The following is a 58,645-nucleotide window of genomic DNA, read 5'->3' on the forward strand; positions in this document are numbered from 1 at the left end:
AGTATGTCGAATGAAAGATCTATATAAATACTACTTCTCATAAAAAAATTGTAATGATTCATACATTTTTCAAAAAGTTATAGCATAATAAAGTTAAAAATGTAAAATACAAAATCGAAAATTTTCACACAAAAATAGCATTCGGTAGCCATTTTCACCGTGAAGATAAAATAAAGTCCGAAATTTTTTTTTTTGCATAATAAAGAATATTATATTAGCTTTAAATTAAGATATATATAAAAGTGTCAGACCTTCTGGAACATTTTCAAAAGTTAAGTTAAATAAGTTAATTTTTTGTGAAAAAGTTGTCATTTTGAATACCCCCTGTGGGCTGGTAAAGGGTTAAATTTATTAAAAAAAATACCAAATGATAGGTAATGACATCAAACATCTATAAAAAAAATTTTATTGATATGTTCATTTTTGAAAAAGTTATGGCACTTTTAAGTAAAAAAAATTGAAAAAATTTCGAAAATTAGCGATTTTTAAATTTGTAATTTTTTTGGAGGTTTTCCCCATTTACGGGGAACGAGGGAATTTTTTTCAATTTTTGAGGGTAATGTCTTCGACTAGATACAATTTGTGATCTTTTGACGTATCATTGAAAGACATCGGTTGGGTGAGAGCTGAGAAAAAGTGGTAACAGACACAAAAAAAAAAACACATCTTAGTAAAACCAATACCTTCTCAGCTTCGCATCTATTTATTGGCATTTTTAGCATTTATTTATTATTATTATTATTTATTTTTTTTTTTTTTTCTCCTACCATTATTATTGTTTTGTTTTTTATTTAAATTTAACTGTATTATTAATATAATTTTTATTGGCATTTTAACCGAATCGGACTCGACAAGAAGAAGAAGCTTCGCATCGAAGCTAAAATATATTACAACTCTTGTCTTAACCAATAGCGATAGGTATGACTATTATGTTAATTAAATTTCAGTTTTTTAGTTTAGAATTAAGTAACATCTAATTTTTGTTGCATAAATGCAAATATGATTTAAATAATGAAAATATAACAGCATTCAATTCCAAATGTTTATGTTTTATTTATGTATTAAGATTTGATTACTATGAATTTTAAAAGTGTCATGTACATTTTGTAAAGTAAATACTGTAATCCAATCAGGACAAACAAATATTTAAAATGCTTCCCAGTAAGTTGTAAAATTATATTAATTATAAATAGTTCAATGTGTAGATAATCCGAAATAACGTCATTTAGTTAGCGATTGGAGTATGAATGTTTATTACTTATTATTAAAAGTAAAAACTTTAATTTTTGGTTATATCACCAGATATAAGTTTTTTTTTTTAGAGAGTTTAAGAAAAATAAAATAAATTATTGTATTTTGGACAAGTGTTTATCCAAAAAGTTCACCGATTCGGTCTTTTTGCAAACATCTAACTTTTTACTTTACTGTATTTATGGCACACAATCAGAGTTTTAAATAAGTAAAAATATTACTGCGTGTAATAGTACTCATTATGTTTTACGGACATTGACGCACATTGATATATAGTTGCGTCAAAGTGATTGGTCGCGCGTGGTACTGATTCAAGCAAAATGTTTAAAGTCGTCCGAAACCTTTTAAAAGAATAAAAAAATTAGCTCACAAATTGTCTTGCGATAATTGTTCTGTGGTTAAGAAATATTACTTCTATCTTTGGCACCTTTATCCTGTTGGTATCGTGTCATTGTAAGACATTACTCGTTTCTTCATATGTTTTAAGAACATATTTATTTACATTGCGCTTTATTCATGTATAACTATGCTGAAGGAAAAGATAAAATATTGTTTTCATTTTTTAATTTTCAAAATTTCAATATGTTTAATTGAGCTAAAACTTCTTAAATATTACATTTAATAAAAAAAACTAACTATTATTTATATAAAGACCATAAAAGACATTCCTAGTTTTAAAATGAAGAATTGACCCATTTATAAGTATTTTCATTTCTCATCTGTTGAACATAATATTAGGACAGGAAAATACTAATTCGATTTTATTTAATTATTCTGTCACATCATATAATAATTAAATCCATATAGTCTTATGAAGTTTATGAAGTACTATAACGCTTACAATTATGTTAAAATTACGCCTTAGCTATCTAACCTAGTTTTAATTTTTGACTTAAATAGTCTTCCATCATATATAAATAAACATTTGCTTAAATATTTACCCTTTATGTATAAATAAATCGATAATTTACTTGTTTTAGCATAGTATAGCATTTAGTGATAAATTCGGAGAAAGAAAGTTAGTTAAATTTCAGTTAATTTAAAAATTTTAATTTTTAACAGTATAATATAATATATTGATGTTTTTATTTATTAATTTTATTTAATCATTAACTTCAAATATAAATCGTAATATTTAACACAAAACTCTTATACTAAAAATATGTATAAAAAATAATGAATGTTCATAATTAAGATATAATATTTCTAAAGTAATGCTAAAATTAAACTGAAATATTAGAAACTATTAATATTCAACTGAGCAAATCAGTCATGGAAAAAATTATGACAAGTGTTTTAACATTTTATTGACTATACTTTATATAATATATATATATATATATATATATATATAATATTTACTATATTTTTATTATATTGAAATATCTATAATTTTTTTTTAGAAGAAGTAAAAATATAAGCTGATTACGAAAATTAACATTAGGCACATAAATAGTATCAAAAATAATAAATTCGGACAATCTACATTGTTATTTAGCAAGTTAAAAATTCAACATATACCAATAACTTATTCTTTTCAGAAAGAGAAGACATATTTAAATATTCGAGCACTTATTTTTTGAATATTCTAAGTTATTTAATTTGTAATTTATCATGTATAAAAAGCGTTAATGAATTGACTCAATATTATTTATCTCACCTATTAGATTCAATACCATTTAATCCAGACGATAAACCAAATAAATCTTACCAGTGCAATATATAAAGTTTTTAAACAATTATGTTAGTTTTACACTAATTATTTATAATAAATTATAATGGCTAACTTAGAAAAATAAAATGAACCATTTTTACACCAATGTTATTACCTAAGCTATTTCAATTGTTTTACTTCTATTCATAAGTACAATTTAAAGGAATTAGGAGTATAGTCCCTTAAAAATTTACAAATTATATTTAATGTTGTATAAAATATTTTTATAATAATATTTTATGAATGGAAAAAATTAATTTAGAACAAAATTTGTAGTCTAGTTGCACCTTTGTTATGAAATATGAAACAAATTATTAGTTAAAAATAATCATATGTTTTTAAAACTAATATTTCATATGGCAATAAATCAAACGGTTATTTTTCGTGTTCATGTGACAGCATCGTGTTCATTATAATTCATACAAGCAACATAGGATTTTGATTTAATTTTTTAAAGATAAAATCTTTTAACTTAGCTAAATGTATTAATAAATGGTTAACTATAATCAATCATTGATCAATTATTTAGCCAAAATAAAAAAATTAGATGATAACCATAGTTGTAATAATTTTTAAACTGACAGGGCTAATCTTCTTTACTTTAAGTTCTTAATCAATTAAAAAATTGTGTAGATATATTTAAAATTGTCGAGAAAAAAACATTAATATTCATTTAAATTTTTCTAAAATGATAACATGTATTTAAAAAAAGTTGTGTACATTTTTATACATTATACAAAATATTATAAATGTAATATCACATGTATAATTATTAGATGCAATGAAATTCTCGTGTTAATTTAGCCAATACATTTATAAACTATTCAATTGGTTTTACAGTTTATGGGGAGATTTACAAAAATATTTTGAACCATATGGTTTAATTACTGAATTTTATTTGAGGGTTAGGGTCAGAAGTTAACTATGCATAAAAAAAAGACAATATTTAAAATTTTTTTCCTTTGCACAAGAAAATAATTGTATTAAAAATGAACATAAACATAAAATGTTTGTAATTTAATTTTTACTACTCCATCAATTGTTTTAAAAATTTAGAGATTTCATGAAACTAACTAAATACATTTGGTCCTTTAGAATTTTGGAAAAATCTTAGTAGTTCCTTACCTTGATGTACCTAACGGTCTAAAAAGGTCTTAGTCTATAAGGAAACCCCATTTAAACCCGATTCTTTTTAAAATATTATTCTATTTGCTATTTGTTTAATTTATTTTATTATATTTATTAATGAAATTTAATCTTAGCAGAAGTATATTCGAAATTAGTATATTATAAATTATCGTATTTTTAAAGTAAAAATATTTTGACAAAAGAAAAATAAAAAATTGCTTTTGATAACCATTTCAAATCTTTTATTTAAAAAATGCTAGTTTGTTCAAATGAAATATTTAATTAAGGTAATAAATATAAGATATTAAAGCATTATTACTTACAGAATAATAGTTATAATAATAATTGGTCACTTGTGGCTAAAATTATTTAATATTAAAAATATATTTAAAATATTAATTTAAAACTAAAAAATATAAAAACTCAAAAAACCACAAAAATTAGTAAAAAATCGCGTATAAGAATTTCAGGAACAATGTTACCATCATCAGCGCTATACACATACTACATACAAATACAAATACATACTGTGGAAGTTATTCATTTTTTTTGGTACAAAAATAAAACTTAAGTATTTTACTTTAATGTTAAATTAATCACAAAAATTTATTATAATAGACATTTGGATAAGCTCAATTTAAATCGCTACTCTTAAGTTTACAAATTATTGATCTAACAAACTGTGATTTCTTCAAAAACAAAAAAAATGGCCCATTTATAGCGAAATTTTGCGACCTGTTTTCGGCTTATATCCTAACTCTTGAAAATTATACGTATATTAGATATATAACACTATTACGTTATATGGTATTAATTGAAATCATTATAATAATTATATCTGTAATTATTATTAATATTTTTATGATGATCAAGTTATTGTCAAATAAATAATAATTATTTTGAAGTTTATTAGAAACCTCTCTTAGATAAAGCAATCATGTTTTACTTAAACTGTTAAATTAATGATATAAAAAAACATTTTTTTAGTTAATTAATAATTTTGCAATAAAACTGCGTAACATTTACTGCTAAGCCTTTATGAGTTTTTATTCACAGATTGCCACATAATTAAATCAACACAACATGTTGACTTTAGTATTCACTGATAGTAAATTAGCTAATATTTAAATAATTAGTTAATTAGCTTCAATGCGTAGCTCTTTTTTGTTTGTTCATAAAAATACTCGACACCTACTGGACCAATTTTATTTAACTATACGTCAAAATATTTAGAATCGTATCTAGTTAAAGCACCAAAGCTATCCATTATTTGGGAAAATCACAATCAATTTCCTTAATAATGTGAAATCATTCGAAATATTTATTGGTATTATTTTAGACATTAACGTTGCTGACGAATTATTTTTTTGAAAATCCAAACATTAACCACAGTACTCAGAAGAGAGTTTAAATATTATCTAAAATTTCCCCTGATCAAATTTTGATATTATTTTAACAAATAAACTCGGGTTCTTTAAATTTATATTAAATTAAAGATAATACAATGCACATGGATGTGAAAAAATAAAAACTATCCGATAATTTAATTTCTAAGAGTAATTAATCAATAAGTAAAAAAAAATAATCGTAAAAAATGAAATGTTTTACTTAGCAAATAAAAGCTTTCTTAATGTACTATAAAATTAAAAGACAAAAAACGTATTATTAATATTTAATATTCTCATAACAATATTTTAGAAGAAATTTTAATTTATCAGTCTTTGGCCGCACCCAGAGAAAAACCTCGATCTATATAATAAATTCATTGTTCAATTTGATAAATATATCATTACTATTGAATCTATGATATATTTATCAAATTGAACAATGAATTTATTATATAGATCGAGGTTTTTCTCTGGGTGTAACAACATATTTGGACAATTTTTTTTTTTATTAAAATGTTGATAATGTTCTTAAACATCTGCATTTTTAAAACTCAAACCAAATTAAAGATTCTAAAATGTGCTTCAAAATTAAATTAAGAACTAAGCCCTGATAAATTTGATATTAATTGCAGTCACATTTTAATCTATACTGGACTTCTATACTGAATCTCCTCTATGCTGGATTTTTTTATTAAAACAAACAAAATTGTGTGTTTGTACTAAGAGTATAATTTTGTGACGATTAGTTTTAAATAATTTACCGACAAGAAATTTACTAAATCGTTTAAAAGACAATTAAAAGTTAAATACACATTTTTTATTTTTAGTGCTGTTTTGAAAAGATATACTAATGTTTTGTTTTAGAAGAATAATAATTACACATCGAAAACAAACTCCACGGTACTTATTAAGTCACAGTAATTAAGTTCAGTTTAACAAATTTTTGGACAACTGTTTTAAATTTAAAAATGCGCAGTATTTACATTGTTGGTACATGCACGCGTGCTGTTTATCCTGAAGTTCACATTGATCATCTAGACATGCTTTATCTCATTGTAATAGGTTAACAAACGTGTTTTTTCTGAAGTAAAAAAAAAAATTGAACTAATGTCATTTGACCATTCATAATACACATATTGTATTAAATGTATAGTAGGAACGTAGATAGTTAAACGCACGGAGGGTAATTGAGTACCATAACTCATAAATTATGCACAGCAGTTATGTTTGTATAATAACTGGTCCAATTAGTCAAAACTGGTTCCTGAATTCTTTAAGCAAGAAAGTTTAAATAAAAATTATGATAGATTATGTAAATTATTTAAAATTTTAAAGTTTGAAATTTTAACATAACTTCTGCACATTTTATTTTAATATGTACTCAAAATAAATGTTACGAAAGATAGTGAAATTATTGATTGTCAATTAAATTAAATTAATGATACTAAAAAACAGCATTGCGAAAAAATTTGGGTTGAATATAACTCTTAATGGAAACATGATTAAAATAAAAAAAAATGTGTAAATTTATAGGAATAATTGACCAAATATGTATAAATTATGTGCAAAATCACTGTCATTTGATTTTTGTACAATTTTTCCTATAACTATTTAAGATTTTACGAAATAATCTAAATATAGCTTTTGAAAATGATTATTTTATTACTCACATGCAATTTATTTTTTATGAAAATCTTTACATAGTGTATAATTTTAAGAAACTGGTACATTTTTTTAAAGCAACATCATTTTGTATTTCCTTAATTATATTCTCAATAGTAGTTCTATTATTTGTAAGTAAAATATATGTATTTTTACACAGTAATTTATAGTTTTAATTATGATACTTAAACTTAGTATGAAATTGATTTCAATAATTTAATATTGTATCACAATATACGTAACTCTTTTTGAATGTAGTTATCAAATCACATACTCTTTGTATTATATTACCCACAATTATACATAATTTCTAAAGTTTGTATTTATAATTTATTGAAAATTATTCATAAATATACTGTACACTTACTTATTTTCAATTCATGTTTCAGATTAATATTTAAACAAAACAAAAAATACTTATCTTCAAGAAATTTCGATCGTCAGTTTATTTGTTCATACTAATAAGTGTTTTAAATAAAATATCAATAATAATAAATGGAAAAAATGAATACAAATAAAACATAATATTGTGTAACAAGCACAAATACTGATAAACAAAAGTTAAACCTAAAAAGTCGTGAAACGTTAAAACTTTACTAATAAAGCTATAAAATTATTTATTAATAACTAATAAACGACACTTATTTTTTAAAAGTATTATTTTTGTCTATTACACTATAAATTTTAACAATATAGTTTCAAATTTAAAATACAATAAGTTCTGCACTTAAAAACAAAAAAATATAAGAAAATACTGATCATAATACATACTAAATAAATATGAGAATAAAATTTCAATAAAATTATTTAAGATTACATAGAACCTATGATCTACATAAATTTTGTTTAATTTTTCACTAATTTGGAACAAAATTAAATTATAAAAATTAAAGTTATTTTAACATGTAAAAAGTAAATTTTAAATTGTAATGAAAATTATAACAATGTAATTATAGCTACATGAAATGTACAAGTCTTTTATTAAATAAAATTGTAATTTTTGGTCTACGAAGTATAATTGTATTTTTTTTTTATAGAAAAGGTACATGTGTTTACGCTATTACATAAGTTACAATAACTAATACAACGCTAAATTACTGAAAATAACACTAATAAAAATTTTTTCGATAAAAAAGTAGAAAAAAGATAAACCTAGATCTAAAAATTTTTCTATTAGCGAGAGCGACTATTTTGTTTGCTGATAACAATCAGATTGAAATCCAAATAAAAGGATCACATCTATACAAAAGATGTCCTAATTTCTAAATCAAATAGAATTTTTTTTTTTCCTAAAAACTGTTTAACGAATGTATATTATAATTACTAAATAATAGAAATTTAAAATAACAAAAACATAATATAAATACAATTGATATAAGATAAATTATAGACTATAGTAAAACAAATGAAGAAACATTTTACAAATAGTGAAATAAAAATTGAATTTTATCATGTTTCTTTTAACATCACTATGGTCTAAAAATATATAATATATAACATATTAACCTAGTTATTGCGAAAGGTAAAGGTGAGTCCATTTTAGTATCCGTGATTGTCACACAAAACTTTTTTAAAGTAATATATATATTCAATAAACTACCTTGGCGTTGAAAAATTATTCTAATAAATCTTATGAGATATGATATTACATAAATTTATACAAAAGAAAGAAAAAGAAATCGAAACATTTCATTTAATATTTTTATGTATACATAAACAATTTGAAACAACTAAACTACCCTGTGATTGTATTATGAATTGGGAAAGTACTTATTTATGCGTGTCAAGAATATGAAAAGTAGATACAAAAATAAAGATGGTCTAAGAATAACAAATGAAAAATGAGAGGGAAATGATCTGCATTCACAAAAATTATTGTTGGGTAATAAAGCAATAAAAAATATCTACACAATATATACGCGTATATTGCACTTTTTTTCAATCTAAAACGGATCATTTGTAAAATTAACAAAAAAAGATTAACAACAACAATAACAATAACAGCGTATGAACTACAATAAATAAATCGAGAAGATTATAATATATTTTTAAGACTTACAGTCTACAATTAAATATAAAAAGAACCAATGGAATGTAAAAGATCAAACACAAAATTCAACTAAAAAATATATCACATAAAAGCGTTTTTGTTTGCTTACAAGTTTCTGGACCAAAATTGCTTCAGTTGACTAGTGAAATTATAAAAAAGAATATTTATGTATAAATAGAAAATGAAATTTTCATTGTTATAATTATCATAGCCTAATATAATATATACCTTTTAATAATTATATTTCAAAATCATTTTAAACTAGAATTAATTCACTATAATAAAATATTGCTTATTTTTGTCTTTTACGTTTTAATAACAAACTCAAGATTGTCAATGTTGAACACAGTACAAGGACAAGCATTTTCTCCAGACCGAATAAATAATCAATTATATTGTAATTTTATTCGTTTTCATGAGGGAAGGGAGCTAGGTAATGTATAATACATTATATTGTACTCCACTAAGCTCTGAACACATTAGGTAGGTAAAGTGATAATAAAAAATTCATGATATGAAAACTATTGAGTTTTTTATTGAAACAGTTCTATTAAGAAATTAGGACATAGTATTCATTACTATTTATAAATTATTGATATTCGTCGGCAAGTCATAATATGTATTAATAATCTTAAGTGCCTATTCGATTGTACAAGCAACAAGAAAATGTTTCTTTTTAACTATAATGATTGCTCAAATTGTACCTGATTTTATTTCAAATGACTGAACAAATGTAATTTTTGGTTACCTAGAGATGCTTATTATAATTTCCCCACTTTCAAATGCAAAGAAAGATATCCATGGCATTGTTTCAAGTCCACAGTTATTTTAATTAATTATATTATTGCTAAATATATGGTTTTGATTGCAAATACATTTATTATTTTACTCGTTGATTAGGAAGTAAACATTAGTTTTAAATGCAAAGATAACAATTAAAACGAATAAGTGATAAAACGATTCCCCAGTCATCGTGTACATCGTAAAACGTTGGACGATGATAGTATTTCAGCCTTGATGCAAATCTTCTTCACATTTGGGTATGTCGAATATTTCGGCAAAAAGCGGTGGCAATTTAAGCATGTGCCAATTTAACCTGAACCACTCGAGGTATGCAACATGACGGCGACCGATTGTTCGTAACTCTGGCAACTTTGACAACACAGATTGTGCTAAATTCTTGTCTCCCCCGTGACTTTTGCTCAGCTGCAAAAAGTTAAATCATTGTAACGATTGTTTTTATATTGTACACGCATTCATTCAAAAATAAGTTGACTAGCGCATGGTAAAAATGCACAAAAACTATTAAACAAAAAACAATTATTTAAAAACCACGTGGTTCCCTCGTGAGCAGCTAATTTGCGCATATAAAAAAGCATGACTGACATATTATTACAGTGAACATCGTTTGTACAACAAACAATTAAAAACAATTGACCTTAAAGACACCTCATAGGTTTTGAACTCAATGTTTAACAACTCCAACGGGAATTTGGTAATCGAATCTTTTTTTAATTTGATTGTTTTATTAAAAAATGGCTATTGTTTACTTATATCATTCACGATAAATTTAATAACTGATAGTTGATAAATAATAACTAATCATCAGCAAATCTTTGCGATATTTGCAATAAAATATTTTATGTGCACAGATTTCATCTTCAAATTAGATCAGATGGTCATTTTACTTTTTAGTTTTGTCTTCAATGTCACGCTGACTTACTTGTAATTTAAATGCTTCGACTATTCGGTCCTGACTATGCTGTACAGTTTTCACTTCAGATACTCCTGGTCTATCAGGAGTCAGTAGTACTATGGCAGCAAAAAGTCCAACTTCTGTATCAGTTAAAGACAAGCTGTTAAAAGATGTCACCAACTGGAACACACTAGAGGCAAATTCCACCTAGAATTCAATAAAACAATTACAACACATCAATCTCAACATTTGATAATTACTTTTACAACAATTTACTAAGAACAAAACTTCTCATATTCCCCACTATTTTTTTTTTATCGGCTGCTATCATTATTATCTTTTTAACAAATTTGCAAATAATTATAAATATTTTTAAACTTTGAAATGAATTATTTTAAAAATAATGATAAATTATTTTACTTAATGGAGTAAATTCGTCCTACTTCAGTGTTTCCAATCAATTATTTATGTCATTAGTAATCAATAACTTTTATGAATTCTTTTAGTGAATAAAAATACATATATATTTATAATTTTTGAAAGTTTAATTTTAATGCGTATCATCGCACATGTATAAATAGAACTTGGAATGTTAGACGACAAATAATTTGATTGAATTATAATCAATAAAGACAACGTAAATAAATGGGTTATACGCATTATTATATGATAGGGGAAGTGTTTACATTCTCGTTGAGTACTTTGACTTGAAAGCTAAGCTTTCAAACTACTTCATAAAAATAAACTCATGACGTCTGTTTACTTTTATAGTAACCGATTGATTTTTTGAATAAATAGGTCGAAATAGTTTTTGGTAGTTTTCATAATTATTTTAACATCAAACCGAATAAATTGACGAATTTCAAGACTGTTAAATAATTTATGAAACGAATTAAGAGTTGTCAGAGTGACGTTTAGTAAATTTCATTTTCATTTGAAAAAAAAACAAATGCCTACGAATCAATAAAAATGGCTTTACACAGTTATAATTATCGTATGTCTATTTGCATGCGTGCACGTGACAACACTATTTTTGTAATTTATTGCACGTGTATCGATCATGATAATTAATAACGATATTATGCCTACGTCGTAAATAAGCTCTAGTTGTTGTCGCGTGATAAACGTGCCGTCATAGAAAGTCAGCGACAAATCTGTGGCCAATCTGGAAACGTAACACAGCCACAATTCGAAAAATCCCACTTTGATGAGTATGAGTTGATCATCTTGACTGAGGTCAACAAAACCTGTTAAAAAAAATGAACCGTTACATACCATACTTAATTATCGATATGTGTCACTGAGTTTGTCTCGAACATTTACCTGGAACTCGCTTTGCGAATTCTACTACCCTCTGTACCGTAGGCGTGATGTGTGCGGCTAGTTGTTGCCAAAGCCAGATCTTTTGTTGTTCTTCACTGTCTGCTGTCGATGAAGCCACTTCCGGACTAGAACAACCTTGTGTCGGCTATTAAAAAAAAAATAAGCACATGAAATATAAATGTACACGTAAAGAAAAATGATAAGCCATTCACTGAAATAACAGTAAAACTCGTGTAATCATCTGGTTTTTTTAATTATAAGACTTTCTATAAATGTCCTCTCTGAATAACTGAAACGTCTCATTTTAGTCTACTTCTATTTCCTAGCCTTAATCTCAACTACCCAACCCTTATCCGAAACTTCTGACACGATCTCCCACATCATGTACGCTCACATCAGCCGTCCTCATATCGCTCTACCAAACTTCTCTTTTTAATACTTTTAAAATAAACTTTAGGAAAAATGACAACTATTTTAGTTGCATTTTTAAGAAGAGAGGTGCTGCATGCTATCAATTCGACAATTATTATTCACACTCCTAAATCAAATATATTCTTGTTGAACAAGTTAATTAAATAGCAAAAACTTACGGGAGAAGCGACTGGTTTTCGTAGTAACGTTCTTGTCAGCTCGTCCGTGTAATCGCAGTTAGTAAGATGAGCTTGAGATATGGCAGCAATAACGTCGTACGAAACAGATACGTTACCACAGTTAGTTTCTATTACAGCTATCGCAGTAGGTATTGGATCAGCAGCAGATGGGACTAAAACTACCGGCGTAGTTGGAGTTGTGGTCGTTGTAGTCACTACGGCAGCGGTCGCCATCGAATCTGCTGCGGTCACTGTCTTCGATTCAGACTCGAGTTGTTCGCGGGATCTCTTCGGAACTCTTCCGTATCGAACAGCTACAAACAAACATTAATGAGCAAATTATTCATTTTTAAATACAATCAGAAAACATTAGTACTGACATAAATATTTGAAATGCATCACTTAAATTGAAAACAAAGATTATTTTTTCATGTAAACCTTTACTTATTGAGGAAATAATTAAAATTATGAATGTTTTTTGATCAATGTTATAAACAATTTTTCAGTTCGTGTAAGCGTAAATATAACTATTTTTTTAGTTTGTTAAAGGTAAAAATATAAATCTATGTTCAACTTGAGAACTTTTTTGTAACACAATCGCATTAGTCAAGAATAAGCTATCACTTAAAAAAAAAAAAATTATAATAATAATAATTATTCTATCTTATATTTAATAAAATTTCTAATAAATTAAACTAATTTAATTCGATATATTAAATAATATCTTATGCTAAGTAAGCATAATTCAAAGTTAGTTTTCTGTAATTCATATATGTACAATTCAAATCAAAGAAGAAAAAGTTAAATACTATTTTTACAAAATCTAATAAATATTGTACTAAATAATAAATATGTATGCATTTATTGTAGTTATAAAAAAAAAGTATACTTGATTACCTAAACATTTAAATAAATTTAAATAAGAGTAGTTACTTTTTTTTTGTTATAATATTTGTCTGTAAATTACATAAATATACATATGTTCCTAAAAACGAAAGGAAACTACAAATTGTGCATGGGTGTTAAAGTATTGCCTATCCCAAAACTTTATTAACGATATTTTATTGCAACGTGAAATTGCTTCAAAAACAATTATGAAATAATTAATAGTAGTATTTTATTCTATAAGATAAAATTGATATAGTAATAAAAAACTATTGAAAATCTAAGGAACTTCAATAAATATTTTATTGTTTGTAGTTAAGAGATAAAATTATTAAAATTATTTAAAAAGTGATATAAAATTAGTTTAAAAAATGTTTGATCAAATAAATATCATTATTTTTATTTATCTATTCAAACATTTAGATCATTTTTTTTATTACTAATGATTAATCAGTAATAAAATAATATTAGTCTACTGCTATTGTATTAGAAATGAACATTTAAGAGTTTAGTATACTAAAAACATACATGTTTTTAACTTAAAACGTATCATTTTTACGCGATAACTCAGCCAGAAATGTATTGATGGAATTGCATTTGTATGACATTTGGCACGCTTTGAAAGCAATGGCATGCAAAGGTGTGAACCCGTAGGTGTACTTAAATTGTTTGTATGACTGTGTCTAAATTATGTAGATTCATATTCAACATAAAGATATTGGGCCATTGAACTCTCAAATCCAGTAATAAAATTGTTAAATCATCGAAGTATTTACTTTTTACGCGAAAAAGAACTACACTGCATCCTTAAGAAATTAACTAAAGTAATAATTTTCGCAAAGTAAATTAATTTCAAAAAAGCAGTTTCAAATCAATTTTTTCGGATACAAAAATTAAAATTATGACTTACACATTTTTTTTCTATTAGTATTCTATACAATCTGATCTATTTGATTAATAATCATAATTTATGAATTATAGTACACATTTATTCGTATAACAGATTAAATGTAATCTCCCAGTAGAAATACTACTAATGAGTAAATATAGTAATAAGACTATATTTACAAAATTAGGACATGGGTTAGTATTTACAGTTGAGTAGGTTGGGCTTTGGGCTATAAAATACTAGAGTATATGAGTAATTAATTATTTAAAATTAAGTTGGCCAGTCTCGACACCACTACCTTTTTAGTTTTTTACGAGGATTTCTTAGTATCGTGTTACAAGAAGGGACAGATATGAATTTATAACCCAACCCAACAATTTTCTGTTGCTGAATAGTTTTTATTAATCATATAATGATGGTAAGTTGTAAAATTTAGTTTTAATTTTAAATATATTTAATAAGCGAATTCACTTACCATATTATTTTCTACTAATCATAGATAAGTAAAAAGTTGTTTTAACGTAAGTAAAATCAAAAGATTATATTAAATATATTATATAAATTTCTTAAAAAAATTGGCTATTTAAAGACTTTCATTATTGGAAGTATTTGTATATACAATACATGTTTTATTTAACAATTTTGGTCTTGTCCATAAATTCAATTTCAAATTTGACTTTAAGTTGATTCAACTATTATTGAAGTAATTTAATTGCTTATATACAATACATTAAAGATTTGTAAATATCTTTTGCATCAGATATTTAACCAAGAGAGTTTAGCGAAAACCCTTTTTAGTTTCCGTATGCAATACGTGATTAAAACACAACTGTACTTCTATAGTTTAACTAAATACACTTACAATCTCTGGACATTCCAACCGTCAGACATTTTTTGAAACGACAATATTGGCATCGATTCCGATTTAAGCGAATTACCAAACATTTTCCGTCTCTTAGGCACCGATATTCTATTTGTTTCTGAATGCTGCGTCTAAAAAATCCCTGCAAAACAATAATAAATAAATCCATGCAAAAAAATTATAAATTTGCAATCATTATACTGTGCCCTAAATATAGATCTTTAGAAATACTAATAAATCTTTATTGTTTATGAAAAATATCTTATTTATATAATTCTATTACGTGTTTATATATATTTATTTAATTCTTTTTGTATAACTATTTTTTATAAACAGGGGACGATGAAGGTTAAATAACCGGATAGTGCAACGGTACTATATTAAACTAACTTGGATTTCACCTAATTTTTTTTGTTTTCGATAAACCAAGACCAATAAATAAGAAAGAAAAAAACCAAAAATGAGTTCACATCTAAAAATTGACGTTCATTTATGTTTTTACGTTTCACAAATAGTTTTTGTACGCGTTGTATTAAGTTGTACATTAAAATCTTAATCTATTATTTCTTTTAGTTTAAATTGTTAGTACATTTTTTTCAGTCAATATTGCGATTTTTTAAATGTATGACAGATAATTTAAAATGAAAAAGAATATAAATTGCTGTCTCTATGAAAGAAAATAGAATACTCTCGTATGTGAGTGTGTGTGTATCTGCGATGTACTATAAATGCATATGTATATATATATATATATATATATCCAAATGTTATTACCGACGTGAGTTGAATATAAGTATGGGCAGATCAAGTCAACGCACTGTCCGCCCATTAGCCATAAAACGCTTCTTTAAAAATCTTTATTCGTCTAAATTAATTAAACGTTCACGGTGCTAGGCATTAGCAAGTATTGATGTTACATACATTAAAGAATACTGTTCACACACATAAATAGTTCAATTGTAATATTCAAAATTAATCTTGTATAAGTAATCATTTAGTTAATCCAGATTTACTAAGCCCTACACTAGAGATTTCATTATGAAACGTTATTTCACTTTTTTTGACCTGTGTAATACTGTAAGGGTTTTGGAAATGAGATTGCATCTAGTACACACTTAATAATTATCCGTAAAGTAGCAATGGCATTTTAAATATATTTAATACGAATAAAGATTACACACTACCAAAACACAATTTACACAGTTAATAATTGCTCATTTTATCAACACATTCATAAATTCTTTTTCTAAGTAACCAATCAGTTATTAACCATAACTTAATCTGAAGTTTTGAATTTTATGTATTTACTAATTTATTAATTACAAATTGTTTGTATTACTATATTATTTAGTGATAATTATGTAACAGTGATATCCTGTTTTTTGTAAATTAATTAAACTTCCGTTGGAAATCAAGTATTGATATTATTAAAAACAGTTCAATTATTGTGAGCAATTATCAAATATATAAATTATAGTCCAAAATAGTTAATAATATAATGTTATAAGACAGTATTTACCTTGCAGCCTTCACACGATGTAACGCCATAATGATATCCAGACGCTTTGTCGCCGCACACACGGCAAGGTACAAATGATTTAGCTGGCGTGGTGTTGGAGTCAGCCGCCGCAAAATGTTGATCTGCAAAAAAAAATAAAAAAAAATAAAATAGAGTTTTACTAAATAGCATTATACTCTATCTCTATAGTATACATAGTTACAATGAACTCGTGTATTGATGAGTACCGATCATAATCGATGGTTCAAACAAAAATCATTAAAAGTAAAAATGTTGTTGCTAAAACACAGTTTTTGATAAAATGTTTAAATTAAGTGTTTCTTCGTAATTTTTAGATTTTTACTAGAATGCGTTTTTACATTGAAAACATGTAGTTGGTTATTGCTTTACACTAACAATACCAAGTCATTACAGTTTAAGATTAATAAAAACTGAAGTATATGGTATAATGTTTTATGAAGAACTCGATACAATCTTAGATTTTGATAATAATTTTTATAGCTAATAAAATGTTTTTTTAATTCCAAATATGAATGATCTGTTGGTAATAGTAGAATTATTTGGTGATACTCAGCACACATTTTTATATTAACGAGCAAGTATAAGTTTGCCCGAAGAAAATGACTAAGCGCTTGGAATACTCTAGAGACTTTTCCTCGACCCTTTTTATAAGCCGTTGTTTAAGTTCCAAAACTACTAACATTGATCCAGCACACGGCACAGACGGGGAACCCTACCAGAGAAATCAAGAAACTAGGTCACCAGACCTGTCACGCCCTACATTTTGTGGCCTCCCTTCCTTTTCCGTACACAAACCAACAGTCGCCCTTGCTTTTACAAACTGACTTTTAATATATATATATATATATAAGATATACTATAATATAAATTACAGAACGTTCACTTGGAAACGCAATATCTGCTACCGCCATAACACCAATGTCAACAATAAATCATGAACATTTAAATCACCGAGGATATTACTCAGTGAAGATTCCACAATAATTAAATTGAACACGTCAAAAGATATTTTCAAATAATTCCCAAGTTCCAGTTAACACTCAATCGTTTTTTGGTGAGGTTCAGAGGAATTGATTGTAATGAAAATAAAAGTTTTTATAAATGACTTTTAACACTTGGAGAGAGTGAGCCGTTTTAAAGTAGTGTAATTATTTTATACTAATAAGTGAACACACGAATACTGAAGATATACGGGTTGTAGATGTTCTATAGTTATGAATGCTCCTCGCAGTGAAATACTATGGTATGTACATAACATACATAACTTGGATTATGGCGTAATAACTTGATAGGTACAATAACCGGGTGTTGGAGAGAGTCAAATACGACTGCAGCAGGTTCCGGTCCTGTAAAGTAGATGCGTTTACCTACTAAACATTTGATATTTCCAACATCTCTGGAATGTATATTTCTTGTTACTCTTGAAACATCACATTTCAATGTTTCAAAATCAATTAAGAGCTATTTCTTTACAAGTGCCCGTAAGATCAAACAAAAGTAATATATGATAACCTTTATCATGTAATAACTTTGTTAGTGATTTTATAAAAAAAATCAACATATGAATACTCGGTAGATGACTACGAATATTGGTAAAAATATTCTTAAATTTCAAATGATAGGAACAAAGTTAAATTAAACATTCGTTTTTATGGATATATTAAAAAGTATACTAAAATTACAAAATCTATTAAATATAACATTAATGCTTGTTTTAGACTAATTGTTAAAATATTTATAAAATTCATCATAAACATTAAAATTTTAAATACTAAAGAAACTAATTAAACTTTTATTGATTTTTATTATTTTTGAAAAACTCTAAAACTCGATATGATATATTTTGTTATTATTATACAGCGAGAAGAACATGAGATATAAATTGTATATCTATCAAATGAAATATTATGTAAAGGATCTAGATGAAATAATCTAAAATAATTTTAGAACGTCTAGGATGATTCTTTTAATATGAACCCTTTAATTAATTGAGAAATAAAAATACTTTGGAAGTTATTAAGGCATAATACTTAGATAAAATGAAGAGTAAGAAATATTTAGTGATAATAACAACATTGCCTGCGCCTCACCTTCAGTCATTACATTAAATCGTAAATAACTTCCGAAATACTGTATCAAAAATTTATATCGACCAGCCATTTTCTTAAAAAGACCATAATGTAATAAAAAAACCTTGTTAATTAGGTATTTTCTCATTAAAAAAAAAAAAATTTCTACCTTTATAAGACGTAAGGGATAAACTTAAACAATATTTCAGGATTGATAAACTGAGAAAAACTAAAAGAAACCAAAAGAAAAATGTTCAACTAACTCTTAAGTTTTCGATTAATTAAGTGGTTCCAATAAAAGAATCACCCTGTAAGAATAGTACATTTCAACTTGTAGGATATACACGTGTATATTTGTACACTTTATTGCCACATTAGGTGTTATCCAAGTCATTAGCAGCCACCATAGCTGTTTTCCCCATCCAACATTTGTGAGTAGTCACGATCCATCATGTTCTCAACACCTTCGACATTGCCGTTCCCAGTTTACTCATTCTACGCCTATTAATGTGTCTTTTAGACAATACATGTCGGTTGGAAATTCTTAATTTACTAGGAAAAAAATATTAAAAAGTGATTTTTTTGCCTAATAACCTACTACATAAAAAAATCGAAATAATGAGATACTAAATCATTATAATAATATTTTCTGTGTTATACCGAATTCATATTGGATGTAGCTTTAAATAAAACGTTCTCATAATTTTGACGTTTGTTAGTTGAAAAGTAATCACTAAAAATTACTTATTATGTACACAACCCCATTTGCGGTCGCATAATTTATAGTTTCAACCGAACTAATTGAATTCTTGTTAAAACAATGAATTATTAATTGATTTGACTAATTTATACACTCGGTCTCTTTTAGGCGCGATTAGACGATTATAGGATTGTCCACGGACCAAGTGTATAACAAATACAAACGAATAGGATACTCGAAGAATTTTCATAATGGGTGACGAGTGATGTAAAAAAATAAAATGAATATGAGTTGGTGAAAAATCGCGGTGCAGTACTGGCGATAGGGGAAAAAAGGAAAAGAAAAAACATAAACAGTACACAACAATGGCCATAGGATATAAATATATTATTATATATATATATTTTTTATTCTAGAAGGGAAGTGAAGTGGGAAGAGCGAAAGATTCCGTCACTGCAGCAGGTTCAATAACCTGTTGTACCTCGTCGAATATATCCGACTTACACACACACACACACACATCTATACACTAAAGATAGTAAACGAGTGTGTATTGCTGGACTATAGCAACGATGGACGTTGCGAGCACACGGTATAACCAGTTTGCCAACTCTTTTCTCAGCCTCCTCACCCGCACGTCTACCCTCTCGCTGACGGCTGGTCGTCGTTCATACCAAAACTTAAAACACAAACCAGTTCCGACAATAAATAATTAATCGCTCCTCTTTCTCTTCCTCGCTCACTCACTCTCCTTAGTCTTCCCCTGTCTGTTTTGCTATCTGTTCTTCCTGTATACATCACGTTATAGACAAGCACTGCAAGGCCGATCTATCTATACGTACATAGGTACAAAATGATATATTACACATTTGAATAAATAAATACCACTGGAGTTATTGTCAGTTGATAAAACGAACACGATGTTTATGACTTAATGACGACAACAAAGCGTGTTATAAAAACTTATGTAATGCACAATTCTTAATGAGTGTTGGGTTCTGAAATATCGTATTTAAAAAAAAACCAAATTTTAGGGAGACCTACCAAAAGATTCCCTTTTCAAAAATGAAAGTAATAGTGATGAGAAAATATAAGAAGTAAGAGTGATAAAAAGAAACTCCTCTCTAATGTTTCTCCAAAAAGTTATATAGGTTTTGTTTAATACCGTATTAGAATAGGCGATGTTCAATCAATTTATATTTGTTTTAAGATGAATTGCCACGTGCATGTAGTTTTTATTTGTTCAAGAGTTCAAACACACCTAAAAGAACATTTTGAATCGATAGAGTATATTTGGATTTTACCTCTGCATAATTAAAACAACACAAACCGAAAGTATTAATTTTTAAACGATTTTTTGTGCTTTTAAGCAAACTTAAGGTTGGAAGGTTTTTTTTTCCATACGCTGTACAACAACATATATGAATATTAAACACTGGGCAATGGAGTATATTAATATTTAAATAGTACTTAACCGACAAAAAAAATATGAAATATATCATCACACAAACCACCGAAAGTTAATGACAAAATCATCAATTTAACGATGAGTTTACATCTTTTATTAAAAATACTAGTTTTATTTAATTTTTCAGTCAATCTAGCTTAATAATTTGCCTTCTTTAGCCTATCACGATCAGATAATAGAATCGCTATAAAACTAAAGTATTGTAGCTTATTGTAACATTTGAATTTTTATTTTCATTTTTTATTTTATTTTGTGGGCAACAGTTATAATTTGTCATTACGCCATATCGTTCAGTTACTGTTTTTATTATATGTACGGAATTTAAGAAACTGTATTCCTTTCTTCTCGTTTTTTATATCCCCCTAAAAAAAATTTTATTTTAAAAAAGTGAAAAAAAGTATCTAACCACAAAAAATTTACTCAGATTTTCGAATAATTTTGGAGTTAACATTGAAAAACATTAAGAGTTTTAAAAAATGACCGTTGTCGTTATTTCCTTACATATATCCCATAACATCTCGTTATTGGTATAGTCTTTCAGATAGAATAATAAAAATATCAATAATATATAATTAAAGACGTTAATGATGCGAAGCTGCGTAAAAATAGTACACTAAACTTGGTCGAATGCGGCAATGCAGTAAAGGATAACACAGCGTAGAGTCATATAAAATATTATTTTATTATCGTTGATGATATGAGAAGTTTTTAGAACGTCCAGTGTTGTCGTGCAATATAACTGTTGAAAATCAATACGTTATATTATCTATAACCGATGACAGTATAGGCGTTTGTTGTTAACATAGTTTTTTAACGTGTCGCTGTCGGAGCTTTTTATACTCCTTCATAAATTATTATTGAATTTGTTATATTAATGCAAGCATGTGTATCCAAATGTCTACTGCGACGATCATACATAAAATTAGATCCTAAAAAGTATTTTGCTCGAATTGTACTCTTCTTACCAATTATTTATTTTCGGTTAACTAAAATTATATGCACACTAGAAAATCATTAAACTCATATTAAATACCCTGAAAGCTGTCCCATAGTTATGTATAAGTTCAAACTCGACAAAATTAAAAATGTTAATTTTTTATTAATCCGAACATATAAGATTATAGCGAGAAAAATAATTAAAAGCTTAAATGAGGTTGGACAAATAAGCAAATTTTGAATCTCATTGAGTTACATTAGTAGTTTCGAAACAATTGAGTTTATATTAAACATTTGTTAAGATTTGTAAATAATACTTTCATTAATTATTTTTGTATACCAAATAGGGTTATTTAAAAAAATTAATACAGTAAAAAGTTTAACAGTAATATTATTACCGTTGAACTTCGAAAAATGTATTGTATTTTTTTATTTTGCGGTATAAAACCGCAAAATACTGGTTTTGTTACTAAAAAAACTCTCTATCATTATCTGGAATTACTAGAACTTTTGGCTACCATGTCAACCGTACAATATTTTAATAATTATTATAATCACTTTTGAACAATTAAAACCGTTACTTAAGCACAAATAAATCTTTACATAAATAGTGTGCATGCTTAAGTTTTGTTACAAATTAAAACTATTGGAAACAAATTAAAAGCCCTTAAAAACTATAATAAGAGAATGAAAATTATATATCCAAGAATACGATTGAATTTTTAATAGGAAAATATTTTAAAATCGAATTAGCCGAGAGGGCTTTATCTATTTGAAACGGAAACTAAGAGAAAAACATGGAGTTGTTTAAATATTAAATTTGATGAGTTGGCTATAGCCCAAAGCAATTTTGGTAACCAATGCGTCGTCATAGATGCGTGCCCGCTCTTGGCCGCCCGCCAGTACTCGCTGTATAGTTATAATAATGGTATTGTGTGCGTTAGTCATGGTAACGGTACTCGAGCAAAGTGAATGATCTTCAATATCAACAGCGTTGACCAACCATCGGTGACGATGCGAATGCGAATTTTAAACTCGGGGAAAGAGTAAATTTTAACTAAAATCTGAAAGTTCCTAAACTTTTAATTACACACATGATATTGTTCGAAAGTGATAACAAACTATGAATTGTGTAATTTATATTTATTTGTCAAGACAACTACTCAATCAAACGCATAAACTGAAAATAATTTTGTTTTCATTTTATGGACATTCCGTTAAGATATTTGTATTCAAAGCGCTTTTATATCTGTACTGACTATAAAGTAATGATATATATATTTTTTTTTTTTATTAGCCGTGAAAATATACGCAGATACTTGTAATATCAATACAATGGTCGATGAACCTTTTCAGGGTTATAACTACTGGAATTAGTTTGATAATAATATTAAAAAATATTTTAAAAGGATGTCTTATGGAATTTAATAAAAGTTATAAATTTACGATTAAGTTATAGTTAAATGTGACAAATCGAAGGTCGTTCGGCTCATTAATTTAAACATAAGCTGACTGGCTTTTTGGTAAACTCTTGTTTTCCAACACAATTTTAGATTAATTTAATAAAAAGTGATAGAAACAAAGTCTTTCATTGCAATAATTTCCACTGTTCTCGATTAATTAGATAGAATAATTAATACTTTTTATGACAAGCATTTAGCATAATAAGTCTCTAAGTATAAACAACGCACAATCATTATTCATCAATTAGCATTGGAAGAATATCGTAATATAAAATTGAACTTGGAGTCATCATTTAATAATTTAGTACTGAGTGTTTTATTTCATTTTAATAAATGAAGTTTAAATAGATAAAATGTTGTGTACATGAAAATGTATTGGTAAAATTTTAAATAAAATGATGATTCAATAATTGAATCAGTATTAACTAAGAAAAATATTTAAAAAAAAATTACAAAAGTACAAAGCGTGCGGTCTATAATAAATAAACTATTATATAATTAGTTTTGTGGATTTTCACTATGGTAAATTATTAAAAGAGTAGATCTTATATTTATCTTATGTACATGTAAAGTGAAAATAAATTATTCAAATTCAGTTTATTAAGTAGGACTTTCAAATAATTTTATAAGACCAAGTAAATACTTTGATAGATATAGATTTGAGGTCCGGTATACTGATAAGCAATGATAAAATAATAACCAATATTGAATATTTTTTTAATAAAAAATACTGTTGTTGTTTACAATAGGTAATGAAACAAAACTAGCAACAGCACAAATCATTGCATAATCATTTCCTGTAAAATATTTTACCGGTCGTAAATAGGTAAATCGTACGATTACAAATGATTGTAGCGCTTTCACTATCGCTAAGAACTTATTTAACCCGAGTTAAAGTAATTCGTACTGGTAATTTAAAGATTTGTGAACTTTTCATTAACGAAAATTTTAAATCAACTTTAAAAATAGTTTGAATAAGTTTAACTGTGAGACTTTGAACATTTAATGATATTGGGGCCGTACGTACCTGGGACGGCCGTCGAGGAGGACGGTGTAGTGTTGGCGTTAACAGCGGGCGGACGAGTCGCCGATACGTACGCCTGAGCCGTTGGAGGCGGCCGGTAAGTCGAGCTACTCGGCGATTGCACGCAGACGTCCTGAAACGTTGCGTGCGGGGACAAAACGGCCGATTCAACAGAACCTGGGTCGTCGGGAAATGCCTGAGACGACGAAGGATCGTGACTTTCGGAACCCGCCGTATCAGTGGTGGTATCGTCGAAAAAGCTCAGGTTAAACTCTTCCGTAGTACCAGCACCAAAAGACACATCAGCCGTTAGCTTATCGGGCGGCGGCGCACCGCCTAAGCCCGTGTTTAGCGACTGGTTGAACACGTCCATCGGACGACCGTTTCACAGCGATACTCGCGAGCACGACGTAAGCAGTGATAAGGACGACGGTCCTCGCGCAACGGTTAAGTCACTGCACCACAACGTAACATTATGTAGACCGAACATTGTTGCACTATTTCGTGTACGAACTTTCGGCGGCACCAGCGACCTCGGTTCGCATACTTAGGTTGCCGGAAATAGATTACACTGTGATCGTAAAGGTAAAGCAAATATATACTTTTATAGACGGAAAAAACAAAATAAAAAAAAGATTATATATTTATTGAAACACCACTAAATGAGTGTCATACTATGACACTATTGGTGATATTATTTACAGCACACGTGCTGCCGCTGAATCCCGCACACAAACGCCGCGAACCCGCGCCTGTGTCTTGGTACGTGGAAGACGGCTGCAGGTAAACTACTATGTTATGTACTATGGTCGGCCCGTGTAAGTGTATACAATATTGTGTGTGAGTGTGCTGTTGATAGTTCAGTGACCGCTGCCGCAGGTTGTAAGATGAAGCAGCGGTGGTGTGGTGCGACCGATGATGGTGGTACGGTGGTAGTACTGTACGCACTCGACGTCGACCGCTGCGGCATCGGTTTAGTGGGAGTGCCGCGGCGTCAAGTCGCTGTAGCTGCTGTTGCGTTGTCCGCGCACTACGAAATTGACAAAGGCGTCCGCTGGCCGCTAGTGACTACATTTACGTAAGTGCAACTTTAAATCGCAGTAATTTTCAAATAATAACTAATCTAAGTGACTCTTATCGAACAGCAGGTGTTAACCTGAAGAGACCAAATAAAGAACATGAAAACAATTTTCTAAACTTTTTTTTCTTAAAAACAGGCGTGTGTCTTCACGCGGAACAATTGGGTGCTATTGCCTCAGGCTGATTCGAATTGGGGGGGATCCCCTCCCCAATTAATAGTTGCATCGACCCATTTTGGAAATTTCAATACTTGATTTGAGTAAAATGTATATTATTCTTAATCGTTATCATATTAAACAATTTAATTAAAATATTATATTATAACAAAATGATAAAATACATAAAAGTACATTTACAGACGGACATACGTGTGACAAATCTTTTTTATAAATCATACATTACTATGATTTCGTTTAACAGCTATACGCCGAAAACGCTTAAAGAATATCCCTCCTTTCCCCCTTCAATACGTTTTGTACAAACAAATTAATCAAAGTAGCCCTTAAAATTTGGAAGGTCCCAAAATATGGTTTGCTACTATCTACAGTCCATAGTCAAAAATCAATAATTTTGTTATTGTATNCAAACAAATTAATCAAAGTAGCCCTTAAAATTTGGAAGGTCCCAAAATATGGTTTGCTACTATCTACAGTCCATAGTCAAAAAGCAATAATTTTGTTATTGAATTTTTACTATCGAAATCCTAATTCAGTCGTGATTTATTTATTTATTTATTCAGTATAACGCTCATAAGAACAATTGAATTGAATAAATACAATTAATAAAACGTATCGGGGTGACAAAAGCTCAACATTCAAACTGTAACGTAAAAAGACCACTTCAGAAAAATATTTAATGTTGTGCAACGAAAAAAAAACTAAAAATAAGCAATTAGTGGAGAATCCCTCATATATTTATTGTAGTACGCCCAGGGTAAAACTTAAAATATTATTTGGTCATTAATATTTCAAAAATGAATTATTATTACAAATACTACTGTTATTCAATAGAATTAAACTACCCAAGGGAATCTGCTCACTATCGACTATTCCACAGTCGGATAGTAAACTCGGACTTCGTTCAGATCAAATGTTTTAACTACGTAATTGTTGTGTACTATCTGTAGAACTAATCGTACACGACGTTGGTAAAAGTTTTCCGTGAAATTACCGAGTAAGAGAAGTTATCTTGGCGTTGCGCATATTAAAAGCAGCCCACGTCAATATGCAGGAATTTATCTTTGTAGAAGTGCTTCTGGAATCATTCCAGGGAGATCAGATACACGTCGAGGATAAGATGACAATGAAAATATCTGCAACAATAATCCTTCGGCGACTGCGCGCCAGTAAAACGCGAACTTGAAAAACGCTACTGGCGAAATAGGCGCGCAACCAGTTTTAGCACGGCACGTTATTCAACTCATAACAATTATATTAGTAATATTTCTGTACCTGTGTCTAAGTTCTGCACAGGGTTGAAGAGAATTCCATAGAAACTGCCGTTGTACATTAATGTAATGATGCTGTACATCGACAATGCCAAGTGCACGACCAACCGGCAGCTAATATTCTCTGTAATATTGATGTCGTAGTGTCTAATAGTATGGATAAGAAACGAGCATCCAAAACGGTAATTAATTCTTAACCCCCAACATTACTGACATTTTTATATTGAGCAGACTACTTACTATAAAAATACATTAAAGATAAATTCAAAATCCATGTCATCTTTAATTAGTTTATCTAATTCCACTGTTGTCACGCTATTACACGTCCGGACAATATTCAATTGAAACACTAATACATAGATACAAATGCATTATGCGAAAATTCTCAAGCGATCGTTGATTTCCTGCTGGCAACACAAAGTACAACGAATAGATCTTGTTTTCCATTCGGTAATATATTAGCAACTTGATTAAAATCGTGCAAACGTTTATTTCTTATTCACATAAGTAGTCAATATTGTTTGTTAATCGATAAATTATAAGTATTATTTCTTGTGTCCAACATTTTTTTGATATATTCCATTATTTGGTATCATTTCTATTTATACTGTAAGCTGAATTTTATCGCATTTGATTCTTTTTTTTAATGCCTAATAAAATTTATTTCGCAAACAATATTTAAGTATTAGATAGTATTAAAATAGCTTGACAAAATCTATGGTCGGATTCAAAAAAATTGATGGCGTAATAAATTATTTAAATTTTGACGCATAAGATTTTAATATCTTATGTTGTACCTGATTTTACATCTGACTAAATATAATGTTTTGAGGTTAAATTAATTACACGTTTTCACTAAAATCCTTCGAGGTGCATTTTGTAAACTAAGTGTAACTATTAACACGAAGAATCTTCATGGAGAGAATATGCAGGATTTCATTAATAAATCAGAAGATGATCATAATTTTCCAACAGTAACTTATACTATAACAATGAGGGTATTTGTAATCGTGCAGCTTGTATATTTATTATGTTGTATAATTAATAGTTATTTTATTATATAATGTTGTAACGAAGACTAATACAACAGGTTATTAAGTACTACAAACGAAGAATAGAAATCATTTGCTGTGTTCCTTATACTCGTGTTTTATACATTATGGTTTTTAATAATCCTATCGTTTTTCATACACTCAGTTAAAATATGAATATTATCTTTTTGTTGAGGATACCATCCACAACAATGCATGTCACATTAAAACATAATCATCAGTTTTTGGATTTAATCGATAAACAAAATTGCTAGTGCTCTGCAAATATTATTTATTGAACAATTAATCTTTATAAATCAAATTAACCAAATAATTATTTAATAATTGATCCAGAATGTTACACATTTTAGTATGTAGACCGGTTTCTATGGATCAACGAGTAGGACGATGATCTTTAAAAACCAACAAAATATTTTTGGAGTTGACGTAACAAATTCTCAGTGTCTACTAGCGAGTTTTAATTTTTTTGATATTTAGAAGCCCGTTTATGTGGAAAAAGTTAATTTGACATTTTTGTTATGAAGTTCCTTTGTCGAAAAAGTTCTGTCGTTGTCAAACTTCAAACAATAATGAATGAAAGGTGCCTTAAAATATTGTCTTCAGGTATAAATCAATATGTAACTTCGTGGATGTATTACGGTATATAATGTATTTATACCGCATCTTTAAATCAAAAAGTCATTGGCCATTCATGCCGCCAACTTGCACGTGCATTTTGTTTTATAATAATTAGACGTTGGATCAAGACACGAGTAAGTTATTTAGTAAGTTATATTCATTGATCTGTATATAGGGGCGGACTGTCCACAGGATCCCCCGAGTAGCCGTCTATAGACTGATGAGGGTCGCTATGAATAGCGTAATTGGTATGGTTAATCCAACAAAGAATCATGTTTAACTATTATATATTTTTATTATCATTTATTATCGTTGGTTTGCGTATATTCTGTATCATTTAATATATCACTGATGAGAAAATAAATTATAGTAAGTTGGATTTTTAATTGTGATAGATGATTATGATTTTAAGGGTATTAAAAATAATTTTCGGAAACCTTTTTTTTTTTATTGATGCAACATTTTTTGAAACGAATCAATTTTTGTGTCCTCTGGGCGGTTGGCCTCCCAGTCTGCCTCTGTCTGTATAACTTTAAACACGTTATGTACGAGCCGCAAAGAGAACGTTCGATTTCCGTTTCTTGTGTTTCCTTTTCAATATTATGATAATGATTTGTGTTACGCGTGTCGTACAAATGGTATTACCTATTACTACTGTCATGTACTGGAAAGATACTGTGTATTACGTATCAGATGCATTTATATCTCAGTTCGTTTTGAAACCCACGCGACAATATGAAATAATCGACTCCGAAAATACGAAAGGTCAACTGAGTTCATAACGAATTAAAATAATGAAAATAAAAATAAATTATGTTTTTCTCTCCTTATACATATATGTATATTTTTTATTAATGGTTGCTTGGTGAACCGGTTTTATCTCGGAAAACAAACTCGTGGCTGGTATGATTTTTGAACTTTAAATCCTATAAGATAAACCGGTTTTAGTTCCGAAAGAAAATATTTTTGGAACACGCATTGATTATTTGGCTGTTTTTCTCTCTCTCTTTTCATATTACCGACTAAGTAGACTCCTTTGATCTATAACATGGTATATTTTTAATAAACCGCAAACGGCTTAGCAAAATAAATAAACTTTAAGTAATTGCATTGGCTAAAAAAAATGTTGTAAGGAACTCCTAACAAACCATATGTACGACCTAACAACAAACATGATATTCATTGTGGAAACGAGTGGTTAAATTTTATTCAATAATGTTTTAATGTATGGAAGAATAATATTGTATATGCATCAAGATCAATTGTAATAGTTATCATTTGTTAAAACAAGTGTAGGTTTGTTATTACGTTCAGTTTCTTGACCTTATCGAGCACTGGCCGTAAAAGAACAACGTTCGTTTCGGACATATTGGGATACTAATTACTTCTTGAAATAATAAAAAGCCAAATGTGAAATAATCTGTTTAATTAATACATTACATGATCCCGCAAATCATTTAAATACTTCCAAAATATAATAAATTTAACTACAATATTATTTACATTTATCATTAATAATGTACATCATTCTTGATTTTTGTGAGATTGAAAAATTAAAATTTAGTTACTAAATATACTAAAAAAAAATTACATTGAAAGAAAAAGAGTAAAATGATCTAAATTCGAATAATTATAATAATTAAATTAGATAGTTTTAGTTAAAGTTAGTGCCATTATTATTAATATAATTAAGTTAAATCTAAAAACAATTAAACATTATAGATATATTTCTAGATAATTTTTCAGTCAAAGTGGTTTTAGTCAATTAAATATGCATAGTATCTCACTAACACTTAAAACATTAATTTATTTCTATTTTAATGAGCACAGCATTTTAATTTATAAGATCACAAGACTAAAATTATGAATAAACCAATTCGTAATTTCAAATTTAGAAAAATTCTAAAATGTTAATCAAATTATGGAGTAGGGATAGATTTTGATTTGAATTCTGCGATGTAGAAGTGAAATTTATAAATTAAGTTTCGTCAGTATACAGCATTCATTTTAAAAATTTATAAAAAAAACTGTTTTTTTATAAAAAAAANTCTGCGATGTAGAAGTGAAATTTATAAATTAAGTTTCGTCAGTATACAGCATTCATTTTAAAAATTTATAAAAAAAACTGTTTGATTGACTTTTGTATAGTTCAAACATACGTTTGAAAATATTGAACAATTTTTTACTATTTTAAAAATGACAAACGAATAAAATAATCTAATTTCTTTTGAAAATCCTACACTTATCTGTATTAAAACTACTACCAAATGTTATAATGTTTTATTTAATTTGAAAAATGTATGCATTTATATTTTTATATTAAATACATTTATAGTGTTCAATAATACAGTATTCCTACGTATGTTGGTATTTAAAGTCGAGAAATATGATATTAATCTTTATTTGGGCAAAGTTTCCTTTGTTTTTTAAATTGCTAGCCTTGCTAAGAGTAGCCTAATGTTAGATATGTGCTCGGTATATGGACTAACTAATAATTAATTAGAATACCCTGAAATATTAGTTAACATTTCGCCTTATTATTCTATTTGCAGTCAATTTACTTGTGTAGTTATTAATCTATATCCCACCTATCAAATAAAATTGTATTTTTTATACAAAAGTCAATAGAAGATTAAGAAAAATAAAAGAAATTAGTAGTAGTAAAATTGATTTATTTTTCGATTGATTAGCTACTGCTAAAAAGCTTTATTTTTAAAACTACAATATTTTTATATAATGTTAAATACATATTTGTATCTCGTTTGTATTTATCATATTAATTTTATTATACTGTTATTGTAATTATTGCAATCATTGGTTTTTTCATAAACTTGGAAAAGGTTCTCGTTATTTCTAAAAATTGATCTGTTCCCTTGCTTACTAAACACCCTTTATTAAACCATTTGTAGTCTATATATTTAAAAAATATATGTTTCGATATATGAAACAAGAACAAAATAAAAAGGTAATGTATTGTAGAGTTACTAAACTTATTGACGAAAACTGGTACCGGAAAAGAGAACTACATTTAAAATATTCAGTAACTTCACACATCCCTTTTACCATCTGATAGATACCTTTTTTTTGTATCTTTATTGTTTTGGAAGTTTCTCTAAAGTTTTGGTGAATTATTAAATTTTATGTTGGCGCACCCAACATCCTTCATCTGACGGTTGATTATTTAATAATACATAATGTATATTCCATAGGGAATTCTTTGAGTTTGTTATGACACTTTCATCGTTAAATGATTATATTTTTTCTTATCCATAAACTTTTAAGTTTAATAAAGAATCTCAATTCTTATATATAATTAAATAGTACAATAAATTTATAGCATAATCAGTATATATGATACATTTAATAGATTTGCATTCTTGATTTATTTTTTCAAGTCTATTTAATTTCATTCAAATATCTGTTCTCAGGAGGAAGACGAATAAATAACTTTTATCAGTATTTTTGCTGTTAGAATAGTATATAAAAAAAAACCTGCAATTATCATATTATACATATATTAAACATATATGTTTAATGTTTGTCGTAAATACTGAAAGGTTTTCGACCATTTACAAAATCTAAACATGTATTTAAGATTTTTGTATTATTTATGTTTTTATAAAGTTTATATTATTGAGTAAACAATTGATAGTGATCAATAAGTTGTTTTATAATATGCACTATCAAAAAATCTAAATAAAAACATAATTCAATTTTCGACATTTTTTGAAATATTATAAGAACCCAGTAAAATATATTTTTTTTAATTATCCATCCATTTTTTCCGAATTCTTTAGTAGTAGTCCGAGTATTTAATAATACATTGTAAATTACTTTTGAATTATAATAATAACATTAAATTACCATTTAAAAACCGTCAAAATGACTAATGAAAGTAAATTAATTTTTTGTTTGTTGATAAACAGATAATTTAAATTGATTATAAAGAGTTCCATTTTGAATTTTACTTTATAATAAGATTATTATACTTTCATTATATTAATTTAAATGCCATTTAAAATAAAAAAAATTAAAATGACATTTTGCAATAAAACTAATATTTAAACTATTAATATCGATAGTATATCATTAATTCACATACGCAGTTATAAAGTAATTGATAGTAATTATTCGATTTCACAGACAAAAATATAAAAATTGATTATTATTTGAAATATTTTTAACTTCTATAAAATAATTGGATTAGAAATATACAGATAAAATTTTATTAAATTAATTAGTCATAAGTGATCAATTTTTATCATATAAAATTTTAAGTTCACTTTGTATCGTAATGATGATGAATTTTCGAAACTAGAGTTTAATGTCCAAGAAACTTTGAAAAACTTAATAACTATTTTAATTTTAGAACATAGATATATTTGAGCTTAAAATTGGAGCTCAAATCACAAAAAATAAATTCTTATTAATATCATATGCCAAATACGCTGAGTAATTATAGCAGAATTCTTCAGGGACGTGGCATTTAACAATGACTGGTACGTTTAGTCTCCCGTTCTGATGTTCAGGGTTATGACTGCTAGAATTTTTTATTTAATTTTTTCTTTTCACAAAAGATGTGGCGGTTGATGATGTGCAAAGTGCGTTCACCTATTTCGTTTGCCGCACTGTCGGGTTGCTGCATTAATAAATTCTCATAATGGATTCTTGATTATCCGTCATGTGATTAGGTATCTATTCCGGCTATACGGTACGCGGTTGCAGATCAGTGGTGTTGCAAGATTAGTTACTTATGAATGGACCGCAGCAGAGATAAAAAAAAAATTAACGCGATCCTACTGTCATATATGTGATAATATATAACGAATCATCACCAATCAATTTCAAAGTGATTGTGTACTTATTGTTGTACTAACTACAGCTCTAAGAAATACTAATTTCAATTAGTATTAATTAAAGGAAAACTTACCTGGGTTTCTTATAATTACTGAATCAATCAACTTGCTCGTTGGACTTGATGGCAAAGGCGAAGTCGGTTCCTTTTTAATGCTGTAAAAATAATTAGTAATAAACGACGTTAAAAACGTTATTTTAACATATAAATATGAATAAAAGTTTTTTAAACTTTTTAGCAGTCTAGTTACAAGTCAATCCATGACTAAAATGAAACAATAATCTGGTCGTTAAATATTTTATTTCCACTAACACACATTGAGTAACATTCATGTAACTAAGTTAACTAATCATTCCTTACTTAGCTCGAGGATATTTCTTTAATCAATTGAAATTCAAATAAAAAAAAAGTCAAATGACAAAGCCATTTAGATTGCTCTTTTGGATTTATATAAAACCTATTAATGTTAATCAATTGAAGGACATGTACCTGCCGCTGATCAATGGAGGACTAAGCGGTGCAGCTAGCGACGAGCTGGTTGCCTCCATGAGAGCCTCCAGACATACCCGCACCGAGTCTGCAACCCTCGCGACACTATACGTTACGCTACCGTCGGTCCGTGTATTATTATAACAAAATAATATACTGTACGGCAACACTGGGGGGAACCGGCCGCCACATCCGCGCAGGACATTTGCTATACGGACGTTGTCGCGCGCGCCCGACCAGAGAGCTTTCGATCGATAACAGCCGGCACAACAACGTATATAATAATAATGATAACATAATGCTTAGATATGTATATATAGGTAACGCAAATGTATATCGAGTTTACGTGGCGACGTATACAATGTATATAATAATGTTTCACAGCAGACGGATAGGTACCAGATTTAAATACACACACACACACACAAATAAAAATTATGTTTCTCTGTTCAACATAACAGTTACAACCAAGAAGAACAAATGGTGACTTATAACAAGTACTACAGCATCAGGGCCTAAAATAATGTGTCCTTTGAAAATCAAAATGTCTCCTGAATCAGAAATGTAACAAAGTGTTATAATGTTAATTTTCATTTTCATTGTAGAAATCTTCGCCTTGGAATAAATAGGTTCTAACGTTTTTTTGAAATATTTTTTTTCTATAAATACATTAAAAAATTAACTACACACGTTTTAATACCTAAATGAGATGTATTTCTATCATTTAGTTACATTAATTATGTAGTGAATTAATTTAATTGAAAAATTTAAAGTTCCATATGACTGTATTATAATTTTATTTTTAAAAAACCGTCTACTGAAAAAACATCTATTTTGTGTCAACGTTTATACTAGTAGTTTGGGAGTTATTAACATTTTAAAATATTGATTGGAGATAAGGTGTGAGTTATGTTATTTTTATCATTACACATCAGAATGTCGTGCTAATCCTCTCACTCAGATACATAAATATTCTCCCACTTATTTTCAATAAAATTTAATAAAACTCTCTATCTCTATTTCTCTGTAGAAATCAATCTAATGATAAGATTTCAGCAACTTCCATGTTTTTTTATCACTAGCCTTCCTCTTCAACTCTTCATAAGAATTACATCCTCTATTTTCTATTATCTGATTTATGTATTGTAATCTTGGTTTTCCTTAATGATTTTTTCCGTCGATTATTCCTTCTGAAATTAGTAATAGCAACCCAACGAGTCTGAAAATATAACTTATTAATTCATTTCGCCTTTTCTGTATACAATTCCATATTAATTTCCTCTCAGATACCCTTTTTAAAACTTCTTCATTAGTAACTCTATCAGTCCAACTTATGTTTTCTATCCTCCTGTAATATCACATTTCGAATGCCTCTATTCTTTTCATTTCTTCTGTTACAATGGCTTTTCCGTGTTTCGCATTTATATAACATGATGATCCAAGTATACGTTTTTAGTAGATTCTTTCTATTATTGAAATCAATTTTTTTAAAGTAAAAAGACAACTTCTCTTATTAAATTTCACCTTAGCTTAGCATATACTCTTTACAATTTCTTTTTTGCATCTCCCATCTGAGCTTATAGTTCTACCCAATATACTAAATCTTCTACTTTTTCTACAGTTTCATCGCCCTTTAATTTTACTTTTGATCTTATGTTATTTTGCTACTACATACTATGTTTCCTTTTCGTGGTTTGAACTCTAGCTCTTTTCAGCATTTTGAACATTATTTCCCAGTTAACATTATCTAATGCCTTCTCGATGTCAGCAAAGGCATTAAACATGGACTTATCTTTTCGTATTCTTTTCTCCACTATTAATCTTTAAGCTAATATCACTTCTTTCGTACACACTTTTTTTTTTTTAATCCGAATTGGTCCTCTGACAATATGTCTACTATATTCTCTCCTATTCTTTTATACATAATTTTTGTTAAAATCATTTAAGCGTGCAAAAGCAAGCTAATTATTCGATATTGTTCACATTTTTTAGCTGATGTCTTTTTTGTATGGGAATAATTATACTCTTTACAAAGTCAGTGAGTATATCCGCCGTTTTGTAGATATCTCTAATGAGTTAAAATAATTCATTGACCATATTTTTTCCTGCTTCTTTCCAAAAATCGGCTTGGATCTCATCTATTCCTGCCGCTTCCTTTATTTTTAAATCACTTTATGCTTTTTCAAATTCTTCTCTGAATGTCGGAAATTCTACATACTCTTCATCATGCTCAATATCATTTATTTTTTCTAAATCTATAACAACTAGTTCTTCTTACCATACAGTGTTTCTTTGTATACCTTCTATCTATCTACAACCTGTTCCTGCTCATAAATATTTTCTCCTTCTTTATTTTCTATTACTCCACATTTGGGTGTACGTACTCAAAAGAATTTTTTATTGTTTTATATTCTTCTTCTCTTTTGCCCATTTTCTCTTGTCACCCCTTAGTTATAAGTTACTCATTGCCAAATATGACTGATCTTATTGAATTTTCAAATAAAGAAAATTATTTGTTCAATTTGATTTAGCTAGTGGATACTTACAAATACATTTGACTAAGCTAACATTAAGATCATCCAAGTGTATAATTGAAACAAAAATTAAATTTTTGGGATTTTTAATTATTAGTCAAAAAAATACAAAATGATGGCAACTATTTAGTACCCAAGACAGTACTTTAGGTAAGGATATTTATTGGGTTAACTAGTTTTTTCAGACGACTAGCAGAAAATTTTCTATGATAACTAAATTTTTGACTCAAACAAAATGTAAAATTTGGAAAGACAATAAGCAAATACTTTACAAACTTTGTGCAATAGATAAACCTGTTTACAGAAAGGTATGTTAGGAATATGCAGATCATCTAATGAATATGGTACAACAACAAATGAATTTTTCACTCAGTAACACTCGTCTCCTTTTGTGCTTTTACATGAGTATGTTCCAAGATTCAATTTTGGTTCTTTGCTTAGTCTTATTACTACTAGAGACAAATAAAAACCGCTAAAAGAATTACAATCTAAAGCTAGAGCGAATATTAAGAAAAAAACAATAAAATATATAATGTCATAACATTTTTAAAAATAGATGAATCATAATAATTTTTTTAAATAAAGTATTTTCCATTCAATTTGTATAATATTTTCCAAAATCTGTCTCTTCACCTGATCCCAGAGATGATTTGAATAAGCGACTCTCGCAAAAAAGTGAACTTTTTCAAATTAACTATTGAAAGTGTTCGTCCTTTAAACATATGTTAAATTAAAACATACATTAAATACTAAGAAATAAAAAATATGTTGTCCAGATATTGTATCTTCTATGTGCAAAAGACTGTTGTAGTTAAAAATATACTATTAAGTAAAGGGTCAGATTTTTAAAAATATATACCAAACGATAGACAAAAACCAATATCTATAAAAACTTTGTTTTTATTCTTCCATTTTTCAAAGAGTCATGGCAGCTTAAAAAAAAAAAATGTCAAAAATTAACAATTTTTAACAATTGTAATTTTTTTGAAGATTATTCCATTTACAGGGAATGAGGGAATTTTTTTTAATTTTTGAGGATTTTGTCTTCGATTAGTACAATTTGGGATCTTTACACGTTTCATTGAAAAAAATCTGTTCGATTAAAGCTGAAAAAAGTAGTAACAAACACAAAAAAATTTTAAAAAAGTATATCATAGTGAAATAAACACCTTTTCAGCTTCACATAATATCGTGGCACTTTCGCTGGTGTCGGCAACGTGGTATCCAACATGGGCCTTAGACGTCAAAAAGTCAGCAGCGTTGATGGCGACGGTACTCTGTCGTGGTATCAGTTGGTCGTGTCCAACGTGCGACACGTCTGGAGCCGGTTGCGTAAATCCTCGACGTCGTCACTTCGACGAAATGAAAAAGACTCAATGTATAATTAAATAGTAATAATATATAATATTAAAAATACCAAAAAGAATTTTCTTAATATAACTATTATTTTAAGAGAAATCGAGTGACTAATATTAAAAGAATCACTCTGTATACAATAACTTTTTTAATAATTGCTCCGTAAAAGTTACAATACTAAATCATTAAACATCGATTTGATACAAAATTTAATTACTATAATAAGTATTATATATTCATATACTTGTATTATACATATAAATCATAAAACTTTTAATAAGAATGTAATTAAGGAAATAGGAATAATTTTATCACAAAATTTAACTATTTTATTTTTGAGTATTAAACTAACTAAACATTAGTCGACAAATTTTCATTTTTTTTTTTATCTAAGATTTAAAAATAATAATTAATATTAATAAAATAGTTTTCAAAAATTATTACTTCATAATATATTTATAGGAGTAACATTTATTTTATAATTACAATATAATTAAATGAAATATCAAAAGACACGTATTTATTCTATTCTACACTTATAAATAATAAGATAAACATATATGTTAAACCATTTGGCAAATATATTAACATTTATTAATAGAATCATATTATAATGTTTTAATAATTATTTAAAGATATAAAAATAATTATGTATATCATAGTTATTTGTAACATATTAATGTAAGATAATATTTATTTTATTACTAAATGTAAAAGGTATCTATTTGTATTAGTGTTGGTGACTCTTGATCTGTTACTTTAAATTCCAATTCTAAATTCACAAATAAATTAATAATAGAATGTATTGATATTTTAATAAATATTTTTTTTATTTTTATTACCTAATTCAATTAGCTCGTTCGGTGCTGTTATAAAAGTTTCTTCGGTGATTGGATCAAATTTAAATCCTAGTTGAAAATACTTTTCTATAATTACTATTTTAATATAATCCTTAATTTTTCTGTTAAAAAATTTCAAAAAAAATAATTGTTTGCCCTGAAAAATAATGGTTTTATATTCCTGAACCCATTCATGCCATAAATAATTCCTATTATATGGTATAAAATTACAATAGTCTACAGTTTCATTTTCTACATAATTTATTATTCTTTTAAAAATAAGAACTATACTGTTTAATGTCCTGTCGCATGTAGATATATCAACACGTGATAGAACTACTCTGTTTAATTCATCAAGAATATTTCCTATATACCCCAATGAAGGACTTATCATATAGCGAGTACGTGCATTAGAAATCCACGGTCTATGATGTAGTAAATCCAAAGCATCCATAGCTCCTTTCATCAATGTTGCCATTGGAACAATAAATGTAGTTATTATGTTTAAGAGTCTTTCTGTGAAAATGTATACATTTATTAAGTCATTATCTTCTTTAAATTGTGAGTAATTTTCTATAAAGTTGCTTATAACTGAAAGAACATTATTCGTAACTTTTGCGTATGTGCATCCAAGATATATAGTTAAAGCTCGTATTTTTGCATCATATTGATTACTAGATGTAGGTGTTTCAATCAGATCTTTAAGATAACTTTGTTTTTTAAAATAGATTATATGGTACAAATCATTTAATTTTTTCCAACCCGAATACTTTAATAACTCGTCTAACCGATGTATTGTCTTTTTTAAATCGATATCTGCCTTTATACCTAAAATCGCATAAAATAATAAAAAACTATACTTGTAAAATCTTAAAGAATACATTGTAAAACAAAAAAAAAATAATTATAATTAAAATTTTTTTATATAAATATAATTTGATGAAATGCTAGACGTTTTTATTCTGTTCTCATTATTTATAAATATAAAGTCAACATTAATGAACATTTGTTATATTGTAAGTTGCTTATGAGTAACTATTTTAATTTTTTTAATTTTGGATATATTTTACTAGCTAAATATTAACTGATAGATTTTCAATTTGTTTATTGGATTTTTATACTGATCGCTATAGTTATATAGGGTATTTTAAATACTGTAATAAACTAAATATAATAAATCTCAAGGTTTTCTTAAATGATCATACAAGAAAAAAAAATAGTATGGCATCAACAAATTCTTACTCCGACTTTCAAATAAATTAAAAATTTATTCTTAATTGAATAGTCATTTGATAAAGGGGACAATTTTTATGTGATATTATTGATTATNCCAAATTACCGAACTGATCTCTCGTTCGGTAAATGAAGCCGCCCGTGACCGAGTTTCGAACCTGAGACACTACGCGTCAAGCGCTGCCGCGTTACCGACTCGGCCACACCGTCCCTAATATTTAATAACAATATAATATTTATAAATATTATATTGTTTTAAAATATGTGTGTGTATATTATGCAATATAATAATATAAATATATAATTATATATATTAATGACTGAAACAAAAGTATTTTATCTCCTAAAAAATAGGAAAAGGAACATAGTCTCTTTTAAGAATTGACTATGCAATTATGTAGTTATTTCCTTCGTTCTAGGAAAATCAGTTCGTATCAAAATTCACAAAATCTTTAGTGTGTTTATTTATTAGGTAAAAGGTAATACATTACCAATAAAAGGTAATTTCTAAAACGCTCCATTAAATTATATACATTTGAGGCAGCGAAGTGGTATTTCAACTAATAATCGTCTCCTATGTAAGCATTATATATGCAATTGCAGAATTGCGCAATTATTAGTTTTATAGAATCTGTACTCCATTATGGTTATGTTAATATAAAACCAGTACTAAGCTATTTTTGGACCTCTATNTGGTTATGTTAATATAAAACCAGTACTAAGCTATTTTTGGACCTCTATTTGACCAGTACTCTAGCATTAACAAGCCAGTATAGAATCGGTACTAACCTGCAATACTGTCTTAGTACTGACAGTACAGAAAAGTGTTATCATTTGTGACTTATTCTAGTACAAAATATCAATACTGCGTCCTTAGTAATTTCTACTTGGGATATAATGCATCCTGCTTGTTAGGTATTTTTTTATTTAAAAAATATTTATTAATTATTCATATAAGACCTAATAATCAAAATTAAAATTTGTTGAAGTAATAAAGGATTGTATTATTTCTTTCATAGGCAACATTAAACCTGTTTTAGAACAGGACAAAAGAAAATTAGTTTAGCAAAGTATATGTTGAGCTTAAATTTAGGGCTACTCTCTATTTTTTGAAGACATAAGTTAACTAGATTAAAATCGGGATTTTTTTAAGTATTAATCATGAAAATTGGTCAAGTGAGAATTTTTATGCACAGACATAAACAAAACGCACACTATCACAATAACTTCCAGGATCAATGTGTTAAACTAAAAACAAATTGTGTTTTCTTAACGTTGTAAAATATTTTTTATTTAAAAATTTCTGTCCTATACTCAAAAAAAAATTAAGAAGTCATTGCACTGAGTAAGATGGGTTGGCAATTTGAGCTAATTCAAATTTTCAAAATCATTTTTCTTGATTTAAGTTGGTATTAGCAAAATATTAAAAATAAGTGTAACTCATATTAATGTAGAATCAATTTAAATAATTTTTATGAGAATCAGTGAATTAAGATACATTTAAAGGATTCATGTTTGCTGGAACAATTTAAAAATTAAATTATAAACATTAGTTAATAATGCAAAATTACTATTTTGAATCCACTCATATGAGCAGGTAAAAGGTCAGATCCACAATAAAATGGAAATAGCCAATATATTTATATAAAAAAATTTTTTTTGATTAATTCATTTTTAAAAGTATTTTGGTAATTTTAAGTAAAAAAGTTTTAAAATATTTCGAAATTCACTGACTTAAAAAATCATAATTTTTGGGATTATTTCTCTTATTTACGGGAAGAGATGAAACTTTTTACAATTATTGAGGATTATCTTCAAATCGGCCTAGTAGGAACTGAAAAATGACAGACAAACAAAAAAAACATCATAATAAAATTGATACCTTCTAAGCTTCCATTAAAACTAAAATATTTTATGGATGTAATACTAAACTTCAGATCATTTATAATTAATAAATATTGATCACAAAATTATGAATATCAATTATTTTATTCATCTTGTTATCAGGGATTCGGAACGGAGCAAATTTTGTTCCGTTCCAATATTTGCTCCGGAACGGAACTATTAATAAAAATCGTTCCGGCTATTTGCTCCGGAACGGAACTCTTCCTAAAAATCGTTCCGACCATTTGTTCCGGAACGGAACTATTAGTAAAATTCGTTCCGGCTATTTGCTCCGGAACGGAACTTTGCCTAAAAATCGTTCCGACCATTTGTTCCGGAACGGAACTATTAGTAAAAATCGTTCCGACCATTTGCTCCGGAACAGAATGGTAGCTACAAATTGTTTCGCAAAAATGCTTTGGAACGTTCCTATTTATTTTCACCCCTCTAATATTTATTAATCACATTTAAATTATTATTATATTTTTTTATATTAATCTAAAATTAAATTTGTATCTTTTATATAGAGGTGAGCCTCTTACGGATTTAGATCTTTGTACTTAAGTCCAACTGGAGAGCGTTATATTCAGCCTATTTAATTATTTTAACGTATTGCATTGCTATAACTAGATTTATTTTAGCAGTCGCTTTTCTGAATTTATAAAAACAATCTTATTATTGACGAGTGATGGAACTTAAATTTTAATTTTACCGTGTCATTTTTACCATAGAGTTACTCTATGATTTTTACACGTAAATAACAATGCAAATACAATAAAAATATCTATTGATCAGAAATTTGCATGAAGTTGTTTTTTTTGTAACATTAGAAAGTAAACTTGTCACGAATATGAGTTGACAGCATACATTCTATTCGAGGGCATCTGGACGGATTAACCGTCCTTTTAGTAGCTGATTTTTTAATAAATAATAAAAATAATTTAAATTCAAATAATTAATTCCCCAACAATTTCAGTTATATCCAATGTTTCAACTTGACTAAGTACCAAATACTAATTTATTACTAGATATTATTATTATAGATTTTATATAACACAATGAACTATATAACGTGATCTATAAAATTTTTCATGGTTGTGAATAAATTATTAACACTTTAAATACTATACTACTTTTTTAATTCACATACAATTTTCTATTTAATAATCTTAATTTCAAATTTGAAGTTGAGTTATAAGTTATGGTAACAAATAAACCTTTTTTTTCATTATAAACTTTCAAAAAATTAACTTTAAAGACCAAAAAATAGGTTAAAAATTATAATTTGCACTGATTATTTTTAACATATTAAATACGTTAAGTAATAATTATTTATGGCATAATTATTAATATTTTGCGCAAAGGATTTGAACAAATGTTGCAATAATTATATTGATTACATATTAAATATAAAAACTCCATACGCAAAATATTATTATAGTTCCGGAACAAATAGTCGGAACGATTTTTACTAATAGTTCCGTTCCGGAGCAAATAGTCGGAACGATTTTTAGGAAGAGTTCCGTTCCGGAGCAAATGGCCGGAACGATTTTTACTAATAGTTCCGTTCCGGAGCAAATAGTCGGAACGATTTTTAGGAAGAGTTCCGTTCCGGAGCAAATGGCCGGAACGATTTTTACTAATAGTTCCGTTCCGGAGCAAATAGTCGGAACGATTTTTAGGAAGAGTTCCGTTCCGGAGCAAATGGTCGGAACGATTTTTACTAATAGTTCCGTTCCGGAGCAAATAGTCGGAACGAATTTTACTAATAGTTCCGTTCCGGAACAAATAGTCGGAACGATTTTTAGGAAGAGTTCCGTTCCGGAGCAAATGGCCGGAACGAATTTAAATAATAGTTCCGTTCCGGAACAAATGACCGGAACGTTTGTTAGCAAAAGTTCCGTTCCGGAGCAAACTCGGAACGGAACGAAATTTCAAGTTCCGGAACAATATTTTTGTTCCGTTCCGAATCCCTGCTTGTTACTTCAACATTTCAATTAAAAATAAAATTTTTCAAATTACAATAAAATGAATAGAAATATTCACATTCGCTTTCAACTTTGACGTAAAACATTGTATTTTTAAGGAAATTAATTCGTTAATTATTATTATTTTTTAATTGCATTACCACAGTAAATTGTATAATATTACTACTAAAATATTCAATAAAATATAAGTTTTTCATTTTTTACGTTTATTAGTTAGTAAAAAAATATATATACTATACAAAAATGATTTATTTTATAAGAGAATTTCTTATTTAACTTTTTATAATTAGTTTTATAGTACAAATACTTCTAGTATTAAGTCTAAAGTGTTGACGGTTTGCAGATATTTTTGAAGATTAGTCCTTGAATTAGGTTTTATATTAAATCCCTTTAATTTATGCCAATCATCAAATAATGTTATAATAATGACTGAAAAAAAAATTGACAATTACACTGTATTACAATTTATTTTCATGAAAATAATATACCTTGTAAGCGTTTTAACCGATTTGGACGTTTAAAAACTTCTTCTTTCAATTTTTCTTCATTATCGATCATTTTTAAATATTTTTCAGTAAGTATTTCAGAGTTAGTATTTTGATTAACAGATAATTGTTTCATAGCTCCAATTAATTCCAATTGCTTATAATTTTCAATATCTGTCTTAAGTTTGGGTACAATAATATTTAACACATTATTAAGACTGTTAACTGAGATATCTGAAATAAGATATATTAGATGATATTCTTTGAAGTATAAAATATTTTCAAAAACTAACCGTATGATATATTTAATATAATATTTCTTTTTGTTGCTTCTTTACTGAAGTTATCTTTAAGTATCGCTATCGCTGTAATGTTGTCGGTTTTAAAATTTATCAAACCTCGTCTAATATTATTAAATTATATAAATAATTATTCATAGTTCATGAAATATATACAAATTTATATCTAAATTTAACATATAGGAAATAAGAGCACATTCAGTAAAATTTTGGGGGGGCTACAGTAGTTATGATTATATTAGTAATATTTTTTACGGCAGTTCTTTAAGTATAATTTTGAAAAATAAAAAAAAATGTGCAACCCTCATTGCCTTAAAAAACGTCAAAAATCAAAAGATTAAATTTTTACTTTTTTCTAATTGTTCATAAAGAAGAATGGAACCCATATAATAATACTTAAAACATCATTGGATACTACTTTTTACGAGCTTTTAAAATCTTTTTTAATTTTTGTAATAAAGCCAATTTATTAAAAAAAAAACATGTAATTTTTTTTGTCTGTTCATATTTCTGAAAATATTGGAAATGGAAAAAATGATAAAGAGAAAAATGTTTATTTTTGTATGTAATATAAGTAAATAATTTCCTTCATTATAATATTTAAAAATCCACTATAAATAATGTTTAAGTTTTATTTAAATCATATTATTTGAAATTCAATAATTTTTTAATATTAATACTAATAATAGATCAAAAAACATTGGATAGATAAAGTGTAAATATTCACCTAGAATTTTAATTTTAAAAACAGCAAATCACTCAATATAAACTTATTAACTATTTTTACATATCATATAACAAAAATTGTATTAATGTCATGAAATTATTCAGATTCGACAATTTTATACTCACACTATCTGAATTATTTGTAAATTCAAATAACGGATCATGATCTTATTATTTATTTAAAACATAATTATTGAAAATTAAGTAACAAACAAAATATTTGTTAAAATTGAGAGCAATGTAATAGGGCATCAATCAAGGTGTCATAGGCGAAAATTTAAGAAAAAATTCAAGGAAACTAAATTTATTTTACTCCATTCTAAAATTTCTTTACATAACAATACATTTTACAATTTTATTATAACATTTTGAATTCTAAGCTCTCAATGTACACCTAAAATCAGAATCCGAATTTATTACCTAGATTAACAGACAATCAAAATAGTCCAGATCTGGTATTTACATACAGTCCTAAATATACTCAGTTTTAAATTTTGAAAACTAAACAAAATTACTTATATGTACACAGTAATAATGTATCAAATAATAATGATACAAATGAATATTCTATGTTATCTTGAGAGGCTGGTTTTTCAGGAATTCCAGGTAAACAATTAGAAAGCCATGTATGAACTTCAGCTAAACTGAAGTTTCCAGTTAATGTTAAAAAACTGCAAGGTTGATATCTAAAATGAACACACTCAAAAATAATTTAAAGTTATATTTATCATTGTTTGTAAATTATTTTTATGTGTAAATAAAATAACTAAAATATATTTATCTACTCCGTCTTCAATAAAAACGGCTTCCATATAATATATCGATTCCTTATAACACAAAAGTACAATGTCCATTTTTTTTTACTTTGAAGTTCCCATCTCCAGTGTTTTTAGCTTCGATGCGAAGCTGAGAAGGTATTAATTTTACCATGATGTGTTTTTTTCTTATTTTTTATTTTTGTTGTATCTGTTGCCACTTTTTCTCAGCTCTCATTGGACCGATTTCTTTCAACAATACGTCAAAAGATCACAAATCATATCTAGTTGAAGACATTACCCTTAAAAATTTTACCTCGTTCTCCGCAAATGGAGGAAATCTCCAAAAAAATTAACATTTTTAAAATCGGTAAATTTTGTCATTTATTTCAGTTTTTTTTCTTAAAACTTCCATAACTTTTTCAAAAATCAACAAAATAACATAATTTTTTTTTAATTTAAACCTTAGGTAATTTCCTTTCATTTGATATCATTCTTTTTGAAAATCTAACATTTAACCTGATCACAGGGGGGGATTTAAAATAGAAACTTTTTACAAAAACTAACTTTTTCAACTTAATTTTTGAAAATGTTCCGGAAATACTGCGTCCTTTCGACATATATAAAATTAAAGCTTATATCATATACTATAAAATTAAAAAAAAAAATTTGTCTCGACGACCTATTTTCTATGCGCAAATAGCTACTATATTCAAAAATATGTTATTTTTGTGTTAAAATCCTGGGTTTTGTATTTTATTAAATTTTAAAATATCTTATGAAGGCAATACACTGACTTTCATGAATATTATATAATTTAATTGACATAGAATAAAGTTCATAAGACATAAAAAATTAAACATATTTAAATTTTTTTGCTTTTTTAAAGTCAAAAAAGTTACTTTTAAATTTGACTTAGCTTAAATTGCTAATTTTATTCATGTTAATATTATTTTACTATGTATTTTTTTTGAGGCCGCAATTTATTTTTCCAACCCTCACTCAACCTACTTTTTTCAACGATACGTCAAATGATTACAATTCGTATTTAGTTGAAGATATTACCCTCAAAATTTGAAAAAAAATCCTTTAATTAAATTACAAGTCGCTTAACCAACTTTATCCATACAAACAATTAAAATCATTCATTTCTAATATTTTTAAAGTATATATTGTCGAATTAGATATAATATTATATAATTTTACTTTGTAATTTATTAATCTTTTTACTCTATTTTTGTGTGCAACTACCAGTCTATAACATTCCTAATTTTTTCGTAACATGTTGCTATAGAAATCATAAATCTAAAAAAAAATTATTTTTAGTTTCACCTGAATTTAACAATGGATGAAATAAAAAATTTACTGTAAATAGTAATTAAAAAATGTATTGATTGCATATTAATCTTAACAATACCATTTTTTCTATTTAATGATGTTAATTTCAAACTTGCAAATTGAGCTAAAAGTTATGGTAATAAATTCATTTTTTTTTATTATAAACTTTATAGGACGAAATAAAGAAGATTAAAAATTATTACTTTTAACATATTAAAAATCAATATCAATTTGAAAACAATTCAATATAACAATTATATAATATATAATTTTATATTATATTTTTGAATCTAAGAATTACTAATCTGGATATAATTAAGGAAATAGTTGATGTTACTTTTGTAATTATCCACCAATTTCTTAGATTTAAACATTATATACAGATTTGCATGGAAGCGTTTCTTATAATAGTGATTTTAATCACTGTCATATTAAATCAATACTAGATCCAACTATGCCACGTCCCCCACTGTGCCTCGATCCCACTGTTCTGGGTTTTTTTCATAGTAAAGTATATAATATAAGCTTTAATTTAAGATTAAATAAAAGTGTTAATATTTCAGGAACATTTTCAAAAATTAAATTGAAAAAGCTTAAATTGTGTGCAAAAATTGGTTTTTTAAACCCTCCCCCCTGAGAGCAGGTTAAGTGTTAGATTTTCAAAAAGAATGATATCAAATGAAAGGAAATTACCTAAGGTTTTAAATTAAAAAAAAATTATGTTATTTTGTTGATTTTTGAAAAAGTTATGGAAGTTTTAAGAAAAAAAACTGAAATAAATGACAGAATTTATTTTAGATTTTAAAAATGTTAATTTTTTTGGAGATTTCCTCAATTTGCGGAGAACGAGGTAAAATTTTTAAGGGTAATGTCTTCAACTAGATATGATTTGTGATCTTTTGACGTATTGTTGAAAGAAATCGGTCCAGTGAGAGCTGAGAAAAAGTGGGAACATACATATGGTAAAATTAATACCTTCTCAGCTTTGCATCGAAGCTAAAAAAAAATTCGAAATATACATTTTCTTTTTGGTGAATATGGCTACCATATTAAAAAATATGCTATTTTCGTGTTAAAATTCTGGGGTTTGTATTTTATTTTAAAAGTTAATTAGAAATGATTATTATGATTTTTATTTAAGTGATCTATTACGATAAAAATGTAATAAAAAAATCGAACATTTCTGATAAATTTACTGTAAATAGTAATTACAAAATTTATTGATTGCATATTAATCTTAACAATAACATTTTTTCTATTTAATAATATCAATTTCAAACTTGCAAGTTGAGATAAAGTTATGACAGTAAATTCATTTTTTTTTTTATTATAAACTTTCACTTTAAAGGACGAAATAAAGAAGGTTAAAAATTATTACTTTTAACATATTAAAAATCAATATAAAAATAATTTGAAAAAAATTCAATATAACAATTATAATATAATTTTATAATATATTTTTGAACCTAAGAATTACTAATTTGGATATAATTGATATTGCTTTTGTAATTATCCACCAATTTCTTAGATTTAAACATTATATACAGATTTGCATGGAAGCGTTTCTTATAATAGTGATTTTAATCACTGTCAGATTAAATCTATAATAGACTCAATATGCCACGTCACCACTGTGCTTCGATCCCACCGTGCTGGTTTTTTTTTTTTTGTAATAACATTGTAAAATTTAAAAAATTTATTTTAAAAAATGCCATTAAAATTATTTTAAAACTTACTCAATTTTTTTGAAGGTTCTTTGATGATATAAAAGAGGTTTTATGGGAAATTTACAAACTTGACAACTTTTTGGCTGTAATAAAGGAGTGATATAAGCAGTGAGTATTCCATTTTCACCTTCATAAGCCCACATTTTTAATTCTAATTTAGTTGTGTTTAATTGACATCTGTAGGTAATCAATAATTTATTGTTATCCTAAAAATATAAATGAAACAAAAAAATCTAAAAAATGTATAAAAAGGAATTAAAAAGTATTTATTATTCTTTTAGACAATTCAAAGAATACTAAGGAAAAATTGAGCTAACATCTCTATCTCACAAATTATAATTATGTGAATAAAATTATTTTTTGAAGAATTAACAACATTGGATGACCAGAAGAAAGTAATAATATTTATGTATAGTATAAGGATTCATATGAAAATAAAAAATAAAAGTTAGGAATGAAAAATTTAGTATTTTTAAATTTCAGTGAGCAATCTAGCTAAAGTCCAGGTAAATTAAATTTTAAAATTAAAATTTAGATTTTTTTAAACAAAGAATTCAGACTGAACTTGACTTTTGCTTATTTATGTTATATATTAATGAGTATACATTAGCACTTGACCTCTTCATTATATTTGCTTTTGCTCACTACTGCTGTGTTATTATTTTCGACATCAACAAAATTTACTAAACAATTACATTGTAATAAAATATTGTCAATAGTAGCTTCTAATTCAATTATCAAATGATAAATTAAACTTTCAGAATCCAAATTTATCTAAAATTTACAAAAAAAAATGAAATTTTAAATATTATTAAACCAAAAATATTTATTTAAAAAATGTATAAATTAATCATACTACATTACAGTATTTTTAATTGCCAAATATGGTAACACAGAGGTTCTTGCACTTTTTTGTGTAAATTCCAAATATTTGTCCCTCTCTATGGAGACTAATCTCTCTAAATCACTAATTTCATTCCTGTAAAATTATTCAAGTTTACTTTAATACTTTTTTTGTTAATTCTTGTGAAAATGTATGTAAGTATTCATTTCTATAATATTCATATATATTTACCTAAAGTCTAAAATCTTTTGTTTATCATCATTGGTAATAATATTAGAAGACTCTGATATAATTTTTTTATCAATATGTTGATCAACAAAAGTCAGTCCAAACAACCAACCTAAAAATATTAAATTGTTACTGAAACTAGTAAATAATAAACCAAATAGGGTTTTATTAAATATATTTTTATTTAAAAATGAGACCTGTAAAAGTAGTAACTATAACTTCTGGAATGCAATAGTTTCTTATAAATCCACCTTGTACTGAGGTAATACTTTCTGAACAAATCTATATAAAAGTTAAAATAGAAGTAATAATGATAATAGATATTTATAATAAATTTATATAATATTGTGAAGAATTTTAACGACCTATAAAAGATCACTATGTTGGTAGTTTAGGTGATTAATATTATTTCTAAGTTTTCTAAATAAATTTTTATCAAACAAATTTTGAGAATAATTTTATTAGTTCTATGATTTGCTACCATCTCTAATACTTATTTTAGAATTATTTAATGTGTTCAAATAACAAATATTTTTACAACATAATGGCAAAACACATCTAAATCAATATAATTAAGAAAATTTGTAAATATTACTTTAATTGTAGAAAAAATGTTTTTATCAGTCAAAAACTATAGACATAGATTATTTGGTTTTTAACTTTTTACTATTGTCTAAGTTTCAACGTAATGAATCTTAGATAATAATAAAAAAAATATACATACAACATAAAATTCTGAATGAGATGGTACTAAAACCTCATTTATATAAAAAATGAAATATTATATTAGATCTAAGTTTAAAGTTTCAAGACAATCCATTGTAGTAATTCTGTACTATTTATTATTATTTGAATATTACAAAATAACTTACATATTTGTATTTTTCTATAGGCACAGAATTTGAATCTAATGAATATACTTCAACAGAACCACTAAGTCGCCCTACTAACAAATGATATTCCCCATCAATTATAAAACAATCCATACATGTAACAGTTCCTTGAGTATTATGTATTTTCAATTCCCATAGAACACTTACAGAAGCATTTCTAAATAATTATAATTTTTTTGTTTATTTCAATAGTATAAAAAAATTATTTTTTAGCAAAACAGTAATATAACAAAAACAAGTATTAAGAAAATCATGATTAATAATTAACTTATTTTTTATGCATTTTATACATTTAATACAATTATTTTGTCACAAGTTAAAAGTAATAATTTCATTTACTTTTCTACTTTTAGAAGTGTAATACCACCATTTAGAAATCCAACAAGAATTTCATTTCCTTGTGCACCACCATTATTTTTCATAAGACATAAACAAGTAGGTTCTGAAGATAAATAAAATATTTCTTTAACAGCCGATCCTTCCAGTACTCTAATACACAGATCAGCACAAGCTAAAATAGGTATTACAGTTTGCATCTAAATAATATATTAATATCATTACTTCTTATATTTAAGGAAATAAAACAATTACTATTATGAATACCTTTAAAATATCTAATACTAATAAACTGTTAATAGTTTCAGGACATAAGTATGTGTTACAGTCTTTACAATCACTAAAGTGATTAAACACATGTCTGCCAGACACAAAAAGTTCATTTCCACTGACATACCTGAAATTATTATATTTAAAAATATAATCTCACGCAGTAGTAGTAAAAGTACAGCCCCCATACTTTACAAGATCTGTACATAACAGTGTTATAGTTAGGGTTTATTTTTGGAATATAGATAAAAAAATTTCTTTATTACCTCAAGGTGAAAAATAATTGTATTTTACAACTGAATCATTTTTACTGGGGGATAGGTATTTTTACTGTAACCCCTTAATCCCTTCCTTCCTAGTATGGAGCTCCCTAAAACCTAACACAGACACTGTCTATACACCTAATCAACTCACATGCATTTAACAGGTTCAGTTAATCCTGTATCGAAACTTAAAAACATTCTTCCCTTTTTTGTGTAACCCTTTACAGATGTGCCCATAGATACAAATATTTTATCTTGAATTGTACCTTTAATTATTAAAATAAGCAATTAAAAAAAGTTTATATCTTATATAAAAATATACATCAAAATTTAATACTGTAATTTCATCTAAATTAAATTTTATTTATTATGGCTAATATTTAACAATTCTGATGTCTTTAGTGTTATCAAAACTCTATAATTATAATTGAAATGGCCTTGCAGGGTGAATGAGTGGCTATCACCACACAGTTCTGTAGAAATGTTAATTGGGTCTTATGTAATATAAAGTTAAACAAAAGTACAATTAATCTACTAGTTATTAAAAAAGTTGTTAGATTTTTATTTTAAAACATTTGTTTTGGAGACAAAAGATTTCCATGAAATAAAATACCAAATGCTCCTCCAAGACAAATGTTATTTATTTTATCCAAAGGTAATGTTTTAAACAACATATTCATTTTTCCTTTACGTATTTGAAATAACTGCAAAATACCTTCTTGATCACCAACAATAATCTAAAAATAAAAAAATATTAACTAATTTACTTTATTAATTAAATAAACTAATTAGAAAATACTTTTTGGGTTTTATTTTCAGCTTCATCATTCTGAGAACTTGGTATTATTTTCATGCAATTTGGTGATACCATTCCAAGCAAAGTATAATCTGCTCTATACAATTCCATTATTATAATATCAATACACTTAATAAACAATTAATGAAGTAATATAAATACAGACATAATAACTCCAAATTTCTCTTATGCTTAATAATAACATAAGGTTTTTAAAAATTCAGCTGTATAATAACACAGGTTTGAAAATATCACTAAATATACTCAAAACATTTGTTATGTTAATGTTACTATGGTAACAATGTATATATAATAATAACAATATCTATTTTATCTACCCATAAAAAAAAACTGTTATAGAAAAGTATAGAATGCTTCAAATAAACAAAAAAAAATTTTATGGCTCTAATTGTCTAAATATATAACTCGACAAAAGCTAAAATATTATAGAAGACTATAATATAAAAATTTAGTAGAAGGAACAATACTAGTTATGGGAAATAAAGAATTTGAGGTGGAAGTGGAGTACAAATAAATGAAATAAGCAATTTAATGATAATTATAATGGGAGAGAAGTTAGCCTAGAAGGGATTGAAAAATATAGCTTGGAGGCAAGACTTAGAACTTGAAAAAATAATGTAAAATTACTATGAGAAGAAATAATATACTGAAGAGCTAAGAGGATACATTTGGTTGTAAAAGAGGAGGCAAAAGAATTTATAACAATTAATAAAACACTTAAATTTTAAATAATAATAAAACTTTATTAACCTACTTTAATTTTTTAGAAATAAACTTTTAACATCATTTTTTATAGATTTATATGTAGTATGTGTTACATTTTTAAGCAGTTCAATAACATTTTCTTCTCTAAAACTTTCAAATTCTTCTTGATCTAAAAAGAAGATATTTTTTTTAATTTAGGTAGGCCAAAATAAAAAGAATTTACTTTACATACTTTTTAAAACCAAGTGACCAAATAGTTCACATGTTCCTGATGTACATTTTACATCTTTAATACCTAATATCAAAAATATTTTGAATTATTAAAACTAATATAGCAAAAAAATAATATGATAATATCGTTAAATAAACATTAATAATAATAAACAAATAAATAAAGTCAATAATTTATTTAAATATAATTAAACCTATTATAATTTATCCATATTGTACGGGAAAATTTAAAATATAACCTTTATTGTTTAAATTCATACTAAAAAAATTGTGCATAAGATTATTAATAAATATGATGCTTCAGTACCACAATTTTCCAAACTAATAACTTTGTATAATTAAGTTTCTTTTAAAAAAACAACTTTAAAAAAGTGCATTCTTCATTATTTTTAAAAAATTTTTAAAAATAATTACATTTTTTATTTTTACTTAATTATTTTATATTTGTGTATATGTTTTTAGTGTATGTCAAAGCACTACATAATTTACTGCATGCAAATTCCTTTTATCAGCTGTAAGTCAAAAAAAATTTAAATAAATATTACCAGAAGGTGTTCTAGCCCAAATATAAATTCTTATGCAATTCCTTGTTTCATTTTCAAGATTACACTTATTAATATCTAATCCTCTAGTAATGTAAATATTATGAGGAATATTTTTTGATTGAAGATAATCTATTAAGATACAAACTTTCCTAAAATTAATTAAAAACATTATTTAAAAAAATATATAATTATCAAATAACACACAAATGATTGCTTTATTAAGCAATCATTCAGCAATTATTGCTGAAAAGGGACCATAAGTCAATTTATCTGACATTTTTATGCAATTTTATCATAGAATTACTGATAATATTGTTATTTTCATATGTAGTTTTATTATTTGCAATGAACTATTATTTAAATTTGGTTAGTCGCGCAAACATTTTTTGTTTTAAATGTCTCCGAAAAACTAAAACAAAGCAACTTATTTCCTTTCCCATAAAAATGTCAAAATATCCTAAATTATAAATGAAAAAAAATATTTGAATAACAAATTTTAAAATAGCATTCTAACTCTGACTGAACATTACTGTTTTCGAGGTAGAACTAAAGAATTATAAAAAAAATTGTTTACCTCACAAGATCAAGTATTTTATCTATTGAACACAGAAAAAACACAAAACCTTTTCCAGGATAATCTTTTATGATATAGCAAGATCCACTTAAATATTCTACTTCCTATAACAAAAATTTATAATCAAAATAATTAAAAAAAATAGTTTGAAATATTTTATTATAAAAAATATTAAAGAGAATGATTGATTTATCATTTTTTCTAATATAATAATAATTTTTAGGTTTTTTTTTGGTTTGTTAATCCTCTAATCTCAGAAAAGATGAAATTAATTAATAGGTCATATTTTATGACATGATGGGAAACAATTACTAATTTTAGGACGAATGATCAATGGAAAAAATCATTAAGGAAGACTAAAATTGCAATACATAAATAAAATAATAGAAGTTTAAGGATGTAATTCATATTAAGAGTTGAAGAGAAAAGCTAGTAGTGATAGAGAAACATGGAAGTTGTTGCAAACCAATCATTAGATTGAATACTACAGAAGAAGTTCCTCTAATAAAATCTTGATAAAAATTTATATGTTTATGTTAAAACTCACACAAGTTTCAAGATACATTTTGTAAGGTAGATAATAAAAATGCAAATGAAGATGATTCACTGAAGCATAAGCACATAAACTATTATAACCAATACGCATAGCTCTAAAATATTAAAAATAGTAAGTATTCATTAAAAATTAATAGTAAGACTTTTATTTAATAATAAGAGATAACTTACGGGGAAGCACTTAATAATAGTATTTGTAATGATAAGTGAAGACTGTAATTATTAATTGATTGTGGTAATTTACTTGATATTTTTGGCAAAATCAATGAATGAAAATCTCCTAATGGACTTGAATTTATGGCTAATATATCATCTATACCAAATAATTTTTGTCAAAATTGATGATTCTATAAAATGTTCTTTATTAAACTATTGAATTACCAGAAGAATTTTCACAACTATTGTAAGGAGATTCCAACTTAAATAAATATTCTTCATGATTAATTTTAGTAAAGTTGAATAAACTGTCATCAAATGGTTGTAACACTTTATGAAAACTGGCTGGTGTACGTCTTTTTGTTGCCCTGTCAATATTCAACTTTAAAATAAACAATAATTAATCAAACCATTAAAAGTATATTAAAATTAAAGACTTACTACTTTAATAAATTGATATTTTCCTGGTAGTCTAACAACGTTTTGTGATTTGTACTTGTATCTAAACAAATTTTTTTCCTCTTTTTCAATCCAAGTTTTTTTAAATAGTTCGTCAAATTTTGAATGAGTAGAAATAGATGTCCATGATACATCAAAAATAAAATTATCATCATTATATTTAAACATTATATGAATAAAGTTGATGTTAAAGTTCTTCACCGGAATATTCTTTAAAATTTTAAATTCAAAACTTATGTTTTAATTTAACTTTAAATTCTTGATAATGTCTTGTTTATTATCAGCTCGTAAAAACTAAAAATTATTATCAATTATTCTATGTTAACTAGTTGGTTGTCAAATCGGAACAATTTTTTTGGAGAAAATTTAGTAATAGACCCGTGAAACCAACCCAACCTCATGGTCATAACTAAATTTCTTCTAGAAAGAACGATTCAATATTTTTACCACCCCAAATACAGCTAAAAAACATTTTGTTAATTATAAAAAATATTTAGAAACCAGGAATTAATTTAACTATTAGAAATTATACAATGTCATTGTAGTACCATTATTCAATAGATACAATTACGTGTTTACAACAAATATACATCGAAAAATGTATTAGATAAAGAGAAAATTATATATTAAACAATAAAATAATACATATAATTTAATTCATTATAAAATAGTATGTGATGCACACTGTATTATTTAGTAAACCTATCGTTGCTTATGTTACTATAAAACTTAGTAACGGTTATTTTTGTAACTTTAAACTTCGATACAAGGCTGAGAAGGTATTTATTATACTATGTGTTTATTAATTTATTTATTTTTGTCTATGGTCACTTTTTCGCAGCTCTCATAGGACAGATTTTACTAGACGATACATCAAAAGATCACAAATCGTATCTAGTTGAAATCATTTTCCTCGATAATAAAAATTTCCATTGCATGTTAACCTTTTTAACTTAACTAATGAAAATATTCCAAAAATACACCGAGTTTCAATTACATTATAAATTAAGCATATGATAATTAATATTATATAAAAAAAATTGTCACGATACCTTCTATTTATAAACGGTTTCCTATGCTAAACAATAAATTTTGATGTAAAAAAATCACTATTATTATATAAGTTAGTCGTACAGGATCATTTTTAATAATAAAGTTGGAAAAAAAATTATGACTGAAATGGGTGGTCTCTTTCAAATCCTTCCTGTACATAGATTTATCATTGAAATTTTACAAAACGCATACCAAAAGAGAGATTATCGCCTCCTTTATATCGTGTTACAATTATATTAAGATCATTATTTTTAAAAAGTTATAGCAATTTTTAAATGTAGAAAAATTTTGAGAAATTTCATTTTTGCGGTATTGTAATATTGAGATATTTTTCTAAATATTTATAATCGAAGGATTTTTCCTACTAGATTAAAATCGGTGCAATAAAAGCTATAATTTTTATGTGGACTACGTACATGCGTAAAAAAACGCATACCTTCACAAAATTAATACCTACCCAATTCCTCATTCAAGCTAAACATTTATTTTTATTTTTAAAATTTTTCATGGTGAAAAATTCATAGTTTATCATGTTGTTATAATTTTTTATTTTTTTAATTATTTAAGTCTATATTTCAAGTTAAACAGTATACAGAGTGTTCAGTAAGTAAAGAAACAGATTAATTGTTACAAACAATGAAAACAACAATTGAAACACGTTTCCTCATTTACTGAACAGGTTATAAAAATTTGGTAGGACACTCATTTTCTCAGAAACTATTGAGAATTTTTTATTTTTGTAAAAAAAAAAAATATTTGTCAAAAATATTTTTTTATTTTTGTAAAAAAAAAAAATATTTGTCAAAAATATTTTAATAGAATAGTTGTGTAGCTTTTAATATCAATCCAATAATTATATTAAAAGAAAATAGGCAAACAAAAAAAAAATGTTTTAGTTACTATTGCAATGGATTATGATAAATTAAAATTTTAATTTCATGACAGTAATAATAATTAACTATCAAAGGTCAGAATAATCAAATTAAGAAATCTAACTTTTTTTTTTTTTATGAATCCATTCTTATAATTTTGATACACGTTTACCATAGAAAAATATGATTATTTTTTTATAAATACTGTTACAAAATTAAAAATACGGTCTTTTACTTTGTCTTAAAAATATTGAGATCATATTTATGTATTATTTTTACCCCGTCCTTCAAAAAAAAAAAAAAACTTTATATTACTAGAAAACAATTATGGGGGGAAGCTTATGTGTCTTAGTCTCCCTATTGAACCTATAGCTAAAGATTTTTTTTTTTTAGTATATCAATATAATATTGACAATTTTCAACTTACAAACTTGTTAGTTTCTTTTACATTGCAAAGATAAATGTCTATAATTTAACTGGAACCTCAATTTGAAGATAATT

General features: G+C 26.4%; 4 protein-coding genes across 13 annotated transcripts; all 4 read right to left on the reverse strand.

Moving 5' to 3' along the window:
• Nucleotides 1–7,560: 7,560 nt before the first annotated feature.
• Nucleotides 7,561–37,959, reverse strand: LOC126894703 (ecdysone-induced protein 78C). Of its 3 annotated transcripts, none has more exons than XM_050665898.1 (9): nucleotides 37,883–37,959; nucleotides 33,766–33,845; nucleotides 16,958–17,079; nucleotides 15,439–15,580; nucleotides 12,803–13,116; nucleotides 12,213–12,357; nucleotides 11,979–12,136; nucleotides 10,917–11,096; nucleotides 7,561–10,399 (listed from the first exon to the last, which is right to left on the reverse strand). In XM_050665898.1, the coding sequence occupies exons 1-9, from the start codon at nucleotides 37,942–37,944 to the stop codon at nucleotides 10,202–10,204; spliced, it is 1,401 nt and encodes a 466-aa protein (XP_050521855.1). In that variant the 5' UTR covers nucleotides 37,945–37,959; the 3' UTR covers nucleotides 7,561–10,201. The 3 variants fall into 3 exon arrangements, with proteins under 3 accessions (XP_050521855.1, XP_050521856.1, XP_050521854.1); XM_050665899.1 differs by lacking the exon at nucleotides 37,883–37,959 and adding an exon at nucleotides 34,180–34,327; XM_050665897.1 differs by lacking the exons at nucleotides 33,766–33,845; nucleotides 37,883–37,959 and adding an exon at nucleotides 24,642–25,433.
• A 600-nt stretch (nucleotides 37,960–38,559) lies between these two features.
• LOC126910292 (uncharacterized) lies at nucleotides 38,560–39,818 on the reverse strand. The gene is made up of 2 exons (XM_050692732.1): nucleotides 38,912–39,818; nucleotides 38,560–38,841 (listed from the first exon to the last, which is right to left on the reverse strand). The coding sequence occupies exons 1-2, from the start codon at nucleotides 39,789–39,791 to the stop codon at nucleotides 38,774–38,776; spliced, it is 948 nt and encodes a 315-aa protein (XP_050548689.1). The 5' UTR covers nucleotides 39,792–39,818; the 3' UTR covers nucleotides 38,560–38,773.
• A 4,366-nt stretch (nucleotides 39,819–44,184) lies between these two features.
• On the reverse strand, nucleotides 44,185–53,868 carry LOC126897059 (Bardet-Biedl syndrome 7 protein homolog). 8 transcript variants are annotated; one of them, XM_050670469.1, is made up of 16 exons: nucleotides 53,749–53,843; nucleotides 52,977–53,102; nucleotides 52,893–52,914; nucleotides 52,329–52,443; nucleotides 51,912–52,041; nucleotides 51,648–51,844; nucleotides 51,288–51,465; nucleotides 50,613–50,697; nucleotides 50,419–50,527; nucleotides 50,208–50,322; nucleotides 49,962–50,117; nucleotides 49,353–49,549; nucleotides 46,039–46,209; nucleotides 44,792–44,901; nucleotides 44,502–44,732; nucleotides 44,186–44,442 (listed from the first exon to the last, which is right to left on the reverse strand). In XM_050670469.1, exons 2-16 carry the CDS (start codon nucleotides 53,082–53,084, stop codon nucleotides 44,306–44,308), a joined length of 2,061 nt encoding a protein of 686 aa, XP_050526426.1. In that variant the 5' UTR covers nucleotides 53,085–53,102; nucleotides 53,749–53,843; the 3' UTR covers nucleotides 44,186–44,305. The 8 variants fall into 8 exon arrangements, with proteins under 8 accessions (XP_050526453.1, XP_050526426.1, XP_050526443.1 ...); XM_050670486.1 differs by having other exon boundaries at nucleotides 44,187–44,442; nucleotides 52,977–53,065; nucleotides 53,749–53,868; XM_050670460.1 differs by having other exon boundaries at nucleotides 44,187–44,442; nucleotides 52,791–52,914; nucleotides 52,977–53,065; nucleotides 53,749–53,868.
• Nucleotides 53,869–54,712: 844 nt separating this feature from the next.
• Nucleotides 54,713–56,725, reverse strand: LOC126897141 (GDP-D-glucose phosphorylase 1). Its single transcript, XM_050670532.1, has 6 exons — nucleotides 56,202–56,725; nucleotides 55,986–56,142; nucleotides 55,776–55,917; nucleotides 55,597–55,699; nucleotides 55,050–55,153; nucleotides 54,713–54,932 (listed from the first exon to the last, which is right to left on the reverse strand). Exons 1-6 carry the CDS (start codon nucleotides 56,385–56,387, stop codon nucleotides 54,923–54,925), a joined length of 702 nt encoding a protein of 233 aa, XP_050526489.1. The 5' UTR covers nucleotides 56,388–56,725; the 3' UTR covers nucleotides 54,713–54,922.
• Between the last annotated feature and the right edge of the window lie 1,920 nt (nucleotides 56,726–58,645).

Source organism: Daktulosphaira vitifoliae, unplaced genomic scaffold (assembly GCF_025091365.1).
Source record: "Daktulosphaira vitifoliae isolate Bord-2020 unplaced genomic scaffold, ASM2509136v1 Scaffold_1, whole genome shotgun sequence".
Taxonomy (NCBI): Eukaryota; Metazoa; Arthropoda; class Insecta; order Hemiptera; family Phylloxeridae; genus Daktulosphaira; species Daktulosphaira vitifoliae.

Bases quoted from the DNA above. Each gene is read 5' to 3' on its own strand.
- LOC126897141 (XM_050670532.1), bottom strand. From the start codon at position 56,387: ATGTTTAAATATAATGATGATAATTTTATTTTTGATGTATCATGGACA. The intron at 56,143-56,201 runs GTAAGTCTTTAA...TTTATTTTAAAG, and splicing joins AATATCAATTTATTAAAGTA to TTGAATATTGACAGGGCAAC. The intron at 55,700-55,775 runs GTAAGTTATCTC...TTAATATTTTAG, and splicing joins CTATTATTAAGTGCTTCCCC to AGCTATGCGTATTGGTTATA.
- LOC126910292 (XM_050692732.1), bottom strand. From the start codon at position 39,791: ATGTATTCTTTAAGATTTTACAAGTATAGTTTTTTATTATTTTATGCG. The intron at 38,842-38,911 runs GTAATAAAAATA...TTGTGAATTTAG, and splicing joins GAACGAGCTAATTGAATTAG to AATTGGAATTTAAAGTAACA.
- LOC126894703 (XM_050665897.1), bottom strand. From the start codon at position 25,011: ATGGACGTGTTCAACCAGTCGCTAAACACGGGCTTAGGCGGTGCGCCG. The intron at 17,080-24,641 runs GTACGTACGGCC...TTTTTTTTGCAG, and splicing joins CTCCTCGACGGCCGTCCCAG to ATCAACATTTTGCGGCGGCT. The intron at 12,137-12,212 runs GTAAATGTTCGA...TTTTTTTAACAG, and splicing joins ATTCGCAAAGCGAGTTCCAG to GTTTTGTTGACCTCAGTCAA.
- LOC126897059 (XM_050670443.1), bottom strand. From the start codon at position 53,084: ATGGAATTGTATAGAGCAGATTATACTTTGCTTGGAATGGTATCACCA. The intron at 51,466-51,647 runs GTAAATGAAATT...ATAATTATTTAG, and splicing joins ACACTTCTAAAAGTAGAAAA to AAATGCTTCTGTAAGTGTTC. The intron at 49,550-49,961 runs GTCAAGTGCTAA...TTATATTTTTAG, and splicing joins AAAGCAAATATAATGAAGAG to GATAACAATAAATTATTGAT.